This window comes from Magallana gigas, chromosome 6 (genome assembly GCF_963853765.1).
Source record: "Magallana gigas chromosome 6, xbMagGiga1.1, whole genome shotgun sequence".
Taxonomy (NCBI): domain Eukaryota; kingdom Metazoa; phylum Mollusca; class Bivalvia; order Ostreida; family Ostreidae; genus Magallana; species Magallana gigas.
In genome coordinates, this window is record NC_088858.1 from 7,482,022 (window position 1) to 7,554,110 (window position 72,089).

The 72,089-nt window shown below is 33.1% G+C and overlaps 3 protein-coding genes and 2 non-coding genes across 6 annotated transcripts; 1 reads left to right on the plus strand and 4 right to left on the minus strand.

The window, feature by feature from the left end:
• Positions 1 to 6,158: 6,158 nt before the first annotated feature.
• Trnay-gua (transfer RNA tyrosine (anticodon GUA)) lies at positions 6,159 to 6,245 on the minus strand. Its single transcript is given in 2 exon segments — positions 6,159 to 6,194; positions 6,209 to 6,245. It is a non-coding gene; the product is annotated as a tRNA-Tyr (tRNA).
• Positions 6,246 to 10,520: 4,275 nt separating this feature from the next.
• Positions 10,521 to 10,607, minus strand: Trnay-gua (transfer RNA tyrosine (anticodon GUA)). The gene is given in 2 exon segments: positions 10,521 to 10,556; positions 10,571 to 10,607. It is a non-coding gene; the product is annotated as a tRNA-Tyr (tRNA).
• Positions 10,608 to 16,576: 5,969 nt separating this feature from the next.
• Positions 16,577 to 20,112, minus strand: LOC105340838 (uncharacterized). Its single transcript, XM_020072425.3, has one exon. The coding sequence runs from the start codon at positions 19,934 to 19,936 to the stop codon at positions 17,393 to 17,395; it is 2,544 nt and encodes an 847-aa protein (XP_019927984.3). The 5' UTR covers positions 19,937 to 20,112; the 3' UTR covers positions 16,577 to 17,392.
• Positions 20,113 to 47,879: 27,767 nt separating this feature from the next.
• Positions 47,880 to 49,470, minus strand: LOC105340839 (forkhead box protein B1). The gene has a single exon (XM_011447062.4). The coding sequence runs from the start codon at positions 49,182 to 49,184 to the stop codon at positions 48,276 to 48,278; it is 909 nt and encodes a 302-aa protein (XP_011445364.3). The 5' UTR covers positions 49,185 to 49,470; the 3' UTR covers positions 47,880 to 48,275.
• A 10,420-nt stretch (positions 49,471 to 59,890) lies between these two features.
• On the plus strand, positions 59,891 to 65,793 carry LOC105340840 (alpha-2Da adrenergic receptor). Of its 2 annotated transcripts, XM_011447064.4 has the most exons (3): positions 59,891 to 60,051; positions 60,237 to 60,416; positions 64,385 to 65,793. In XM_011447064.4, the coding sequence occupies exon 3, from the start codon at positions 64,403 to 64,405 to the stop codon at positions 65,738 to 65,740; it is 1,338 nt and encodes a 445-aa protein (XP_011445366.3). In that variant the 5' UTR covers positions 59,891 to 60,051; positions 60,237 to 60,416; positions 64,385 to 64,402; the 3' UTR covers positions 65,741 to 65,793. The 2 variants fall into 2 exon arrangements, with proteins under 2 accessions (XP_011445366.3, XP_011445365.3); XM_011447063.4 differs by lacking the exon at positions 59,891 to 60,051 and having other exon boundaries at positions 60,074 to 60,416.
• The last annotated feature ends 6,296 nt before the right edge of the window (positions 65,794 to 72,089 follow it).

Genomic DNA, 72,089 nt, shown 5'->3' on the forward strand with positions numbered 1-72,089 from the left:
AGTATTAGAAATGTGAAATTGAAAATTTTGAAGAGTTTAAATGAGTTAAATTAGATGAGATGTTAGGCATCTTGTACATTGGCTTTGCGTAGATCAGCGCTATTTGTGAATAAATATGTCGCTTGATAGTCCTCGGGAAAACAAAACACTTATTAGGTTAGTTACTGACTCACTACGGAAATATATTGGGTCGATCAATCTCATAGACGGCTCGGCGTCAATAATATTAGGTTAGTTAATGACTCACTACGGAAATAGATTGATCAACCCAATATATTTCCGTAAAGAGTCAGTAACAACCTAATTATATATATATATATATATATATATATATATATATATATATATATATATATATATATATATATATATATATATATATATATACTTTTAACTCTTCTGCAACTACTCATGCATAAAACATACAAATACAATTAGTTACAGTTATTAAACAAACAAATATGTAACTTTGGATCAATATACATCTGTGCTGAAAGTAAAATAATAATTCACTACCTGTATGTGAACATCTATATTATGCATTCCTTGACAGTGTAACTACCAAAATACATGTACTTTTAAACATTTACCAAATTCAACAATCGATCAGTGTCCTCACTGTCCCTGCGTGTAGTCATCTTCACCACATTCATCGATAACTTTCCACACTTCTGGCTCCTGTTCTCTCCGGAATGACGAGGACGGTCTCTGTCTAGGGGACCACGCGAGTTTGCGGAAGCTCCTAGGGGTAGGCCTCAACCTGTCCTATAATCTGTTCAAATCCTCTTTTATTAACGATAAAAACTCCGTCCTCATCGTTGAAGACATGCCAGCAACCAGGCAACAAGGATTCTCCAATGAATAAGTGGAGCTGGCCCACTCAGAGAATGCAAACTGACGTCACGGATCCTTGGCCACTTCATCGTGTAAGCAAGGTCCAATATCTGCCTCTTGGAGCTGTCTATGATGGGGCAGTCCTTGGGCAGGGAAATAGTTGAATCCACATGCTCCACAAGAGTTTCCAAAGTACCTGCAGGGCCGAACAGCCATCTCGCCATGGTTTGCAGACACGAGGCACGGGGGCGGTGGTAGTCTGGAGACCATTCTAACTCCAACGTGGGTAATCCCAGAAACTTGTGGGATGTGGCAGTCCCAAACATGATGCTTAGGGTGTTTCGACCTTGCGTTGCACCCATGTACGGGGCAACATGAATGTAAACCTCTGGTACGTGGCCTCTTACTGGTTGAAGGCTCCTCTTTGAGCCATACTGCCCATGCTCTCTGGCATTCTTCTCCTTTAATTTGTTTTCAATTTCTTCTGACGATAGTCTTGCTCTCTTGTGGGGGATTGCGCGGCGACACTGCGAGTCCGTGCTTTCCTCAGAGCTAGAGCTGGACGTCTCATCATCTGTAAAGCTAGAACCGGACGACTAATCATCCGTTAAAAAGTCTGATGAACTCTGTGTGCTGTCTATTACTCTCCACTCATTAGTCTCTAGATCTCTTGTATCCATACTGAAAAGGACTGAAATATAAAATGACAACGTTACTTAACTTAATTACTACTCGAGATCTGACATCTTGGACACGCATAAGTCTGCAAGGTGTTTGCCACCTCTTTTGTAATTCCAACACAATTCCATGATACATGTACCAGTTGTTGCATATATCACACTGGATCATCAGGCTTCCGTCATCTGGTATTTTACAAATGAAAAAAAATATCATTAGCTGCGCTTTCCAGTATGTTTTCACCATCCTGAAAACGCTGACTACAACGACGAAGCTAAGCTGGTATTCGTCTATCATTACAGTGTTTCAATCGATCATGATTAGTTGTAAAAACCATTTTTTGAAGTTTCACTTTATAGAGTATTGATGAGATCTTCTGCACGATGATTCCAGGTCCTTTCCTAGGCGATTTTTAACTTCTTGCACCGTTCTTTCACCTTTGCTGTATCCAAGACATATACAAGATCTCCTACTTTGTATGCTCTTTTGTAAAGCATATCATAATCTCTCTTTGCATGAGCTTGGGAAGTCTTTAAAACATTTCTGGCCACCTCGTGTGATAAGCGAATAGATTTTTTGGAGTCTAGTGACATAATCATCAATACCTTTACTTTCATCTGTATTCAGTGGACGAAATACTAAATCTGCTGGTAGAGTAACTTCACGTCCAAGCATGAGCTTGTTTGGTGTGAAACTTGTATTTCTGTTGACAGATGAATTGATAGCACCAGCAAGCTGCGGCAAGTGTTCATCCCAATTGTCCTGTGATTTACCAACGAAATATCGTACCGCATCCGTGATGGTTCTGTTGAATCTCACAACCTGACCGTTGGCAGAAGATCGGTATGGTGTGTGCGACTTTTGTGAATTTGGAGCACTTCACATAACGGGAAACCAAAACATACAAACAAAATTCATTCACCGCTGCTCTTGCCGTCACTTCGGCTGTTTGGCTTGGTAGGGGCACTTGGTGAATTGATCCACCATTACAAGTATATTAGTGTTTCCAGATGTTGATTCTGGTAGTGGACCCAAAAAGTCTAGATGCACTCTTTCCATCTTAGACATGGGGCATCTAACTTTCCTATTAGCGTTCTTGAATTTGCTGCATACATCACAAGTTCTGACAAAGTTTTTTGTTGCCTGGCTCATACTAAACCAGTAGAATTTCTCTTTGACACGTAAATAAGTTCTGACCACTCCTTGGTGTCCCATTACTGGAATGTTATGACATGAATGTAATACTTCATCAACCAAATTCTTGGGTACATCTAGTCTGGATGGGTTTTCATTTTTTTGGGATATTTCGCAAAATTCCAGCTGTGTCGAGGAAAAACATTTCTTTATTTACCCTATAATTTTTAGCGGCTTGACTGCTAATGAAAATGTCATTTTCTGTAGGAATTTTATTTGATCTCAAGTAAGACAGAATTAATTCAAGGTCAGGATCTAATGTCTGAATTCCTTTTAGCTCTTCAGCTGTATATTCAACCTCTGTAAAATCTCTATCACAGGTTGCACTGCATGCGTGTAGGCATTGCTCTGCACACGTTTCAGTCACAATGGATACATCTTCTTCTGTGAAAGAGATCTCTATGCAACTGTAGCAGAGGTCATTTGTCAGCTCCTGATTTTCTTCAAATAAGGTACATAATGCAGCATACATTTCTGTTGGTGCTTCTTGTTTCTTTCTACCAAGTGGTACTACATCATCAATGTCATTTGTAAAATTGGACCAATTAAACTTAAAATATAGTTTGATGATCTAGCGAAAAAGTGAACCAAACCCAACTTTTTGACCTTGACCTATTTGGATATCGGGGTCAGTTATCATGCAAATATTCCTTACAATAATGATTTGTATCCTATATGGATGATATATAACATATAGGTGACATCTTTCTTTTTCACTTATTAAATTTACCCCATATTGCAATCCTTGGCCATGGGGAGAACGGGAGACATGTGGGGTTTCCTTGCGTAGAACGGGAGATATGTGGGGTTTTTTGTACAAGAAAACAACAACAAACCAATAGCCACTAGTTGTCTGTGTGACAGCGTTTATTGACCTTTCGGGTTCTTCCTCGTCTGAATCCAAGAAATGTATTCTCTGTCTGACTGACTTTCAAAATATAGCAGTCTAAGTGTGCTGATACCATTTTATTTTGTCTATAGCTCCCTCAATAGTCTGTGGTCGTGACATAGCTGCATGCTGTCCAGCTTCCTAGTCACAACATCCTTGACACAGTCTCAATATTGCCTGTGAGTATGCGTGATTCTCCGGGAAGATCACTAAATGCTTTGGTGCCCAGGAAAAGTAATATATCCGCCCAATCTTCCAACTTTTCTCCAACGTTTTGATGAGATCCAAGGAACTGTATCTGAAGAGTCTCAGGCAGATTGACAAAGTTAAAGCGTTTTTCTATTTTACGGACAAGATAAAAGTAGTCTAATTCCTGGTTCCTGTTGATTATATTTGTGCAAAAGTCCCTCGCTTTCCCGTCTTAATACCAGCGCAATTGATCTTGACGTTCTGCCGTTGTCCAATGCGATGCATCCGTATACTTGGTAAACTTGACAAAGAAAGCTCCCCAGTTTGATGAACCATCATATCTCAATGTTTTGGGACGGAAAACAGGCTTCCTGTGTTCTCGTTGCATATGCCTTGAGGGTGTGTATGCTTGCAAGTTGCGTCTTGCAAATGTTGGCGACGGCTGAGGCGAAGGTAAAGTATGTCGTTGTGTTGCAGGTGACTGGAACCGGACGTGGTCTGGAATTGGACGTTGCACTTCAATGTTGTACAGAGTTTTTTAATGCTCACCTGATCTGCAAGTAGCTGGGCTAGAAGATGGTTGAATACTGTTGAGTATAGAGAGTTTTTGGGTTGGAGTTTTTTCATTATTGTATGCGTGGTATGAACCACTACATTCACCTGATAAGAGGGTTCTCCAAGGTACCAACAAAGGGAATGCTGTGTATTAAGGATGAGTTCTGGTATTCGATGTTCACATCACTATGATCTTCTTGATCCTGAAACTCTGTGAAATATTTCTTCCATACCATCACTTGTGGGTTTGGCATAACTATGATCTATGCACAATGATGGAAGAAAATCTATACATGCAATTAATTCTGGAGTGATCCGGTTATTAAAATGGTGAAAATGGCGGGCGGGCGGCTGTCAAAAGGGTACCCTCATTGTACAGATTACTCCTCCTACAGCTTTCAAGATAGGAAATTGTTCTTTTGCAGATCAATTGTACATATATTAGAGGTGTACATATTGTAAGGATTTTGATTTCTGATAATTTATGAAAAAAATACCAGCTTTTGAACTTCGTCATTTTTTGGCAAAATATTGCATTTAGGGTACCCTCATTGTACGGATAACTCCTCCTACAGTTTTCAAGATAGGAAGTTGTTCTTTTGCAGATCAATTGTACATATATCAGAAGTGTGCATATTGCTAGGATTTTGATTTCTGATAATTTATGAAAAAAATACCAGCTTTTGAACTTACTCATTTTTTGGCAAAATATTGCATATAGGGTACCCTCATTGTACGGATAACTCCTCCTACACTTTTCAAGATAGGAAGTTGTTCTTTTGCAGATCAATTGTACATATATCAGAAGTGTGCATATTGCTAGGATTTTGATGTCCGATAATTTATGAAAAAAATACCAGCTTTTGAACTTCGTCATTTTTTGGCAAAATATTGCATACAGGGTACCCTCATTGTACGGATAACTCCTCCTACAGTTTTCAAGATAGGAAGTTGTTCTTTTGCAGATCAATTGTACATATATCAGAGGTGTGCATATTGCTAGGATTTTGATTTCTGATAATTTATGAAAAAAAATACCAGCTTTTGAACTTACTCATTTTTTGGCAAAATATTGCATACAGGGTACCCTCATTGTACGGATAACTCCTCCTACAGTTTTCAAGATAGGACGTTGTTCTTTTCTGATAATTTATGAAAAAAATACCAGCTTTTGAACTTAAGTCATTTTTGGGCAAAATATTGCATATACATGTAGGGTACACCATTTCACTGGATATGGGTCGACATGGATTATGGATACAGTTCACTTAAAAGAAAACCCGGTTTGCTGTCACATTGACAGCTTTTCACTTGTTCTTTAATACCGGGGGAGGGGGGATGTAAATAAAAAAAATTACATTGTGAATATTTCTCAAATGTTCTTTAAATAATAGTTATTATATCTTGTTTCACGTACTAGTATCAATAGATGTTTTTATGATATTACGTATCGAAGACATATCATGGAGAAAGCTTAAGCTACTGAACATTTGGTGACCATGAGCTCGACTCAACTTCCGGTGATTAGCATCAATGCGTGTTTTCATCAAAATAGCGAAAATGCATTGAACAGAATGAACTCCTGCAAAAATCAGTGCTTTAACCCTAGTATTCTTTCAGTCATGAACAAATGATTCCTATTTCTTTTATCAATTACCGAGAGAGTACGTAAGAAATGTACGTACGTAGCATTACTAAATAAAATTCATTATAACTGGGTTTTTAAAAATCATAGTAAATGCGCCAAAAATTTAAAAAATACCCATCCAAGCTAGATAAAAGAATGATATTTTTATCATTATATAGAATTAAAAATAAATCCCGCGAGGCGGATTTGAACCACCGACCTAAGGATATCAATAATGCATACTACAGTCCTCCGCTCTACCAACTGAGCTATCACGGGATAACAAGAAACTGATGTTTTATATATATATATATATATAAATTTTCTATACTTGTATTTTATGCGCCTGAGGCATGTTTTTTCACTATAGAGAGAGAGAGAGCGCCCAAAATATTTATCATTTGTCAAAGACTTGGTAGAGTTGAGGCAATAAATAATATCTGCGTTTATCTGTATAATTGTTATATATCCTTCATTATATATTAACTTTTTCAGATTATCTCAAATAATTATGTATTCTTTTATGCAGAGAATACTACGTATCTTAAATACTGTTAATTTTTGATTGTTTATAATTGTTCTATTTGATTACTCGAGTAAAACACCTACACTCTTAGAAATACCACCCAAACTTTGTGCGTCTTTCATTTGTAGAAATCAATTTAAAATTCACCGTTATTGATTTTAATATATTAACTAAAACACAATAATTGATTTTTGGGCTAACAGCCATACATTGTCAAAATGTAATTATACATGTATGTACATGTAAATTTGCTGCACTCGGAGGCATTACCTGAAGCCTGCGAGATATGTAGTCAGAATTGCCGATTCAGGTCAGTGCATACAAGTATGTCTTGCACGTTTTATTTCAGTATACATCATTGTAATGTCAGCAAGTGGTCGGATTATCGCACGGTGTGCCTACTTCGAAAGTCAGCAGTAATTATTAATTCAATGACCTGAGATTAACACTAATGGTGATTTGTGAGCTGAACATGGCATGCACACATTACGAAATACGATATTTTTGCCTGTGTTATGTATAATGATGCAAATGTACTTTCTCTGCTTTAGAGTATTCAGTACATGAAATGACACTGTGTAATGACCTTGCCCTTTGGTCAAATATATCACCATGCAGGCTATCAGAAATTTTAGATGTGTTTGTGTGACATGTTTTACAAAATATAATTCGTGTAATGATTTCTTGTTTTTCTCGGTCCGTTTAACTGACAATATATTGAAAAACGGAATTCTCTCACGGGGATGAAGTGCACATTCCTTGCATTCACTTTGCCATGGTATGGGGAAAAACCCATAGAAAATTGTTATTGTGAGATATATTCTTTGTATGGTTTTTCTTGTCTTCAATGTTTTACTTTGCATGTATGTAAAGCTTACAACGTTAAGATTCAAAACATATATTATGGCCGTTTAATAACTCCTCTTCTCTTAGTCTTTTTCTCGGAGAATAAATCATTACCGACGGAAATTGAAAATTAAACCATTTAGATACTTGACGGTTTATCTTTCAGATTCAGACACGGAAATAAAGCTACAAACGTACCAGTCTCCAGGCAAGTGATTTAGACGGATTGTCAATATCCCGCCCAAATGTAAATAGCTTAATTATAAAAAAATTAATATATTATGAAAGTGTTTAATGCTTCAGTAAAATCAATGTACAGTAATTATTAAAATTACACAAACAACTCTGATTATTTGCAGGTCAACGGTTTTATCAAAACTTACCCATAGAGCTGATTAGCATTTTGTGAATTATGTTGTCCATAAAATATGGAAGAGGCATCATTTATCAAACTTACTCTAAAAAGTCAAATGTACTTTGATCATATTTTTATTTTTTATTGACGGTGGTATCAGAAATAATAATGAATTATGCATGTAACATACACACTTATGAGGACCAAGCCCTTGCATTCGAATTGTTTTTTATTTTAGATATGAAAAGAGTTATGGTTACAACAACGATGAGATGACTCCTAAAAACACATTATCAATACGAAGGAACATTTTTAGATTAGTATGAACGGGAATCATTTTTTTCTGAACAGAAATATCTAGGGGTTAGTTTTATATAATGACAAAGTCATTATATGATAAAGCAATACATATATCTACAAATAATGTTCTCAATTTTCTTTTCTTTTTTCATAAATATGAAACTGATCGGCTGATAAATTTCAAGTAATCTTTTGAATTTTTTTTCCCCAAGACAGAAAAAGTCTAAAATGTCGTGATCCTCGTAATAAGATACATCCACTAACAAAGACGTTTTGCTGTGTTTTTGTTTTCTATTTTTAAAACTTAATTACGCCCAGTGGAAATGACATAAGACAAAGACTCTCAGCCCGATCCGTCACGGCTGTTATTTACAGTGTGTGTCATCATAAAACATCCGTATATATTTTCCCATCCTTTAGAAAGAAATAGTCTCGCGAGGACGCCCAACACCATAAATTTGTGCGTATGTGTCTAAAACTTTACGTCTGCCTTCATTGGGGTTTTTTATGAATAAAAAGATGTTTTATAAATCTTTTCATGAAAAAAAACGAAGGGAGAAATTACTCCTCTCTCCCTGAAGCTACGTCTGTTTATCTAACATATCAAGTTTAAAGAGTACAAAAACAATACAAAAAATGTGTCTCAAACATATAAATTGATTTTTGTACCTTTATGAAATTTATAGAGATATTTCATTGTGGTCGTGACCTGTCAATTAATTTCCAGCTCCTGTGTCAATAACATGCATGTTTGTGGTATACGTTTCAATGCTGAACGAGCAGAAAAAAATTAAAATCACATTATCCCAATATTTCCGTCTCGTCCATGACACCTAATCAATTATGCACATCAGTTTTGTTTTTAAAAATCGAACATTATTCCGACGTGGCGCTTAAATTAATATTTTTTTTTTTTGTTTCTATAAATTTTGCCACTAATACGTTAAAAATAGACCTCTTATGCATAAGAAAATTTTTACAGCCATCTTAAAATATTTCATAATTTGTACTGTCTTACTCTATACTAAATTACGTATTTTTATTTCAATTTAACAAATATTGCCTTAATTTGGTGAATAATTTTGAAAAAATACTTATTTTACTATACTTCCTACACAAACTTTGATAATATTTCATATCAAATATTGACCTTTTTAGACGGTGGCTATAAATAGCCACGGTTTATTGCTATCGTCCTGGCCGGAAGAGTATTTCTCACGGGGACCCTAGCGGATGAGGAACGATAACTCTGTTAGGTATGCGGTTTTAATTATGTATGTAAATTATGCGTTTTAAAGTGTACTGAAAAGCGAGAAAATATACATGTGACTTTCCTGAATTCATTCAAATGATTTGAATAAATCTACATCTAAATACAATAGAACAAATATACTTTAAAACGTTGATTAATGATTTTTTTTCTTCAAATTTTCATTCATGTTCGTTGTGAGCAAATGGAAATAAACCACTCGAAGTCGAAAATAAAATATTGTTTGACTCTGCGGTTTCATGATGACGTGCATTCCAAAAGCATTTTCCAGTTTTATCAAACAGGTTCTTGTAAACTAATTCCGTTTTCTATACACCTATATGTATTAACTGGCTATGAGGACAAAAGAAAGTGTGTTGGCAAAGGAGACTGCAACTTTTTTCCGTGAAGAAATTGAGGGAAAATGCTTTCGAAAGGGACAAGAAACATACTACATGTATGCCCAAATAGTTTGTAAAAAATGATAAGTATTTTATCATACTAAAGCTTTATTTGTTCTCGTTACTTTGAGAAATCTATATCTTTTAAGCACAATAGTCCAATCCACACTTTTCAACAGTTGTTCCCCAAAGGTCAAAATGGAAAAAACCGAATTTCCCTTCTTTATACAATCAAATATTTCGGCGTACAGTGTTGAAATCGCTTTGAATTTTATTTATTCATTCACTGTGTGGTGGCAACCTACACATTGAATGAGGCATTCTGGGGCAAAGAAAATACACACCGAAAACGTATTTTAATGTCAAATGATATAGTTACAAACATATAGATACAAACTTCTATACTACAAAGTATATATGGATTTCCCCCCAAAAAATAAAGGCCAAGAGATAGCTTTTGTAAAGTGTGGATTGAGATTACAACTACGATTTCCACATAATTATCCATGTAGGAAACTCACGACCAGTTGTGCATGGAAGCGTTAAGAATTAGTACATGTATGCGATACCAGCCGCGGGTTTTCGACGACAATAATTATCATACATGGTATATGTCACATTCAAACGACGCCACCGTCTAACAGTACTTCCAGTACTTTGATTTGATCTGTTAGGGAGATAAAAAAAGTTATACATGTGTTTTAATGACATAAACAGCAACTCAACATTACATCGATACCGATAACATTTACAACTTGAAAAGAAATCAAAAGTATTTCTTATTCTTATTTCATACTCATATATAGGAATAAGAACGATTTGATAAAGAGTAAAAGGGGACCCCAGTGATATTAAGCAAACGGTAAAAAAAAATTTATCCCGCGAGGCGGATTTGAACCACCGACCTAAGGATATCAATATTGCATACTACAGTCCTCCGCTCTACCAACTGAGCTATCACGGGATGAGATATAATTTGAGAAATAATCTATTATATATTATTATTATAAAAGTATCGCTGATCATTTTGAAAAGTTTTGACTTAACGATTAATTTTAATTACATACAAGTAGAAAAAAATATAATTAACTGCATGTACAATAAATCTGATATATTTCAGGTTTTTAATCAGAATTGTTTACTCAAAATTACCAAATTATAAACACTCTTTCTTTAATATTGCTTTTCTTTCCTCATATAAAAATAGAATGTTTTATTGTAAGAATATGCAATAAAATCTATAAACCCACTTTCATTATTCCAGCTTTCCATTTTTAACTTCTAACAACTGCATTTGTACATAAAAAAGCCAAGCCTGACAACAACTGATTTATAAATTATTTGATTGATAATCTTACGAATCATTTTACATTTCTATTTGAATTGAACGCAAACCAATCTATAAAAAATCTAAAAACAGTTCATTGTGTTAAAATAAACTTCAAAACTGTCAAACATTCCCTAACGACAGTGTATCTGTTAATCAGCACTTGACATTTAATGCGTCATTTCCTCCTAAAGATTGCAAGTTACACCTGTCTATGAGATAGTGGGTTTCTTAATAGGATGCTACCTGTAATTAGTTAATTCTCAGTCAATAAAGGTCCGTTTGATTTCCTCTCCCCCATTCCGTATTAAGAGATAATGAATTAAGAATACGTTTGCCTTTTAAGTGGTAATTGAGCGTCGATTTTATTTACCGGATTTTAAGTTGATCAATATGACAGCGAGCCAAACTACAGAGGGGAATTCCTGAAGGTGTAGGAGATAGACACGTTAAGCGGCCTTTCAGGTATTATCTCTATACTGACTAGCATACATGTGTCTGAGTTCTAGTTCCGAACTGTGTACAGATATGCATACAGGAGTATTACTTTGTTGTTAATGTAAACAGATAGCCATGCTATGACCTTGAATTGCTAGTATTACATAATGGTCACTATGATATTTATGTGTACCTAGATGCTGCGCACTGAATGGTGTTAATGATAATTGACAGAATGAACTCTGTGACTCTTGTAGCAATGCGTAGTATTCCTAAATGATGTTATGAAACCAGGTGCATAATACGGGCATAATGATATCCAAACTGAGAGCTTAACAACATGTGACATATTTGGCGATTCTGTGTCTGCAACGATAGCTCTAGTACTCTATATTTAGTCATGTATTGTGTATTCTATATATTAACCTTTGTAACCTTTTATGCCGTGTATGAATGAACGTATTGTGAGTAAGTGATGCCTCATACTAGGTGGGGGACTCCGAGACCCAGGGCTCGGAGACTCACATCCTGCATCCAGACTCTTTGATTGGCAGTTTTGACGGTTTTGTTACTTTATTTAGAAATAAAATATTAATCTTAATTTTGAACACTAAATGTTCACTCATGATCGTCGTATATGGGCCGAACTAGTCAAAACTGTCCATCATAAGTAAAACCTTATATATACTCATATGAAATGAGATTGTGCAGACTCCTGATTTGGGCTGCTATTAGCTGATGTAATTGTAACTATACGATCACGCTTAATAAAACCGAAGAGAAAGAAATACTGGACTTGTCATCTATAAGTTTGAGCTGACCCTCAATAGGATCCTGTAAGACGGAAGGCTTACATTAATAAATTGTAGTTAATTATAAAGGGATGTCTTTACATCAGACGTATTATATATAGATATGTTTACTTGCATTTAAAATCAATTTATTGAATGTTATTGACATGCGAAATACTAGTATCTAGTTAAGTAATTCATAAATATAAAAAAATGTCTTTCTTTTTTTTAATTTTGCGTTGTCCATAATTCCTTTTTAAGGCAAGTCACATTACATTTATTAAAGTGGTAATATATACAAAATATTACAAGTAAATGCTAGTAGAATTCAAACCGTTACAAAAATGCCATTTCTGTGCAATACGTTTATTCATTAAATGATATACAACTCTATCAAATTGAGACGTACATAATATTTTTTTTTGTCAATTAAATTTTTCCATTTATATAATATATAAGCATTCCCAAGAGAACGTTTATTCATCAAATGGTATACAACTCTATCAAATTGAAACTTGCATAATATTTTTGTTGAATTTAAGCAGAAAAGCCCCCTAATCATACTATGTTGAGATGCGTGAAAACTCTAAATGAATTTAATTGTGTCGTCGAATTTAATTTATTTCCAGGCATAGTTCAGAGTTTTGATTTAGTTTCAAAGTAACACATATGTTATACCAGTGTGTTTATAATAAATCATATTCAGCATTGCTAATCTCTGTGTAAAATGTAAAGCCACAAACCACATAAAAAATCAACATCGCTGCGCATTATCGCAGAGCATGCGCAGTTGTTCTGCTTGCTCGGTCTCTGACTTCACTGGCAATAACTCAATGATTTTTTATATTATGTATTATGTTCAACATTAGAAAAGAAAAGCCAAAACACGATTAGTCTTAAATTTAGAAGTTAAGTAATTTGTCAACAAAATCTAAATAGAACTGTTATATGTACAGCTTAAAACAGTAGCGTTAAATTAGACACGTTTTCAAAGCAAAACCAGTTCATTTCATGTGACGTTACTTTGAAGCGTTTGGTGTGAAGTAAGGCTACGTACAGGAAAACGTACGCTACACTCAATGTTAACTTGCGAATTGGCAATACGACGATCAAGTAATGAAAACCCAAACAGATAAGCTGTTTGCGAACAGGAAATATACGAGTAACGGATATACGTACACGTAGAAATACAGGTTTTACCGGACCCTCTGGTGTTAGACAAAGATGTTCACTATGCCCAAGTTCTTTACTAATTACTCCTTTACATTGTCTCAAAACGATTTTTATCCTAATTTGCCATAGGTCATTGTGAAAACTGTCATTATCACCACATAAATGTCTCTGATTGCTGTAGCTTTATTTCCATAATAAATGACATACAGTGACCCTTTATGAGGAGTTTACGAGCAGTCTGAATACAGACATGTACGCATACAGCGGTTTTGTTTAGTAACATGGTGAATAAGTAAATCATTTACAATGTTGAGGCCTTGTTTAAATAACACACGTTAGGTGTTCATTTTATCGGTTATATCTAATAAGCGTGCTCTTTATGTGGATTAAGAATGCATGCATTTTTCTTTAATTTCTGTAAATTATTTTTTTTATCCCTTTGACGGCTATTCTAATTCATAGTTATGTTTCATTTAATTGTACATTTTATCATCTAGTAGTTACTAATGGATTGCATTATCTGAGTAAAAATATAAAAGGATGGTCGGCTAAAAATAAAATATCTACCTAATAAAGTCACAAATCAATCATGCATGGGTTTTTTTCATTATTATTGCATAATATGTATTTAACTGAAGGCATCTGAATGTCGGTCAGATTGTTGACATAGGTTATAAATAAAGAATATATGGTTACTTAATGTGTTGCAGGCATAACTCTAAAATAGTTATTGATTATTTACTATAAAATTAATCATTATTATTATTGCAGCGAGGTAAATAAACTGTTTGAAATAAGAGGAACCCTCAGATTAATGCTCTTTGTAAAAAAATATAAAAACGATGTAAGAGACATGTTTGCTGTATAAATTAGCACAGATCGCAGTTCTGTAGCTCATTGTGTGGGTTATCTGTCAACCCGAATTTTGCCTAGGATCCATAGAACTGCAGCTAGTTCTCGGCATGTCAATAGTCCCGTGCCACCAAAATATCTATAATGCTGACACGATCAAAAATGGAAGGAAATTTCTATGTCCAGAAAAGAACTTATTAATCATTTGATTTTGATTTATGTAGAAACTTCTATTTTCTGGGGCAGTTAATACTACATGTAAGTTTGCTTGTATCAAAGATCGAAATAAGACATTAACACGTTTGCATTGGGAGGGGGGCGCCCATTATTAGGAACCAAGTTGGGTTTTTTTTTACCTAGGTGGCCATTTATATTTCAACAGCGTGCCTCTCACTTTACTTATTATTGACAAATACATGGCATTCATAAATAATTAAGGCCTTGATAAGTGTACCGCTCTAGAAAATAGCTATGAGATATTTTTGTGTATATTAATGGTACTTGAAAGTCTTTCTAAAGTTACTGAGGTAAATATTTCATACTGAAAAATTTAAATATACCCATGTCTATGAGGCCATAATACGCATCATTATGCTATAAAACTTCTCATTTGAATAAAAAAAGAAAAATAATAAAAATTTTAATTTGAATTTGATTTGTGTCAGTTAGAAGTACATTTGGTACGTAAAAAATATCATGTTTTTTGCAATAATGATGTAAAATAAAACATTTGGCCAGATTGTTTTGTTGGTCACCTTTGACCTCACCTGTATAAGCAACTGTCATATATCTCTGACTTAATGTTTTTATTCCAACACATTCTGTTAGTTGGGCTCGAACGCAACGCTTTAAAACCAAAGTGGAACATCTATTTAGTGTCACATCATTGTGTGGCTGCATGCACATATTTCTCTTTTTTCAATTACTTGTATAATTAAAATAATACGGACTTTAACAATGAAGTGAATTTTTTTTTTAATTTTACGTTTACATGAAAGGGGTATAAACGGTTGGTGTAACACAAAATTGATTGGAGTGGTAAAACATCTTTAGTCATTTCTAACACTGATGTCTTGTTATATAAAATGTAGCTGTCATCGATCAAAGATATTCAAATTTAGCGGATTGATTAATCGGTTTGACTTTGTTATGTGCATTCATAAGTAAGAGAGAATGATATATCAATCTAAATCTAAATCAATTTCGACGATTAAAACTTTATTTTTGATATATAAGTGATCTATTCTGAAACCTTGAGAATCTATTAGATTCAAGAGGAGCATATGTAAATGAGAGGTAAAAATTGATATGATTAGAATGGAAAATTCATGATGTTTCAAAAACACAAAAATTCAACATTGAATATCATCAACAATTTATTCAATGCCGTTGGATAATTAGAGATTACGATAATTGTTCATCTGAAGCTCCGTCTTTCGTCATTGCATTGTGTAATTTGCATGCTTTCTTACATGTATGTAGCCGTTACTTTCATGCACAAGAAAACATGCAAAACACTTGACGCAATCTCTTGTGGTCGACCATTTTTGTCGGTTCTAACGGTTCTAATTCACGTTACGTGTGTCCAGAGTTTTAGAGAACTCATACACATACACATTGGTAATAGCTTAAAGGACAAATCATAATTTGGATGGAAGACGCATCTTTGACAACATATGGAGAAACATATAGAGTGTTATTTCATCTCGGCTTTAAAATACTACCAAGTGAACTCAAAATAAAATTATTTCCTACTGGAGAAATAGAAAACATCATTCTATTTTTTCAGATCCTTTAATAAATAATTCATGAAGCATCAAACACAGACAAACAAAGACGAATCGCTAGCGAAAACAAAGAAAATTCCAAAAAAGGAATGAAAATTAGTGAAAATTGCTGATAAACAGCTAATTTGAATAAAATTCTGATGCAGAAATCATACTTAAATTATTGTGATTTAAAATCAATCAAATATTTATAACTGGTTATCATAATTTGTATCATTTCATGACAAAGATCAAATATATATGCTAAGCAAAACATTCTTCTTATTAATCCGGATACCAGTAATTAAGTCATAACTTTAAAAAGTTTTAAATAATTGTTCAATATTTTACTTTTATTATTCGCGTTAAGGTGGTATGGGACATCTGTCGATATTAATGTTAATGATCAAACAATAATATAATTGATAAACTGTCACCGGTTTTGAATTTTAAATACGTTTTAAAAAAAATTGAAAAGGTAAAAAATTTAAAACCCCCAGCGGGATTCGAACTCGAGACTTACAGTTTTGTAGTGATCCCTCTAACCAACTGCAGTATGCTGTCTTATGACAATTTTGAGAAACTATTTATAAACTTATACTTGATTTTATTGTTTATATCGATAAATAATATGTCACAACATGAAGTTGACCCATACCACCCTAAATTAGCAATAAGCAGGACTAAAAACAAGGGTGTCATATCACAGGAGAACACAAGTAGATGGATTTCAGATACAGCTGAGATTCTTAAAACATTATGTGAATGCAAATGGAAACAAAACGTTTATTATCAAATAATTGGTATTTGTTTCCCCAAAAAGTAAAAATAAATGTTCTATAATAGTTTGTATACTACATACAGATAAATCTGAAACTGTTGAACAATGTATGCATTATTGATTAAAATGTTCAAATTAACTGACACCTCTCTTAAAATAAAATTATGAAGCAACCTTTTCGAGCTAATGGACTTTTACCGGAAAATTGAATATGAACAAATAACAGACATAATTAATAATAGCCAAATAAAATAACTGCAAACAAATAATTTATCTCTGTTCAATATCATCGTCAATATGCCCTTTTTTTAATTATTAAGCGTAATATGCATATACAAAGGTGATGTTTGATTGATCATAGATATGCTACTGTCATTGGTTTGTCATAAAAGTATTGGAAACATGATCTGTCAAAACTTGAGGTTTTCTCACGCACTACATTATTTATAGGCAATGGCAGTCCCGAGCTTTAAAAAGGCGTCATTTTCACCACATTGCATATATTTTTCAGCATGTTTTTTAAGAGGGAAAAATGATGAAAAAAATTAGAAAAAAATTTTGAGACAGGTTTTTGCATTCTTTGAAATATAAAGGAGGGAATTTGTAGAAAATAGACTCCCCTTAACATTGCCACAAATACCCCTTATTCAGCTGGTTAACGGTAGTTGGATGTGACATCCATTCTATCATATTCCTGATGGTCACAAAGTAAACATCTCTATATTCACCAACTTTGTCCATAAACCTTTGAAGTCCTCGAAGGTTATCCTCAAAGAAAGGATGTGTAAACCATATTTGCCGGAAATGTAAGCCAAGAGGTGCCTTGTTCGTTGTGTAATGCTGTGTGAACTCTTTCCATAAAAAGTTAAAAGTGTCATTTGCCGTTGCTGGTGAATTAGTGCATCCGTCGGCAAAATTACAGGGGAAAAGACCAAGATAGTCTAAAATAGGGGACATTGGTACTTCCCATAATCCTCTGTATGAATTTCTCGGACACTTTTCAATGACACAGTTCTTTCCGTCGTTGAAATCCATTGTGTACGGCCAATAGCGAGGCCCCGCTTCCTGCGAGGTAGTTAAGCTGGCGTCGTAGACGTACTTAAATGTTTCCAGAATTTTGAATTGCTCATCTCCTAGTGGTTTCATCTGCGGACTTCTCCAGCCTTGGATTATATCGATTCCCATGTTTTGCAATACTTTGATCTGAGCAATCATGCCTTCCTCAAACATAGAAACATTTGAAGTTGGTATTCCACTGTAGCCTTTCAGTGCTATTTCGTTGTGGTTGTCGTATAAACTCTTAATCAATTGATTCGATGATCCTGTTTGGGAAATAAAGAACGTAGATGCTACCGGGCACCTGTTAGGATTTTTTCTTGAGTTTCCAATAACCTGGGTGTACTTTTGATAAATTCGGTCATTTACAGGTCCATCAATGGTAAGATAAATGAATTGTGGAGTGTCATTCCACTCCATATTTTCAGGTGTCGTTTTCCCTTTGCAGAAACAATTAGGCAACTCGCAGTTTGTACCCTGTATGCAACCCCTGTTTGTAAGTTGTGGCAATGGTGGTGGGATTTTGTTGGCAACCAATGGGCGAGGAGTGATTTCAACAAATCCTTGGGCTGCTGCTCGGGGTGTGGTTGTAAAAGCTTGCAATGCTTCAACCATGTCATGGTTATGGGCAAATTTTTCGTTTAAGTATTGTGCGTTCAGCGAATTTGACGTTAATACAAATGGCTCATTTTGTTTCATCGGAAGCTTGGTGGTAGGTCTTCTTGTGGGAGCCAAGGTTGTGGTTGATGTTGGGGCCATTGTTGTTGTTGTTGTTGGAGCCCTTGTTGTTGTTGGGGCAGTTGTTGAGGTCGTTGTCGGATTCACCTTTTTAGATGGTTGAACCCATGACCAGAAGTTCTTGCTCGGAACTGGTGGTCTCTGTGGTGGCGGAATCCAAGCAGGCTTTCTGGTAGTTCTTGGAGGGTCAGGGACCGGAATTCGTACTGTAGTTGATGGGGGCCTCGGTGTAGTAGTAGTAGTAGTAGTAGTAGTGGTTGTTGTAGTTGTTGTTGTTGATGTACTGGTTGGTTTCGGTGTTGGAGGCTGTTGAACTATCATGTTTGGTCTTTGTTGTTGCTGCAAGTGCTGAGAGGAAGGGCGTTGTTGTGGATTTAGACATGTCCATGTACTTAATTTATCCAATTCATTGATCGGAGTTGGGTTTTCCATCCATTCTAAAGCCTGTCTTACAGGAACAATGTAAACATCGTCATATTTAAGTAATTCATTTATAAATCTATCCATAGCATCTAATTGATACTTAGTATAAAACCATCCTGCGTGCATATGAAGTCCGAAAGGGGCCCGGTTACCTTCATAGGCGCTTTTAAAATTTTGATATAGATATCGATATGCTTCATCTTCAGTCTTGGGAACATTGTAGCAACCATCAACATACCCGCATGGATACTGATCCTTGAAATCCATCAAGGCGTTGACAGGAAACTCCCAAAATCCGCTGTGTGGCTTTGTAGGACATGGTTTTATTTGACAGTAAAATGTCCATCCATAGTCTAAAGTGAAAGGAAATGGCACTTGTCCACTCAATTTAGATTTTTTGAAAGTTAAAGAAATGTCGTACTTATATCCCAGCCCCTTTAAAACATCAGCTTGATCGTCACCAGCCGTTTCCAGGAAGGGGCTTCGCCAGCCGATAATATCCTCGAGCGGAATTTTAGCAAACTTGGCAATATTTTTCTTCTGTTTATCTGCTTCTCGCTGGAGATCTTCTCGCGTCTTAATATGCGAATGAGTAACACTATGTACGGCAATTTCATGTCCTTCTTTGTAATACCGATTTACTAATTGGTACTGTGTATATTTGTGGGAAACATACAAAGTCATTCCAATTGGGCATCCGTTCGGGTTTCGTTTTGAAGTATGGTTAAAAAGACGATCATAATAAGCTGGAAGAACCGTTGTTAAAGCATCGTCAAATCCAAAATACACAATCTGCGGTATTTTTGCCTTGTCCATTTCATGTTTAAAAGTACTACAGTAACATCCTGGTAACTCACAGTTCCGGCCTTGTTGACATCGGCTGGATACACTGGTAACAATACTTGGCAGAAGGACCAAAATAAAAACTGAAATTCTGGTGAAAGTCATTTTTAACAAGTCTTTAGAATTTTTTTCTCGAGCAAATAGGATCGGTGATGTACTGTAGTAAATTCTGTTCACGTATTGCTCTCACCGACCCTCTCTCTCGCCTGCCAACATGGGATATGACTTCAACTGCGACAAGGTAGCTCTATTTGAATACAATCGCACGCCTCGGGGCAAAACACGTCAATTAATTAAGATAATGCCACCGTCTCTTATCTGAAAGAAGTATATGTGCATCTTTTTCGTGGATTCCAGGTATAACAATTTTCCCAAAGCCGATGGGTAGCAAGCGATCGTGACGCCCTTGTCCCGATAAGTTCCCCCTTCAATCCCCTCCCTATCCCTCTTATCTTTACCTCCCTTTTGCACCGATGGAATTTCAGGCGGTTGTTATAACAGAAGATGTTTTGGCCACTGTTTGATCAATCTCGTCCATTTACTCGAAAATAATAGCGAAACTCTGAAACTGTCGGCTCCTAATTCTTACGGAACCTGGTACGGCCTTTGTGTTCTGTAACTTAAAGGAGAAATGTCTGAAAACAATTGGCTAAGGTTCAGTTTATGAACCAATTACTTAAGTTGAACATGTAAAAGTGCATACTTTTAAAGCGAAACCTTTTACATTTAGAAAACCTAAAATGTATAAACAATACATTGAAAGAAAAAAAAATGAATATTTTAATATTTTAAATGCAGTATTCATATCAAATTATATAAGTCTATCGTTATTTGAATTTATTTAAGTAGACATAATTTTTATTTCGTTTATGTCTTTCCATGTTTAAAACAAATTATAATTTGACATAGCGATATATAGAGGTAACGAGAAAAAATTAACTTTTCGTTGAATATTATGTACCGTTTTTACGCTATACGCAAATGAGCATTTGCTTTGCTATTGAATGATTAAATTGTAATAAAGAAAAGACGTTTTCCCTCTTCACTTTAAAATTTTACCGTGATAAGAAATTGTTTAATGGTGGATTATTTTTAAAAATACGTAATTTATTATTACATTTATTAAAAATCAGACTTGTTTGCTTTTGTGTCAGCAGAATAAATCATGTTTTTTTTGTCCAGATAACACAGTGTGCCTAGGTAATGTATTAGAAAAATTCCCGAAATACGAATTGTATAATTGGCGACAACTATTCTGCTTTTACAACATTTGCAAGTCTCGGTGAGTGTTTTAAATGATTTTCACATAAACGAAGATGTAATGCCACAATTACCTTAAACAAATTACTCCTTAAATCGTATATAAATGTTAAGTGAATGGAATAGTGTTGAAAAAAATGTCAGAGACTATTATTAACTCGCAAGCAAAATGGTATAGCAAAGTTTCATATAGTACCGGCAACATGCAAAACATGTGGTAAGTGTACAAGAAGAACCCACGCAGATAAGTGTATAAATGTAAAGACAAGATACTGCTCTATGTACATATGATTAGGTAACTTATTTTTCTGTATAATAATCGCGTGACACCGCCTACACCAAAATCGTAACCAAAAAACACACATCCTTTTCGCTGGTCTTGTCCTGGAGATCTCCTGTTTTGGACTGAGTCAGAAAGGGGTTTTCCAAGTAAATGAATGACCACAAAGCAATTTTTTTAACGGACCAACTGAAAGACTTTCCCCTTGCATGTGACTACTTCCTCATTCTATCTAGTTCCGTAGGTGGAGCCTTATTTCTTGCTTTATCTCTTGAAATCTGCAAACGTGCAACAGATTCACACGTTTCAAGTTACAGTCACGTAGTAATTATGTCATGTATACATTATGTATATTAAGGGGGAAAATGAAATTATAGTTTCTCCTGCATCATATATTTTTATTATAATTTAATGTAAACGCCCATATCGCTGACACACTGTAAACTTACGTGATGGTTTTAATATATCTCAAAGCTAATATACAGATAAATAACATGAATGGCTTTTTCGTGATAAAAAATTCCCGAAGAGGAATACCAAATTAGTTTAGAAGTCAACCGTCTCAAAAAAAGATTCAATGTAAAATCTACGATGACAATTGCAACGAAATAAAATATAAATAAATCAATAAAAATAAAACCACACCAACTGAGTACATAAATTATGTCCGATTATAATTATTGTTTGCAATTTTAGTTGACCAAGATCGCTATATCTTAAACTATTTTGCAGCGTAAAAAGTAAGAATAAATGGTAGAGAATGATCTTTGGCAAATCTTTTTAAATGTGGGACTGTACTACATTATGTGCATGATTATTTTGTCACTTACTAGTATTGGAAAGATACATATCTGATAAAAATATTTGGTTTGTTCAAGCATGTGCTCAATATTTTCTTAAATAAACTGTTTTAAAACAAACCGTTTTATGCTAAAAATGCAAAAACGACAGGGAAATGTTAACTATAAGATGCCAAATTTCTAAATTGTCGGCATCTGGATCATAATAAAATTGATGAGAAAACTTTATTTGTACATTTATACAAAAAACCCAAAGAAATACAGTTAAATGTTGATGTGCATTTTAGGGGGCTAATTTAGGCCTTTATTATATTATTAATTCTCATCCTTTTGTAATGGTTTGTAACATACAAAAAAACCTAATTAAAATTTATCATTTTGAAGTACATTGTTTATATAAGATTATAAATACTTAAACATATAGAAGTATAAGGTAGATAGGGTTATCTCGAAAACAGCCAATTCTTCACAATTGCAAACGGAAACTGTTTTTCATGTTGTATTTGATTCGTTGGAAGAAAAACTTCCTGGGTAGATTCAGCAATATCACAAATCTGTTTATCCAAGATTTATATCAGATTAAAAAGTGTTCGCTCCACCAGCCAACGGTTTAACAAGACAGAACGTCGTCGAATGCTCCATAGAGCTCCAAATATCTAAACGGGCAAAATCGATAGCAACTTTCCCGCCGTTCATTGCCGAATTCCATCCTCGTCCACGGCTGTTGTGAAGTTTGGGGTAAGAGGTGCTGCCATTTTCATACGTCATTAACAAACAAATTTTTAGCAACACTATCGTTATCTGGTGTCAATTTTCCTAATGGCTATGTTTAGAACCAACATTGGATATGGCGGGTCACGTCCCAAAGACATGTTTTGAAATGCTTACCTTATTTACTTCACCTCTTGCAAATGAGCTTCCGTGACGTTAATTTCGTCATGCACACCCGACGGAATACTATTTGAGGAAGAAATGTCATCAATTTTGTGACCGCAATTTTTTTTTAATTTTAATAAAAAATGTCCACCTTTTTCTTTTAAAAGTATAGTTTTTTTTCTTCAAGTTTTCACCTCATTTTGTTGACTGTGTCATGTTGTAAATTTTGAATTTACTTCCACCCGGTAAATTCCAAAACCGAGTGGCAGTAAATACAAAATTTATAATATGACAACTAAATTCAAAATTTACAACATGACAACTATCTTAAATTACTGCAATAATATCTCCAATAATACTGTCATTTTAATCAAGTATCGGTGAATTATACATGTCATTTAAATGTTAGACAGGTTCTGCAACACAAAGGGTTATTTCATGTTTAAAAAGTCACTTCCTTTCACAATGCGTCTGTTCTTTGATAATCCTTGTCGTGTGCTTTCGAGATAATTTTTGCTTTCTGGTATTTAATGTAAAATACAGATACAAAAACAAGCCAATAATGGTAATTTTTTCAGCAATTCCTATTTCACAGTAATTTGAATAAGCTTTTTTTGCTTTCGATAAGATACATGTATTGAAATATCAATTAACAAAGGTTCAAGGTGACAAGTCCAGTCCAAACCAAACCTTACATAGAATAGAATTTATTTTCAAATTGGGGCCTCATTAACAATTATGATTTCATATATTAAGAACACAAAGAAAAGTACAACTTACATGTACCTAATTTAGCTCATTGTTAATTTTGTTTAAAAAAAACCATGTAATGATATGACGCATTAGAGACATAACAACAAATCAATTAATAAGAAAAAGCATAAACTAACCTAGCATTTCATCATCATTCATGTGGGAGGATTTAGTAAACATATATTATGCATTTTGTTTTTTTCGAAAGCAATACGGCTGGTTGGATATTTTAATTTGAAAAGTATAGACAATAACTTTATTTAAATTTTTTGAACAAGTTTTCTATACATGGTAATCAAGTTGTCTGGTGAATTAATGATGAAAAAATAAAACATTCAATTATGTTTTTTTAAACAGTGCCTGTCTCTGAATTTGCGGTTTATTTAAATCACAAACTATTTTTATTCAAAAGATTAAGAACATTGTACCATAACTTTACTGTCAAAAATCAGCATTGAAATTTATTGTTCAAGTCTAGATTGGAATGTCGTAACGGTAGATTTATAAGAGATCATAACGACTAACCAGTACTCTAAGGTTTGTGTCGGTATGTTTCATTATACTCGTTGTTTACTATCTCTTCAAGCACTGAGTTTCTTGTTGGCACCTACAATGACATTATGTCTGTCCATCTTGTAAATATGTAAAGATGCTAACTGAGTTTAACAAATAAATTAATGAAAATGTATAACATTGATTTTGTATCCATGACTACCTACAATGTATAATCCTGACTTTATATTTTTTGGCAGAAACATGTTATGTTCTTTACTTAATGAATACAATTACTTTCCTCGAAATCTTCATTGCTCTTGTGGTATATTTACTTTGATGAGCTTACTCGCTTCATGGAATATACCATCAGAGTTATCGCAGCTCATTTAAATAGCAAAATAATTTGTAGAGGCTGATGTGGCTTTGTTTACATTTTCAAGTGTCTTTGTGATAACAAGTTTGCAACGTGTAGTCCAATATATAATTCAATGACGCAAACGACGCAAGTGGGGTTTGTATAATGGTACGAAATGAAATTAACGTAACATTGTTAATAATTAGATAGTTATCAAAACAATTGGTAAAAATGATATACTTAATAAATAACAAGATATTTGTGAGAGCCATTGCTCACTAGTGATATCCCCGCTCTAATGTGAAAATACAAAATAAGCAAAGTAGAAACTGAAGAGGAAGCTAACATCAAATTTGTAAAAATAAATAAATCCTTGCAATTGATTTAATACTTTTGCAGCAACAAATAGGTAGAAATTGCAACCTTTCGTTTGAAAAAAAAACCCACATCTTTCCGTTGATATATTGTCAGCAGGTAATAAAAATGTGCAGGTCATCAACAGAACAACCTACTCTTATAACCCAGACTGATGGTGACAACAATGCTCGTACAACTCTGTTGTTTGTTTCATTGGCTTCACGGAAACAGCCTTTGTTTGGCAGATAAGAGACCAGGGCTCGCACTGTTCATGTTCTTGTTTTGGGCGTTACAAGGCATGCACGTAGAGGAAAACATCAACTACCGCATTTGAATACATTTTCATACACTTGTACAAGTAAGAAAACAATATAATACATACCAAGGTTGAAAAGCTAACGAAGTTAATGAATCGAGAGAAATTTAGAAGGAAAATGGATAAAAGACTGGATTTGGAACAAACAGCAATAACAAAAAGAACTTTTGACGTTTATCGTGAGACTATTCCGGTTCAAATGCTACATGTATTTGAGAAAAGTCCATCTTACTTAATATAAAATTCACTTTTTTATAATTATCAAAAATAACAAAATTTGGCCTTAAACGTTTTGTAAGCAGTAAGGTTCCATTGTATATATGGGTCATTATCAAAATATGCAGACTTTTAAAATATGTAAAACATGAGAAACATTGTATTTTTCGGAGCATACTAACATTTTCTGCCATATTTTCTATCACAATGATGTCATCACTGATACATTTATCTTTTTAGTAGCAGGGAATGATGTCACTATGATCTGGGGGATTCCAACTGTAGTACAATATTATTTACTTGATGTATTTTAAGATATTTTTATATAATTTGCCTTGTAACACCAATGACAAAAACTTTTTGTACAAGCATATATCTCATCAAATTCATTGTTTTTAAAAGAGAACTTGTTAAGGAGCATAGCAGAAATTAAAATATGAATGTTGTTTTGAAAATTAACGGCGATTTTTGGAATAAAACATCAATATTATTGAAGATATTGTAGGTAAAAGACGTTGGAAAAATTTAATGACAACATAAATTCACTGAAATCTCATAACAAATAATATTTTTTTTATACTTTAAGCAGTAAAATTGTCGATTTATTTGTTCAACAATATGGCTTTAAGTTTCTAAAATCCAATGGTACTGTATATATTCCCCAGAACATTATTTTTCCCCCTTTTAATTGACACTGACGCAAAAGGCTGCATATTTTGATAATGACCCATATAGAGAATAATGCTACTTTTTTTCATATTACACCATGTATCAGCATTGAGGGCTGATATTTATATTGATCTGTTATAGGTACAATAATATGCTTATAATAAAAACCATATCTTTCTTTTCTGGAGAAAATCACTCCATTGGTTTTATCTATATTAACTTGTAACTGCCAGTCAGTACAATATTTTCCCAAAGCATTCAATGTTGAAGCCTAGATGGAGAATGAGAAATCAGCAAAAACATGTGATCAACAGGCATTGAATCTAAATATGCTGGTAAAGTATCTGAACTGTTTAAGTATTCCATAAAGTCATCAACATATACATTAAACAGCGTAGAACTTATTTTCCTACTCGAATGGTTCTGACTGGTTCACTCTACATGTTGTTATTATTACATTAATACATTGTGTTAGAGTACAAATCACATTGATGTTTACGAAGTTTTCACCACTTTTCCTTATACATTTTATACACATTAATGCAGACCTCCATACAGTATAAAATTCTTTTGAAAAGTCAACACAACTTACATACAAGTTGCCTTTCTTTTTACACAATTATAAGTTCTAAGTGTGAAAATATCAGATGTGGCTCTGTGATCCTACCTGAATACAAATTGATATTCACATATCAAAAAATTATTTTCTAGATGGTTATTTAAATGTTGTTGTAGTAGACCTGTGAAAACACTTTATCTTCCGTGGTTATCTGTGTCATTAGAATCTCAACTTTTTTACAAGGGAGTAATCACTGATAAGTTCCAAGATTTGCCATTATTCAGAATAATATAAAATACTTCTGTTAAAACTGGTAATAGAACGTCACTGCTTGTTTTGATGAATTCATTTAGAATCAAATCATTACCTGCAGATTTTTTTTATTTTTGAGTTTATCGATGCCATGTCTGATTTCGTTAGAAGTGAAGGATAGTCCAAGCAGTATTGCAGCAATTGACATAATACGTCCTAACATCTACATTCTCTCTAATTCAGCCTGTCCATATCTTACACTCTTCACTGGTTAGAAGTTCTGACGATGAATAAGACTTTCCCATTCATTATTTCAATTAAAATTTACAGTAACTTGTCATTATTATGCCCCAGTGTGAGTGGCTGGTTGGTTGATAATTCAAGACCACTTTTAAGATTTGAGTTTTCGATATGTTCATTGCATAATCGAACACCTTTAGGTGCATACGTTTTTAAAAGCATAAGACGAAAGTGGACGCAACGTGTGTGTTGGTTGCAAGGGAAGTAAACCCCTCTAAAACGGTAACTTTGCAACAAGAACTACCACCCGAACACGTATCAGCTTCATTACAATTATGTTTAATCTGTTCATCCATACCTTGACCTGGAATTGCATTGAGATGTCGTTTGGTAGAAGAAATGCATTTCATGCAAGCTACGCTGCTTTGTTTCCATCCTTATTAAAGTGTATGCCGTCTCTGGCATATATGTTTGGTTCACTTGAGGATGAAAATGGTGCTTTTGCCCCTTGGTTCAATTAAGAAGAAATCTTATTTCTGCTTACATAGTTCTTTAATTGTTTTATTCGTTTCTGCTACCATTTTGTAATCACTATTTTTTATCCTCTCGAAAACTAGTAGGAAGTGCATTATGCTTCCTTTTGGTTGAGAATTCAATATGTGATTAACATTTTCAGTTACTGTTCGAAGTAATACCCCTAGAATCAATGTCATTACATTTGACACCGATGGTGAAGGGCTTGGATGTTTTTGACTTTTCAGGATGTTGAAAACTCCACTGAAATTCTATATTACCTGTGGAACAACTGTGTCATCAAGTTTTGTTTTTATTTCTGTAAATTTTTTTGTGGCACAAGACCATGACCATGTTATTCCATTATGAATTCAATTGAAAGGTTCCTTTTTGTCTAGGTTTTATTTTGTTTTGTTTCTGTTTTGGACATGATTTTCCTCTTTGATCTTGTTTCGGATATTGTCTTCTCGAACATTCTGTAGTTTCGAAAACATGTTACTAGTTGTTATGGTAAATTTCAAGGCAGTCTCGTCATCTACTTCAAGTACTGACTGTTTAGTACGATATCATCACTTACAGATATAGTGCAGTCTCGTCATCCACTTCAAGTACTAACCGTTTTCTTCCATATCTTCACTGTCAGGTATATTGCAGAATTGTTTAAGCTTTGTGGATTTTCTCAGATTGCTGAAGGATTTTCTTTTCCATACTCTTTATTTACCAAAATTACCAAATTCCTGGCACGAGTGTATGTGTAAATGTGTATGTTTAACCAAAAGTAATTTCTTTAAATCACCTTGAAATATTTTTTGATTTTAATATTTAAAAAGAGAGCTATTATGATGGTGTAAGTTTAGGACCTTGTTAGGGGTTTTTTCTCTAAAAATATATTTTAATGGAAAACTTATTTGATGCCCTAATGAAAAGTCAATGATTACTCACTGAAAGGTCGTTAAACATATAGCGAAAGTTTACTTATTGTTTACCCTCAGTTTACATGATATTACAAATTGAATGGTTACTGAGTGTTTACTGAAAAATAACTGTAGGTTGCTGAAATCTAACAGAAAAGTCACTTAATGTTTGCTGAAAGGTCGCTCAAAGAAATGTTTTCTGAATATTAAATGATTAGACTATGAATGTTTACTGACAATCGACGGAATATTTATTAACATGGGCAGTCACCTTTATTTTTAAAAGGCACGTGGATTTCAGTCAGGCTCAATCTTAGTTCCTATTTTGACCTGTAGGAGTCGATTTATCATTCCTTTCCCTGACATATCATTAACAAGGGTATGAAAAACATTATTTATTGCAGATTATATCTAATGAATTATTAGCAAGTACTTGCAATCATCATTACCAGCACATGTATCAAACATAAGCTGCATTGGGTAACCACTTGTTTAATAATCTTGTTTATATATACAAACGGTTGTACTATATGGTGTTTACTTAACTTTTATACAACAAAAAAGGATTTGACTTTCTAACAATTTATAACACATACGATCTATCTTTCTTGCTTAGGCAGAGTGTACAAAAGCTTAATATAGTTATACTTAATGCAAATCTCGCGTGACGGAATGCTAGAACAATACCCAGGCACCCACAAAAAACCAGTCATTTAGTTTAAGGTGTCAGATGTTTAGCTTATTGCGCACATGATTATTATGGTCAAATTGAGTATAAGACTATATTTTTATTTATTCAGTACATATAGATATTTACTCGCAATATTATTAAACTTTTTGTGTAGAAGGTGCGTTAGTTAAGCTTTAAGGGTAAATAACAAAAATAAAGCAATTTCATAAAAGTTCAATATACTGTTCATGTGATTAAAATTTATTTTCAACAAAAACTTGTTTGAGACGTAATCTTTTTGTCCTTTTTAACATGTGCATAATTAAATCTGGAAAGTTTGATTGACTTAAAAATAACAACATAGAAATAAATAGAAATCTAAATACACTAATTTTTTAAGCCATATTTGGCAAAACTTTACGTTTGAAGCCTTCATCTTAAAATCAACATCATTGACCTAATGTGTTATTATATCTAAAATACTAAATACATAAATATATAAACAAACTGCTGTTAGTTTATAAAATTCTTGAGATTTCAAATCAAATTGTAGCTATTGAAGAAATTTGTTATTTTAAGAAAAAGTCACCAAAAATTTATGCAACTTTATACAGAGATTTTCTTAAGGATTACGTTTCCTCAAGGTTTGAGATTTCAAAAATATTTTTACAAAGTTCAATATCTGAAGTCCAAAGACGTTTTAAAAACACAAAATAACAACGTTATTAATAAATATCGATATTGATATCCATGATTTGTTTATTTGAGGAAGATATGCTCTATTAAAAACAGAGGAAATCCGGACTAATTTTTTCATTTTCTTATTTTTTCTTAAAAACTTTCTGTTGCAATGTGATTGAAAAGCTAAGTTTCTATATGTTTTTTATATCATTTTACATATTTTATGGTTGTATTTACTCGTCTATATATTTATATCACTGGCTGGCATGCGATTGGAAAAATCTTTAAAATACATAAAATTGATTCAAGATAAAATATCTCGAAATTTTGATCATTGACCTTATATAATGTTAATATAAACATAATGCAGACAGTAAAAACAGTTTTTGGCAATCAATGGTGTGGAGCTCCTATTAGTCAGTTTTTTTGTAAAACTCGATCAAAAATGGGTACAATTTTGGAAATTGATAGAGGAAACTCGGACTATATTAAACTTAAAATATGAGCTTAAAACGATTCATTCAAATATAAAATTAGTAAAGCTATTCGTATTTTATCATTTCCCAACCTACAAATTGTTTTATTGTTTATAATAATTACAAAATAAAGAAAACCTTGAAAATGGTGGACAATTTTGACAAATTTTGACAATTTTTTCAAAACTCATTCAGAGGTCACTGAACTAGTTATTTGAAAGTGAAAAATGGCACCACAATAGTGGGGCTACAATGTACAATAAGTAGTTTTTCGTTCCTATTAGTGGATTTTTTTTCGCCCCTGAGTAAACGTAATCCTTTAGGTGGTGTGGAACACCTGTCGATATTTCTGTGGATAAAAGTTCATTATTATTAGTGCTAGTATGTCTTGTCTACAGGTTTCAATGATGTATTTCTCGAGGAAACCTGGTACATTGAGCAGTGAGATAATTTTTTTTAACATAAAAACTTTCAGACACCGATAAGTGTTTAGAGCTTTTTTCCTCTTCCAAAATATGTGTTATGTTAACTAACCCTGTACTTGTTTTGTCCGATACTTGATCAAAGTACGCTGTTTCAAAAACCAGTGTGCCCTTTTGACAAGAAAAATTGAAAGAGATAATAAAATCAGTCATGTCATATATGATTGAAGATACATATGTTAATTCTAGATCTTGTAGAAGAGCTTGTTCACTACAATTCCATCAATTTTTTGAATTGCGCTCAATATAATTTGGAATTAAATGTTTTGCGTTATTATTAAACTACTTACACAGAAACAGCAAACATAACGTAGCGCATTAAAACAGTTAACGTCGACACAACAAATGCAAACTTGTACCGGGTCGAATCAACTATCTAACACTTCACAAGATATTAAGAAACCGTTACGATTTTGATATGATATACATGTATATTGGCAGTCTTTTTGCAATAAAATAAACCCCGTCTTTCTGTGTGACACTCTACTAAATGAATAAATAAAAATAATGTACTAGAGTGTACTGTAGGATTTCGAAATTTCGTGCAAATGGGGTCATTTTCATTGGTAATTTTATTCACATCTGACAAGAAGGATCAAAATAATCACAAAATAATCACTAGTTATCCCTCTTGGAATAGAATTATGAAAAATCCCTCTCATATTGGATGTACTCAAATATCTTGAGAAAGATCGATATCCCAACCCATAAAGCACATACTAATATATTCTTGTTCCCTGTGTCAAAGGGTATTAAATAGTATGAGTCCCGGGGGTGGTCCTGACCCCCTAGAACAGAAATTAGAAATTACCTAAAAGTCTTGAAAATGGTTAAGATTCCAATCCCTAATTATAAACCATTTACTTTAGTATATTTTTGTTCAATGTAGGTTCACCTGATATACATGTATAGTTAATAACAAGAAATCTGTGAGGCAATACTCACTAGTGATACCCTCGCTGTGATGTGAATAAACATAACAAGCAAAGTCGTCATTTAACAGGAAGTTGACGTCTAATTCATGTAAAAATGAACCTCTTAATATAACTTGACCAGGTAAATACATGTAGTTGCTGAAAAATCTGAAAAATTTTTTTAATGACACACAGCAACCGGTCAGACGGACAGACAGACAGACAGACAGACAATGGTGTAAAGATAATCAAGTATTTAATCTTTTTCTTGTAAAGTTTACTGCGTCATGCCTATTCTCCATGATGGCCTCGCTTTGTTTGGAAAACTTTATAATCGCCCCGATTTTAATTACATCCTGTTCCATATAAAGTAAAAGATTAGACGTTGAACTTTTTAAATATGATATTCCTTTCCTGGGAGGCATAAAATAGAAAATACACGTTCAATTTTTTATATAGTTAATATATTAATTATGCAAGACTTTCCAAATAATTATAGTTTTCTGCGTTTCCAGAAATTCAAAATTCTTTTCTATAACGGCATATAAATACAAAACAAGACGTAGAACCTCATATTATATGCTTTTTTTATCTTTTGACAACAGTTTTAGTCAGATTTTTTATTTTAGTTTTTTTTTTCAATGATTGTATAGATTAATTAAATGAAATCAGAAAATCTTTAAGGGATAATTTTATGAAAAAAAGGAGTAAATAACCGGATATTTATACGTGATTAAGATAGTGGAGGATGAAATTGGAGATCGTTACTATTCTCAAGCATGGGTGGGCTTGACTAAAGGCCCTTTCACAAGCACTTTACATCTTCTTTGCGATCGGAATAATTAAGCTTTTGCATACGTTGTGCATGCGTGCGTTTTAGTTGTTGCATCATTCTCCCCAAAATAGTGAACATGCACACAATTCAGACGCAAGCAAATGCGATCCAAATTATCGCAATCCAACGCACAAACAATAGTACGAATGTCTTACAATGTTTTGCGTACTCGCAAGAGTGATGCACAAATTTTAAGGGTCGTAAGGTCGCAGCTCTCTGCGCGCGTGATTTGCGACCATAAGACTGTTGTTGAACGTGTCTCGCGTAATTCTACTACGTTTTACTATCCCTGCACGAACCACAACTTCTTTTTACCATGTTTGCTACTAGTTTATATACCCTGTTTAAGTGTCTCTGTTTCAGACTACAATTGACCATGGATGTTGCTGCACATACATGTACCTCCTCGCATACAACTGTGTCTGCTGAAGAGCATCGGAAACGGGTTGTAGATATACCCTTTCTGACTCGCACGAGCATTCGTATCATCGAACGCATGAACGTCGGACGTGCAATCGCATTTACGCACGTTTAATCGTCTGATCCCCTGTTCACTCGTAAGATCCTATCACATTATCTTCACAACACTTGCTTATATTGTAAGATATTACAAGATACGTGTATATCGCAAGATTTTATGCGTTTTAAAAGCGCAACTTTCGTTTAGATTATGCGAATTTCGTATGAGTAGTTTTATATGCGATTATTTCGGCAACAGTTTACGATCCAATTGTAAATTTATCTGCTGCATAAATATTTTGTCGCTTCTGCTTGTGTGCCAATTATAAAAGGCCTTTAAGAGCTTTACAATTGGCGCACGAGCAGATTCCTGCCACCGAAAAAAATAAATATGGTTCGTAAACTGTTGCCAAAATAATCGCATATGAAAAAGTACTCATACGAAACTCGCCTAATTCAGAGCGACCGTTGAGCAATGCAAACGCATTGAATCTTGCGATACATCGCATCTAAATGCGACTGTTGTATAATGAAAGCGAGTGCTGTAAGATAATGCGATAGGATCGCACGAAAGTCCAGATCAGACGATTGAACATGCGCCAATGTAATAGCACGAGCGGCGCTCGTCCGATTTTGCGTTTTATTGTATGAATGATCGTACAATTGAGAGTAGGTTGATATACCGCCCATGATGCTCTTCAGTAGACAAAGATGAATGCAAGCAAAGATACCGATGACAACAGCAACAGCCAAAATCAAGGTCAATTGTGGCCTGAAACAGTTATGCTTATACAGTGCACCTATTTGCCCCGTTTTATTTTTACTCATTTCGCTCTTTTTACGAGTTAACGGATTAAGACTTTGCGAATTATAATGTCTCACATTATCTTTCTTTTACCACAACATTGTTGGGGCGAATTCAAGACGAGGCAAAATCGTAAGTAGACGCGAAAATATCGCGGGGTGAAAATAACCCTGTATCCAGTACATACTACTGGTAAATCATGGAAACTGAAACCGATCAATCTTGCAATGATAGTAAAACGTTGCAAGATTACATGAAGCACGTTGAGCAGCAGTCTCATGATCGCACAACACAAGCATATTTAACAGTTGAGATTGATTTTACGATATGTTAAAACCATGCATAGCCCTTGCGAGTACACAAAACATTGTATTTCGTTCGTACCAATGTTTGTGCGTTGCATTGCAATAATCTAGATCGCATTTGGTCGCTTCTGAATTGTGTGCATGTTCACTATTTTAAGGAGACTTAATGCAATCACAAAAAAACCCGCATGCAACGAATGCGAGAGCTCGAGCAACGTATGCAATAGCTCGCACGAAGCCAAAACAATTCCGATTGCCAAGTGTTGTAAAGTGCTCGTGTGCCAAATGTGAAAGAGGCTATATAAAAGAAAACTACTCCTGAATACTTATGCCCTATAAATCCAAACAATGGCCTTTTTGAAAAAGTGATTTAATTTTTGGTGACCTTATTCACTCAGATGACGTATTGCTATTGGTATTCGTCCTCTGTGGTACGACTTGCTTCGTCAACTGTGCGTCGTCCATTAAATTTTATATGTTTGACTTTTTTTAACTTCTTGAAAACTACAAAGCAAATTCTTAACATTTTTTGACGGGCTTATGTAAGGGATGTGGTACTCAGGTGACCGTCAATGCCTATGGGCTTCTTGGTTTTAGTTTAAGATTTGGAATCGGTGATAACCAAGTATTGATACTGTTTAAAATGGCCTTGTTTGGAATACACATTTATAATTGAAAAATAAGCTTGACATTTATATAAAATTGAATGTTTCTGTAAAAGTACATGTAATTTAGAGATTGTCGAATTAGTCAGTACACATGTACATTTATGTATTTCTTTTATGGAGAGAGAGAACTTCCTAACAATAACACTTTCGCTTAGACTACAAAAATTGATACAAGAAAGATAAGTCATTTCATTTCTTTAAAGCTAAGGGTTGTGATAAAAGTTGTTTTATATTCACGCCCCCCCCCCCTTACCCCCATTTAAGCACATTAAACATTCAGAAAGATTAAATGTATCAGCGACCTCATAAATTGTCAAAAATCTTAGTTAATAGTGTTAATCACAGCAATCAACATTTCAATCGGTTCAAGTTTTTTTTTCAAGAGACTGAATCTAAACAAAATTAAAAGGAAACGAAAAGATTGAAGCCCTATATAGAAAAACAAACGTGAGAATGTACATGTACTATACCAAGTCATAGTGAATGTGAAAGTTTCTCCTCCCTCCCGTAAACTGATATTCGTAGTGGACAAAATTAAGACCACTATAAAGCATTAGATAAGAAAATGAATCTTATAAATACATGTAGTTTGGAAATAAGACCTTTTTTTAATACGATGTCAAAAACGTTTGACAGTACCGAAAATAAAAAATAGTATAACGAAGATATAAAATGTTATAAATGTATGGACAATACATGTACCGATAATCAAAAAAGGCACATTAATACTATAGATGTATACGGTGCCCACATAGGGCCATTTGCAAAAGTGTAACAGAGCGTTATGAACAACGCGCTAGCATCGTGACAATGCGTTAGCGCGTTTAGAAATAACAACGCGCCGGCGCGTCAAGCTAATGCAAAGTTGTGTTGGATCGACGGCGAGATCCACGTTTGCGCAAAATCGTGTTGTGTTAATTTGTTTCAGAGCGAAGTCATGTTTTGAAACACGCGCTAGAGGGTTGTTATAATCGCTCTAGCGCGTTGTTACTTTACGCTAGCGCGTTGTTTCTAAGTTGATAGCGAATATAACATATGAAACAACATAAGAATGATACAAAAATTGATTTATATTCGAATTATGTAAACACGATCGTATGATTCTGATATAATTATAATTACCTCATATCAGAATCATATCATTTTGAAATAAGAATTATATTTGACAAAATTTCCTGACGTGCGTAGACCTACGCGGCCCTGTTGGTTTGTTGAAACGTATGTTTTGATAGCAGAAATACCTGGTCATTATTTTTAAGTGGATCAAGTTCGCCAATCAAAGAGTTATCTCTTGTTATACGGTTTAATCTTCAAGCTTGTAAAACCATTGAAATGAAAACTTTAAACATCAATGAAAGTATCCAAATCAAGAAATGATATCAAAACACCATATGAAGTCTCACGAATAGAAAGAAAATTAATATTTACACGATCATAAAATACGCCAGCAGGTGGCGCCATTGAAGTCTCGGGAAACACCGCCGAGTTGTTTAATTTCTGCAGTATTGTGATATTTGGACAGGATTAAGTAAAGGATGGAAGGTCTAGATTGACATCAACGACAGACTAATATCAATTTCTTCAAACGTGTTAACAAAACCATGAAACTCATTTGCTCCTTCACTTCTCATCAAAAGCCATCAATAACAAATTGTTTAAGCTTGTCAGAATTGCCGATAAACAAATGCAGTCTCTCAATTATGGTAGCAGCGGGTGGAGCCACTTGGCGCTTTATTTCTGGGTTTTGGCTCCACCAAAGCTTCATAAATCACTAATAAAGAAGGACAAATACCTGGAGATTTCACAGAGCCTTCATCAAATTTTTCATAAAAAAACCACCAACTTAACAAATCAGTATTTCAAATATCTAAATTTGGTTTAAAAAGAGGCGATATTTAGTCTCATATATGAGCTTGCACAATCTGTTGCAATAGAAACTCTGTCAAGCCAAATCTCCTATGCATGTAGATAGATATATATTAATTTCATACTCACTTTAGTTTCTGCCAACAAATACATCACAGGCAACCGACGTTATATATTTTTTTTATAAAAAGAAAATAGGGGGGGGGGGGGGGGGGGCAACCCTATACCTAATATTCTTGTGCATTATTAGGTATAGGGTAGGCCCCTGTTTATTTGTACTATGACAAAAAATTACAACGTGATAAATATCATTTTTCGAAAAAGAATTTTCGAATTCAATATTCTACATTTATGGTTTTAATTGAACTAGGTATACTTTTATGTAAACTGATTTATTCCTATTGACGTTTGGATGTACAAATTGCCGATACATCTTTTGAATTTCAATATTCTACATATACATGTATGGTTGAAATGAAACGGGGGGGGGGGGGGGGTACTGTTGTTTGAACTGATTCATTTCATTAGATGTTCGGGTGCACACATACTTTTGCACGTTTGTGGACATTTTTTTGGTAAACATGTGAATTGAATAAACATACATCTGTTTGATGGCAGACACAGTTAGATAACTAGGTTTGAAATTATACAAACTGAAGTTTTAAAAGTTTTGATAGGGGAGGCTAAATGCAAAGTAGAATCGCCTGATATCAATCTCGTGACACTGGCTATGTCGAATTTCTGTTGACGAAACACGAAATAAAACTGTCTTTATAATCAGGAATAAGAAAACACGACTATTAAACTATCACTCAGTGTCAATTTAAGCTAACCCTAGTGCTTCCGTTGTTTCTCTTCGTTTACTATTCACAGTCATGGATCATTGCAGAATCCAAGTGTTTGAGCCCCAGCAACGGAAGTCAAGTAATGCCGAGTCCTCTCGGCATTTTATTTTCCAATAGACTAGAAATCAAAATGTTTACTCGTGGAAGCCTTTTCTTGATTTCTCTCACGAAATGCTGTGCTTTTTGTGGAGTTTTCTTAATGATTTAGAGTAAATTTATAGAGAGATGGGGAAAGTTAATTGATCAAAATGACAGTGGTCCGGAATAAAATCGACGTCTTCTACTTTCATTATGAACCACTAACTTCAACTAGTTTTTATTTCCAAGAATACATCCAAAGTTAAATTGTTTTAATAAAATTAAGTTTACATAACCCGCTATATAACTGCCAAAGTAAATATCAAATAATACACACCCAAAGTTAATTAGATGGATGTTTTATAAGCAAAATTTTGCATAATCCCCTAATATCCTCTTTAGAAAAAAAAAATAAATTATGAAAGGGGTCCTGCCAGAATTGTGGCTCTTAAAAATGAACAAAATGTCATTGATATTGAGAATTCAAGAACTTAAAAGGTCAACTTTTTCTATCTTATTACGGAAAAAGTTAGGCTATGTATTTTTTAGGGAATATTCAAAATGAGTGCATGCAGAATAACATATTTAAATTCACTTTCTTAAAAATAAATCTAATGAGAGATTTCTTTTATAGTTTGATAAGGAACTTAGTTTTAATGTGTTAATAATATATTATTTCCAAACATTAAACAATGTACCAACTTTTGTGAAAATTTTGAATCAAAGTAGCATAGAAAATTAACAAAATTTCTACGTTATTCAAGTAAACAGAGAAAATGTGGGCTAAGCATAGCCATATTATATTTATATATTATAGCAAGTTTTTTTTGCAGCAAAATTAAATTCTAAAAAAAACAAACATATACATCTCATATTGCTTTTAAAGAAATTTTCTCCATTTATCCTCTATATATGTTTGTGGAAGATAATTTCAAGCCTAATTTGTCTCATATAGAAAATAGTAACATCCTATCAATATGTTTGTATGATACCGAGGACTTTAGAAGATAAACAATGCAAGCGCGTGTATTAGATGTGTCTCTTGGGTTTTGGTCTTCTTGTGAAGACTCAAAAGGCAATGATAGGACGTCCCTATCTTAAGCCCAAACCCAAAACACATGTCCAATCCGCCTTACAGACAAAACAAGCCACAAAATTAGTTTCGTGTTTTTCGATCATGGAATCGCGTTAATTCATTTTAAATGAGCTGCGATTAGTCAGAAAAGGCATTTTTTGAGCACATAGAAAAAGATCTGTCGCATTGAAGCTATACTGCCTTTTTCTCCTTTAATATATGAACAAGGAGAATAGTTGCTCATTTTGTTTGAACAGTTTTCGAAGAAATATATAAAAGCAAAATAATGTGTCTTTTGAAGATGATGGCGTCGCCAAATGTTAATCATTTACCTGAAAAAAGACGTCATTTTCGTGTCTGTCGAAGAAATCGATTACACATTTTTCCAAATATATTATTCATGTTCTTGGAAAAAATTGGATGATATTAATTTATTGTAAACTCTTAAAACAATCTTTAATTATATGACATGAATATGTTTTTTATAAATGTTATTGTTTAAATGTACATATGAATATCATATTTTTTTTTTAAAAGTTTAAATATTTACAAGTACTAAGACTATTCGTTGTCAGTTTCTATCTACGTGTAGATAGTTTACGAATTTTTTTTCTGATTAAGTTGTATGAAAAAGAACCATGATTTAAAGAAGTAAGATTATCATTGCAAACTCTTTTCTTTTAACATCAAAAACATATTTTATGAAGAAAAACAACGAGACTTGGTAAACAAACATTTCTTTAAAAGAACGTTTAAATCATCGCTTAATAAACTCAATTAATTTTTTAATGATAATTTTAGAATATATCTGTTGTCAGACTCAAATGATTTTTACGTGTAAAGTAGTAGAGAGGTTAAACATTTGAAATGTGTACGTGTGGAGCTACAGGTACACCTATGCTTCCTGCAGGCACAGGTAATTAAATTGGGGTTAAAAGTTTCATAAACTGTACGTGTGCGCGTAGGTGTATAAAACAATTAGATTCAACATTTTCAACATGTTCAGCTTACTCTCGCTGTTTATGAAATAACTCCATGATTTCGATGAAACCAAAAAGCACAATTTTTCCATAATTTATTGTTTGCTTTACTTTAAACAACGTCTGATATACAACAAGTCCATATTTTTATATAAAAATGCTACACGTTTTTTTCCTTTGTTTACTTTTGAGTCTACTCGTTTTATGCGATTACAACTTGGAAGAATTACGCGGTATTCAAAAACAATGCTGTACGTGTAATGGGCATAAAATTAGGGGGTTCTCCTAGTTACTCGTACAAGTTTATATGCTAAGCCTCTTTGATCTAGAATAAATAATATTTGCAGTCATATAACTATGGAAATGCGTATGAAAATTCAAACACATCTGGGAAAAACAGTACTTAACGGCAAAATATCGCTTTGTTGGTTATGAAAATCAAACTGCCAAAACCTTAAATTTAAACTTATACCAATATGAGCTGTATTTTAATAATTTTATTTTAGTACAAAAACCTGCTAGTATAATAAGTCTGCATTTAACTTGAACTTTTATGATAAAAAAAAGATTAGAACAAATCATTAATTTTTGTAAATAGAACAATTTCTCTTCTTAGGAATATATAGCAAATCAATTTTTGTACAGGACGACAATAATTCAATTTTGTTCCAATTAAGGCTTCTCAAAGCCTTTTCTACAAAAATATGAATAACAGAAATTTAAAAGCCATGCCATGATATTTTTTCCTTTAACTAGAAAAATAACATTTTCGTGAAAAAAAATTTCAACATGAAAATTGCAGCTCATATTGCTTTAAACAAACTGGGTATGATAGGAAACAAGTATAACGAGTTTTTAGTGTTAAGATTTATTATAATGAAACAATTAATATATCCTTTTGATATTGGACAGTACATGGTTTTATAGACGTGATGAGACTATATCGACCGAGGCTTCGCGTATGGCAATATTTCGTCCATCGGGGTCTAAAGTAATCAATGTTACCCTCAACCCCAGTTAATATTTGTATAGAATCCATCAAAAGGCTATAATTGTATAGTATTTTCAGTATCTGTACATGTCTCTTTCTTTTCCATTACTGAATATCAAGAACTGTACGTAAAGAAGAGAGAGGGTATCCTATTCCAGATTGCAAATGATCAATCTAACTTGTAATGAAGATCGACAGAGTTTTAGAGTTATTTTGTTTTAATTACTAATCTATTATTATTGGAACCTCTTTCTGTTTAATTGCCGAAATTATTGGCCGGTTGTTGACAAATGTTCTACGTTTGGATGAGTCTGCGCGCGTGTCGTCTAAACCATGAAAGTAGCTTGGCTGCAGACGACACAAAGAAGCGCGCGCTGGAATATCAGCGATTGAAAACAGTAATCCGAAAACAACATGAAACAGAGCACCAATTTTCACAGAAGTCTTGCAAGAAAATTCAATTTAAGAGGAAGATAGTTACAAATAAACGTCTTCTGCATGCGTTCGATGACATATACGGCGTTGGTCCCGGACAGGAACATAGAGCAGTCGCACATAAATACACGGCCAACTAGGCAGATCGGCCCCAAACCAAATATAGACCCATCTGTAATTGACTTTGGAAGACTGACTTTGTTTCGGATAAAAATATTTATACATGATGTGACTGACACATTATATTTTTAATTCAATGAAAGGAGAATAGAAGATCGTCCTCTTGTACAACAAAATGATTAACAACTATGTAAAACAGTAAAGTGACACGCCAGAAGATAAATGAGAAAATGATTGGTTAACATGCTAACATTTGATAGTTTTTGAATATCTTATTTCTCGGAAGACAGTGTTTTTCTTTAGTGGTTGAAAGATAAAAACCAAACAACTATCATTTTGTTGAAAGGCATGCAGCTAAGGTAACTTTGTTTACAGATACGACAAACGTTATGAGTAAAACAATATTTTGCTTAAAACATCAACAATTTTGGTACAGCATTATGATGTCAATAAAACTACATTAAATAGAACTCTATTACATTACCTAATGCAAAAATGTTAAAAAGAATGAATGATTAATATATATTAACTAATAACATTTAATCCGCTTATTTCCTCTTTTGCACGTTCATGTTGAAAATGTTAATCTTACTGTTAAATTTAATTTCCAGATTTTTCATTGAGGTATAATTATAAAGTTTCCAGTTACAAGCATATAAATCGCAAACAAAATTTTCGACATGCAACGTTTACTCTGGGATTCGATCCCATGCGCGAATCTAAAGGGGCAGGGGGATTATTAAATGTACATGATAAAATTATCGCTTATATGCCTCGGACCCCCTCCCGCAAACACAGTTCTTCCCCGCCCCTCCCTCATAAAAAATTCTCTGGATCCGCCCATGGTCTGTTAAAGGGAACGCAGTGAACCAAGTCATGTCTGAAGTGTACATGTAAACGCATACAGGCACTGGAGATGATATGTCGTCCTTTCGAACAAACAGTAATATGACAGTCATACATACCATACCATTTACGTATCTCTATCGTTATTTTTTTCAGAGTATAAAGTAAACTTACGTCAGCATTGAAAGCCGGCTTATTAACTACAGCTCTTAATTATTCCGATTTTACAATAATGCAAGTGTTTTAAAACATTTTACGGGAAATTTAATTGTTTTTGAAGCTCTGCAGTGGCTTTTAAAACTACATGCATTACATTCGAAAACGAATCTTAAGTTTATAGTTACATGCACAAAAGAATTTTATCATAAAACAAAATTCTGATTAGTATATATACGTTGTTTTAAACAACGTATATATATTAATCAGAATTTTGTTTATTCTTAAAATATGAATTTGTTTGTAAAATTTTAGTTTCAAATAAAGCCGTACACATTTTAAATTTTAAGTTACCGATTAATCGTTGTATAGGGCATAGTTTATACGTATTTCATATTGATATTGATCACAAGTGATAAATAATTCTATTGTTAAATTCAAACCATCAAAATAATTTTAATTTAATGTATTTATATAAAATGATTTGCGCATTTAATAACACTTGGCTAAAATAGAAATTACTTTGACAAAATGATTAAAAGAATATACAATTGTATACTGACACAACAAAAATTAATGTTTTAAGCGTTACAAATAAATCGGTCTTAAAATTAAATTAGTAACAGTTACTCATCTTTCAAAGGAATCATTGAATTTATCAACGAATAACTTGAAGCCTTTTACAAAAATACAATGGTTTAAACGAACAAATAGATAGAATTTTCCTGGTTTGGTAACACAAATGTTTGCTGAAAGACCCGTCCCCTTGTAAATGACAGGGGTCGTCAGGTGCCCCGCCATCGTATTGTAGACAGTTAATTTCTTCTTTGGACACCGCTTTCTCTTGTTACTGCGCAGGTGTGCAGGAACAATATTATGCTTCCGATCAAGCCTCGCTTTGCTCTCGCTGCTAGGATCCTAATCACGTGATTGACATTTAACAAATTGAATCCATACTGTTGGCTCGGTAACCCCTTTTCGCCAGTCAATGGACAGAGATCTTAACTCTCGTTCAATTCTTTTATCTGTCAAATAGAATTCATTTGATACGACATCCATGTTATAACCAATGGATAACGTTCTTTCATATTGAGATATGAGGAAACCTAAGATTTCGAGGTTGTTAATCTTTCTTTTATCCATATCAAGTATCCCAATACAGAGGAAGTCCACTGTGTTTTAAAATAACAACTTTATCATCAGAAATAAGCAAAAAGGCGAGAACTTAAAGCAATATCTGGGGGAAACCCCATATAGACCAATATCGCTTTTTGCTCTTTAGAATGACAGTAAAATTATGAAAACTCCTTGATCTGTACGAAAAAATAGAAGTCAGTCTCAATTTTCAAATAATGTAGAATACCATCAACTTAATCAAAATGTTCAAACATAGCAGTTCAATATTGGACAAAACATACATTGTAAACAGACTGGTCCTTCTAAGTGACTAGATATATGAAGTTGAAATTATTAGGTTAATACGATTTTCCTGTTCTATTTAGCATGAAGTTTTTTTTCTTCAGATTTTTGTTCAGACATCATATCAAAGGTACAGATCCACTTGTTTACAATAAGCCCATGAACCACATCGTTCACCAGAGCGACATGTCTTTTGGCCCAAGATTTGATACTGTAACAATTGTAGCTAGACCATAACTAGAATGCAGTAGCATGTCTTATTTTCTTCCAATTCATTTCAAGAAAGGCATTGTTTTTTGGACAAGAATTTTCTAAGATTTTCAATGTATTTTTTATTTATATTTTATTCGTGTTTTATAATAATAACTATTATTGCAATAAAATTAACAAATTCATATAAAGTAATAGTAATAAGATTCCCTTGATCTTCGTTATTAGAACACTCTTCTCAATCACTTTCAAGACTGATTCCGTATAATTGTAAAATTACCATTGTGTCCTCTTCTGATCTTCTTCTGGCCATTTTGAATTTTTTATTTCTCGTTTAAAAGAAGAGATTTGCATGAAGCTATTTGAATATATTCAAATTTCAAGCGAAAATATAAGGAATTTTTCTTAAACAAAACGAAATAATAGTCTGTGGCCAAATTTTATCCTCCAAAGTTTCTTTTCATCTTCGAATATTTTTTGTGCCAAAAAAGCACGCGCTCTGCAATTTCAGTCATAGAACAGAGTGAACGCCCTCCACTGCTCTCTCTCTCTCTCTCCTCTCTCTCTTTCTCTGATTTCTGTAGTTTGACATTATTTGAAAAAATATATGTACTAGCTTCTTCAGATTCCTTCTCAAATTTTCAGAAATTGTAGTCCCATCTCTATTTTATAAGGAATTTTTAATTTTAGCACATACAAATTTCCAATTTAGAATGACTCTCTGACATGTAACCTCCCCACCTCCATAAGGCTATGATATGACTAAATGTGAAATATGTTAATGCTTTTAATTGCATAGTTATAGCAACCACTCTTCATAAAATTGGACCTCTCCCCTTCTCTCTAGTAGTATGCTCTCACTCTGACCCAATTATGAATAATTGTGAAATATTCTCATTCTAGTCCCATTGTTTAATCAGCATATCAGTTAGATACCATGATTTATGTTCATGTTTTATCTCTATAAATTGGTACTTACGCTTTACTTAGAGTAATTCTATTTGATAAATAAATACAGTCTACTTGCAACACACCCCTATCTTGACAAATGGATATTTTATTATCAATTTTCAGTTACTCTCATAGTTTTCGCAAAATGAGTTAAACACAACCATATTAACCCGTCTTCAGTACTACCTGCATCCACAGCCTTGCTTATGAATTGGTCATAAAAATATTTATCTTTGGTGTTAAGTAGTGAATTTGTCTCGGGAATTCACTTGAATTAAAGTAATCCTTTGCCACGCGAAAATTTACATGGGAACAATTGGCGGCCGTGTTTGATCCAATTCACATTAACAGAGCATTAGATTCAGCAGCAAACTATCTTGTAACTTTCATTACGGTGCGTTCAGTTCCGACTCCCGAGGGAACCCTTGCTGTATGTTCCAATACAAAGAGTTCACCTTTTGCCTTTGTGGGTTTCCCGCTGTTAACGTAATGTGGCCCTTCGCAGCGTATATTGAGTGACGTTGTCTTTTCAGCAACTTTGTATGTTTTCTGAAGTACGTACTCCAAATGTTTACTTCAACAACGAGCTGGTTATTATGTTATAAATAATAGATATGCGATTACTAAAACATTTATCATCTGAAGATTTTCTCTATACCATGTTAAGTGATAATCATAATTGTTTCTTACTGACGAACGGTTGATTACTTGCCAATGGACAGTTTAGTTTTTGCAAATAAGCAATACAACAATTAAAGTTTGATCATAGTTAAATCAGTAAGAAATGCCGATTGTAAAAATCATTATCCTTAAAGATTAAGTATCTCTGATATTTACTAATAACAACATAAAAAGTTAATTAAGTATTTTGAAGTTTTATTTTGAGTTTTGTGTCAGAGTAAGAAACCTCCACTTTTTTTACAAAAATACACCACAAATGTCACTCCATTCTCGTATATATACTTTTAATCATAACGAGTATATAGAAGTTTAAAACATTCCTGTGACAGAAGAACTCATAAAGTTTCAATCACCTTTACTAAGCTACATAAAACTATTTCATCACGAGTGTTGAGAAAGACGATTGAAAGAATTTGTGAAACGAGGTAGAATAAGAATTCATTGTAAAAGTAGCAACGAATCATGAGAAAAGAGCACATAAAGCTGGAAGTATTTAATTTTTATTTCCAGCCACGCTCCAGATTGAAAATCAAAAACTTTTTGTTGACATTAGGAAGGGGGCACCTGCTGTTGACGCCCTCTGAGACAACCACCAAATCTGTCCAGAAAAGAATGTCACCAAGTCTATTGTGTCCTTTCGGAGACGTTCGTGCTTCATCGATGTTACCAGAGCGACACGAAGTAAAATTCAACAATAAAGGCAGTTTATGGATCAACAAGGGTACTTTGATTTTGAAGTGGGTAATCTATACAAACTTTCATTAATATAGTTGTATATTTGTAACAAGTTCAAGTAGTTTTTGACCCTTTGGAATGCAAATAAAATATCATGATTCAAAATATCATGATTAAGGTTTGAGGGAAAATTGTTGTGAAGATGATTCATGCTCATCAAATAGTTCATGACCTGAATCTCTCAGATCCTCTTATATGTTACAATTTTCAAGTTATTTATCTTTTTACATCAATAGATACATTGTTCACTTTATCTTTTTAATGCCAATTCATTCATCAAAAACAATTGTTCAAACGATTTTTGAGTGCGTTTGTGTATAATATATTAAAATACAAAATAAACTATGAAAATTGAAAAAAAGAAATGAAGAAAAATTGGCATAATAAATTATAAATGAAGTTTCTAATGAACGACTAAGAATTAAAATGTTGCTTTAGATAGATGTTACATTATTTCTTTGTAATAATTGAGAAAGAAATCCGGGATTTTTCGTTATGAATACGGTTCCACCTTGTGTAAAACGTCTCCATTTAGATTTGAATAAGTTTATATGCTAATTAGAATATTTCACTTTTCTTGAATAAGTTGGTAAGGGACACCTTGAGATATAAATATTGATGAAAGAACATCAAAGTCGACATTTAAATACCGGGGGTTTTTTTAAATCAAATATTACAATATTTAATAATAAAATGCATTTCAAAATTTTTATAAAAGTTGATAAATGAAAAATTGGCTTTGAACTCATGATTTACAATTTTAGACATCAAAATCGTGAAAGTAAAATTGTCAATAATTAATATACTGTGAATATTTACCCACACATTAGTACACAAGTCAATATTGTAATAACTGTATAAAGTTATATTTAATCATACTGTTTTTTAAAACGTAAGACACACAATATGAAGGTTTCCCATTTCGTCGGGAAAAAAAAGAACACGGCTCTCAGGTTTTAATTAAATGACCTTATCTTAACATGATGTTTTTGCCAATATTTCAATTAAGAACAAGCAAAATAATCTTTAGCATAAGACGATTATATTTTTATGAATATAGGATCATGATAGTAATATTTTTCATGACCTATTTCACAGAGTTGCAAAACACTGAATTACTACTAAAGGATTTAGTAATGATCAATTGCAATTCAATTCAATGATATTTTACTTCTAAATAGTTTACGTAATTTTTTCTTGCCAGTTATTAATTATCACAGAGGCGTTTTTTTTTTTTTAAAAAACCAGGTCTTGATAGTACCATTGATGCTGGTTATTTGATTTGTTAGGTAACAATTTTTTTTAAATCTTGCTTCACGTGCTACTTTATTTTCACGCTTTGGTTGAGGCAAAAACTGTTCATGTCTATACAAAACAATTTTGACTTGTAATTGTTATAAATCTAGAGCTTAATTGAATTTTTTTCAAAAAACAAACAAGATTTCCTTTCTTCTGAAACTAAAACAAACAAACTCTTTATGTAAATTTTGAATCTTTAATTAGCAGTTTCCGACTTGCATTGAAATGTAAAAAGTACTATACACATAGTGAATAAAAATAATTCGTTTAATTCATTTGCAATAAAACTGTTTGTACAAATTATAAAAAATACAAATTAACTAAGACGGTCAAATCTTCATCAGTTTTCTCCCAGTTTTGTATTACTGCGAAAATATCATTTTTATAATTAAACTTTTAAATTTTTTTCAGTGTAATTCAAGGTCTACCTGCTATTTACAAGTTCATTTTATGAAACATATATCAATTAAATTTATCATTACAAAACAAAATATACTGTTTTGAGTAATCTTTATTTCATTTGATTTTGTAAAATCACATTATAGAACATGCGTGTTCCTATCTATAATAGGATAAAAGGATAAAAAACAGTCTTAGGTAATAGATTTCATGCGCTTACTTTCGTACAACATACAATGGATTTCTCCTCAGACACGCCGTAACTGGAATTTCCCATTGGTGGGTACCTCATCTTATCTGCAATACTATGTCTTTGTGAGGTGGCCAAATTCAGAGCGGACACTGGTGAAGGTTTTATCGGTAGCGATGCAAGAGGAGGAAGTGAAAAGTCTGCAGATCGCCTAGATTTTAAAATACATTCATAATCCGACGTAATTTTGTACGCTGATGCAAGCGTGGAAAAGATATTTCCGGCCGAAAATGGTGCCCCATAGGACAAGTTATTGGCGAATTGCGATGCAAACGCCGGCAATGCTGTTGGAGTCAGGGGTGGGGGTAGAGACGGAACGTTTGATTTCTGATCAGGGGCAATGATGTTTTCTATCGTAAACGGTTGTTTCCTGTTTGATGAGTTTCCGTGACCGGTCAAAGTTCCGGTGGAGGGGGACACAGCCTGATTGTTCATTGCAAAATAGTTCATTCGAGAATTATCTTGGAAAATTCGAGATTCCAACGCTAAGGTGTGCTTTAGACTCTCCGATAGGGGCAGTTGATGTCGAAATGTCATCTTAAAGCGTTTTCTTCTCCGTAAAAAGCTTCCATTTTCAAACATATCCCCAGACATCGGATGCAAAGCCCAGTAACTTCCTTTGCCGGGTCTGTCCGGACGACGAGGAATTTTGATGAAACAGTCGTTAAATGACAGGTTATGACGTAATGAATTCTGCCACCTCTGGGTGTTTTGTCTGTAAAAAGGAAACCTGTCCATGATGAATTTGTAAATATCACTTAGTGGCAACATTTTTTCCGGAGAATTTTGAATAGCCATAGCCGTGAGAGCAATATAAGAATAAGGTGGCTTCTGGTCATTGTAGGTATTCCTTCCTGGTCGCGGCATTTTGCAACTGGATGTTAATGCTTAACACTCAACATCGGCTACTGAAGTTGTTAAAGTGTGGTTATCTCCTTTACCTAGGGGACAGATGAAGCTCCTAGTTTAGTTCCAACACTGAATTGTTTACATTTCAGCCACCATCAGTTATCCCGACAATCGCGTACAATAAACCGTCAATCTGCCCATATATGGGCGGTTATATCTTCATTTGGTGGATATTATCCTCCCTGCAGCAGCCAATGAATTCGTCCCATAGCCACGGCCAGTATTAAGGGTCGTGACATTGTATTTTGAGGGAGAGTTAACATCGCTTTAACGTAAAAACTCGAATAATAAATGAATTTAAAATAAGCAAGACTTAATCCTTTCAACGTCGGAAATTTAGCGTTTTTATTGGCCCAGTTACCATTCATCTTAATGAAAGGAACGTTTTATCGAGTCTTGTGAAGCAATGTTGTCAATTTCTTCACATAAACTGAGAATTAGACACGAATGATGGTTATGTGTCATTGAGGATACTTAAAGAGTTTTGTTGCGGACAAATATTGACACAACATTAGACATGAAAGGGCACATGCTTTAACTTTTTTAAATGAATTTACAAATGGCGTTCAAAATTTTTTAAATTGTGCTTATTTTTATCTATTAATATATGAATATATCACCTTTTTATTTATCAAACTTTTAAGATTCAAATTGAAAATAAGAAAAATAATCATTTAATGTATGTTCTAGTTGCAAGAATCTTCTGATAATAAAAATCATATATTAGTGCTTCATTTCCAATATTTTTTAAGCAATATTCCAATATTATTTCGTATTTATCTTAGCACGAATTCTAAATGGCATTAACAGATTGCTCATCACCAAAATTTTATATTATTAAACTTTACACAATTTCTTTTAAGAAAAAAAAAGAATTATTTTTATGCTATGCTGCTTTTTGTGTAGTTTAAGTTATTGTCACAATTTTAATAAGAGTTGAAAATTGCACTGGATATATCTCAAGTTGATTCAAAATTTGAATATTTTTATATTGTATACCTTAAAAGGAAGGGAAAAAAATTAACAAAAACAAAACAAAAATGAAGCAAAAGCCTAAATTGATATTCACGGGAATTTTTGGCATTTTGAATGCTACTGTAATGAAGCAAATATTTGTGTGATTTGATAAGAAAAGAAAGTTCTAGAACGGAATTTGATGGATAGATCAAATAAAAATCTGTCATTAAATAAATATAAATGTTCGGTGGCATTTGTCTTCATTTCGTCCGATTTTTCGAGTGGATAAGCTGTTCTTCCAGATTCCTTTGAAAGAAAGCAAAGCGGAGCAAACGCAAATTCAAAACTCATTAGTGCTCGGTTTAATGAGGTGAGAAATACACGGGAAGACAATTGCAGATCCCTTTCACGTTAAGAAGATCATTTGTACCTAGCATGTGCCCACTGAAAGGTATTTACTCTTCATTTGTTGAGAATCACATTTGTTTTCATATAAGGACCAAGCAAATGCTTTTGATAGATTAGAATCTAGTAGAGTGAATAATATAGTTATTTTTCTAGCATTAGATGAAAGTCCGTAATCGGCTATAGATGAGTTAAGTATACACTTCAGAGGTTCACATGAAAAGAGGTGTATAGAAAAACCCACATTTTCATATTGTATTTGCATTTACCTTTAACAGATTCCCACAAACACATGTTGCCATTGAAAATGTACATAAACATTCTTGAACACGGTGTGTAGAAACGGAAGGTAATCCTTAACGTATGCTGAAAAAATTCAATATCATATGCACAAATTTTTATATTCGTATTTTTACATGAATATATGATTGAAAAAATCAATAGAAAAAGATAAAACACACTTTGTAAAAACAAATAGGAAATAAAAGTCTCTACAATGCTTGTAAATGAAGTGTTAAAAAGCATATCACAGCTTAATTTTCCGTCTTGCATTAAGATCACGAACATGTCTAAGATTCAATTAATCATATATTCTTGTCTGATTAATACAAAAGCTTCGAAATACATCAACCAAATCAATGAAACGCACAATAATGGAGGCTTGCAAAAATATTTGATGAAAGTCGAATTACTTCCATTTGCAGAACAAAAACATTAAAAGAATATTTGTAAGTCGGTAAAAAGATGCCTTAATGCTACCACGACTAATCCTGATTGGAAACGCTGAACCTTTTGTATAATCCGCGGACTTTCTAAGATTTGCATTCCTAAAAACTAAATCTTTTTCACAAGAATTTGTTGTAAGGAGTATTGACAATGTTTCGTTTTTATGTGCAAGATGTGCTGAAGTAAGCTCTAGATAAATACTCATTCCTGAGACCGATCCCAAGAAAACATTTCCCACATCAAAAGAATATTAACATCCAATCCAATTGTCTGAACGGTCCAGTTTCGTTATTACTTTGTCAATAATTACCCTACCCTTGTTACCATCAGAGGATTACTAGTATGAGATCAGATTAACGGAAGTCATTGGTATGATATAATTAAAGTTGATTTATTCTATACAAAGTATAATATTGTCACAAAACAGTAACGAGTGCATGAACAGTTTGTTATTACATGTGTCCATATTTAGGTCCTCTCCTTTGCATTTTTTTTTAACTTTTAAAACTTAAAATTTACAACTATTTAGGTTGTGGTTTTGATAATAAACAGAAGGCATTTTTTATGATATTTCAATTTCTGGGGTTGTTTTTTTTTTTTAAGGGAGGGGTAAGGGAATAAAATGTTGAAGATAATGTCATCATGTTTGTCTTGCTGAAGATTTTAATGTACATCGAGATGAACTTGATATAGTTATCATTTCAAATTCAAATAACAAACTAATATCAAACTAATTCATAAAGAAAAAAATATGATTCTTTTATTTATTGTTTTCTTCTGTGGGAGAGATGAGAATAAAAAATGTCAATTATCAAGAACGTATTTTAAGCTTAGTTTGAAACTGTAACTAAAGATTAAAATGAATTTTTTAAAAAAGACGCCAGATGACATGTATTTTGCAGTTTTCTGCTCTGAGAGACATTAGAATCAAATATGTCAATTACCAAGTTCACATGTTGAGATTTCTTTTGAACTGTAATTAAAAACAAAAATATTTTTAACGATATCAAAAAGCCACACGGGATGTATATTGTTACAGTTTTATACAACGATTTGAATAATTTCTAATAAACATGTAGATATCGATGTCGGTAAAAAAAAAAAACCTTGTCAAGTAAAGCACATGATACTGTATTTTAAAGTTAGCGAATTTTAATGTTGTGCAAACAGTTTATATATATGTAGTTTCCGCTTGGAAAACACAAACAACAAAATTAATGTTCATACATGTATATTTAACAATTCTGTAATACATACAAATATATATGTACGCACACAAAGTATTTTTAACAGAATATGTTTCCCGAATTTATTCAGCATGCACTGCGGTGGATACATTGAACTTTGATTGTATTTTTGAACTGTATACATTGTATCAGTTCCATTCAGACAAATTCCTAAAGAATATGGCATGTTTGCTGTAGGAATGGGTTTAAATAGTTACGGGGATTTGCCCATAAAAACCCCAACACAGGTGTTCAACTTGATGTGAGTGTCCTTTTCCTAAAGTTAAAGTGATTTTCTGTAGGCTTATTTCAATATTTGAAGCAGTAATCACCAAAGGTTATTTGGATGAACAAGATGTCTTTATGTGGACAATTCACGGCTATACATTTATTTATTTACACACATATTTGGCGGGTATGCCCCTTTCTTTGGAAGAGGGGGTGATGCGGAGATTCAATTACTTTGAAATGACCACCAGGTGGGAGAGGCATGACCGAATGAATGGACGATGTTATTTCTCATATTGTAAAACACTGTGTATACCAACAAAGTATGAATTACACCGGCTGGACGTCAGGGCCGAAAAAAAGTAGAGAAATTGAAATTTTGAACTTTTGTTCCCTTGACTGTTACCTGATATCGTATTGATATATCGCTCTAAGAATCCAGAAAAAAGGGAATCAAGCACATCAAAGGAAGGAAGATGGATACTGAATCTGCTGACCAAATCCTCCCCATGGTATATGTACTGTCCGTGAAATTTGAGTAGCTTGAAAGAAATTCTTTCACGTTGATTTAAATTGGATCAAAAATACTTTTCTTTAATAACGACTATATGCGTCCATCAGTCTTCGCTCACATTCAATTATTTTTTTTAAATCTCTCTGTTTTTAAACATAAAATTGTAAAATTAATATCGAATGCTTTTTCTTTTAAAATGTAACAAAACTTTTAATAAAAACTAGCTGCAAAACTGAAGATGACACCGGGAAAAAAATATTGACAGACCGGAGAGCTATAGGGCCACCCATTGAAAAAATTGTATATTTATTGCACAGAAAAACGTGCGCTAGTTTTCGACTAATTTACCTTATTTATACACAAATTCTGTGAAAACAATTAGTACCATTAAATTCTTCATGCAATTAACTACTGATATCGCCTCTTTATTTGCCTCAGACCTTCTCCGCAACACGCTACCGATCTCGGAAAATCAAGCATGTTGAATTTACATCGAGATCGAGAGTCGCCATTAATGTAAACAAAGTGCACCACATGAATTTACGGGACTGGTTATGGTGTTTAAAAGACTATCTGAGGCAAGTGAAGAGACGATATCAGTAGTAAATTGCATGAAGAATTTAATGGTACTAATTGTTTTCACAGAATTTGCGTATAAATAAGGTAAATTAGTCGAAAACTAGCGCACGTTTTTCAATGGGTGGCCCTGTAGCTCACCGGTCTGTCAATATTTTTTTTTCCCGGAGAGCTTCAGTTCAGCAGCTAGATCACGAACATTCAGTTTACAAGTTTGGTATGTTAAATTCAAGATTCTTAACTTGAATAGTTCATCTTCCTAAAAAACAAAGGTACATGATCTTATAATTTGACTAATTGATGAAACTTAATTCATATTAATATTTGTAGTATAAATCAGTAAGCGAATGAATTCGTAAATTGATTTCTTGAATTAACAAACAATAAAGATGTTGAACGTAAATATCTACTTTTTGTTTCTTTTCTTCAAATAAGAAAACAGATTGTAAATCGAAGAAGCAGTCCATATCTTGATTTGAAGTAATTGCTGTCATAACTCTGTCGTATTTTGGCGGAATAATACGCTTGTAGAGTTGTCATGGAGTGGAGCTTCCGCTTTTGATAAAGGCAGTGAAATCGGCTTCTATTGAAATTGATATTTCCAGAACGATGCTAGGGTGAATTGATAGGCGCCGGTCTTAATCTGTCAATATTTGACTTGTTTCAGGATTGTTTTTATTGTTTCTTTTATTCCGTAAATGAATTGATCTGTATTGAATAGGAAAGTCACCATTGATGTGACGTCGATAAAATGACAACGTCCTCTCTTCTGCGTCAGCGCGCTGTAGAAAAGCTAATGAATAAAGCCCAGCAGGGATCTTGGGTGTCCGTCATTACATTACAAAAACATTGTTTTCATGACAAACCTAAGCTACGTGGTGTGTGTTATTTATTTATTTTTATTAAAAATCACAATTGCTCAAAAACATAAACTTAAACTTCATAATGTTAGTACTCATATTCAATATTTAAGTGTTGAAATGTCTTGAAATTTCTAACGATAAACAATTTCATTGTTTCTAGATTGATCCATTTCCATATATCTTCCAATCGACATGTAGTGAAGATTTTAAAATTCTGATGTGTGTAAAACTGTATACTGTATATAGATATTGATATTTGTGTAAGTTTTTTCTTCTTAACTAAAAATATATATATTCGCGGTTTCATAACGAATAAAATCAACTTATATCAAATTAGTAACGTACATGTAATATTAAACCTTTCAATATATTTTATCATATCTATAATGCAAACACTTTCTTTACAAGAAATATAATCACGAGCTATGTAGATTTTTCATAACATGTATATAGAGCTAGTGAAAAATATTGAACATAAGACGCATTGAACTGAAAACCTTTTTCAAGTTAATTGATCTTGAAATTTTTTAAAATAATAATTTAGTTAACATTTACAAAGAAATGTCTTGCCAAAAATAATTTGGTTAATATGCCTTTCTAATGCAGAATGTGACAAATTATCATATGTCGCCTTAAGATTTTTTTTTAAGAAAATACGCAATGTTCTGTAAATTATTTAAACTGATTTTCACCCCAAAGATATAAAAATTGGCATTTGTTTGCATACCAGTGTCATCTTTGTTCGCTAAACCAGTCTGCATCATTTCCACTATGTCCTCGAAGGTTGCTATTATTTAAGAAATGAACTCAATGTATACCCAAGTTATATGAGTATAACCTGGGTTGGGGCAGTTTACGCTTTAGCGTAAAAAGCGTACATTGCTCCTACCCAGGTTATACGAGTATAACTTGGGTATACATTGAGTTCATTCCTTATAATTTAATTTTCTGTTCTTTACTGCACGAATTGAGTATGTTTTACTTTTATAAATGATATTAATCTGTTTAAAATTCAAACAAAACGTCAAGCAGATTAGTACGTTTTCAACGTTGGTGCACTGTGACGTGTATTGTGACATGTAAACCACGTTATACAAATTTAACTTAATTTTTTATAAAATCAAATGCTGCGTTACAGCCATAATTAAATTATTCTTCATTAAATATATGCAAGCATGGCAATATGCCCACATAACAATAATAATAATAATGATGATAAGGCTACCTTGCTTCTTCATCGATCAAAATTGAATGAAATATGATATTTCAGGAAATCATCAGTTATTTTACCAGTAAACATAGTAATAATTTATACGTAGAATTAGTAAAAGTTTTCATGCATTTTCAACAAATACTTTAGTGAGTACTTATTCATAAGATGGAAAAACACATAAAATACAATATTTCCAAACAAATACTATATTCCCTATCAAAATCATGGTGAATTGAACAAAAGCGCGATAACTCTATTTTGTCTCGTCGAATGGATCATTCGTTGGCTCCAAAACAGCAAGGCATCTTAAACAAGGAAATGCGGTGAAGGTGTCTTGTACGCATATGTGTCTAAGCATATTATTTTTCTCTGAAATTAACGCCAACTCATATTTATAGAGGTCGTTTTTGCTCTGCTCCTGTTTCATATTTCTCCTTTGGACTTTTGATTTTGAACACGGTTCGTTATCACCACATGTCATGTAGGACACTTGAATGGTCAAGGGAAACAGTTTAATGTTTATACTAACGGCTCACTTCTAAAATCATTTACGTAAAACGAATGATAAGAAGTAAATCACTGTATCAACGATTAAAAACTAACATAAAGGGAAACAGCAAAAATATTTTGGTAGGTTTGGGTGGTTGCTGTAAAATTCAATGTTGCTAAAACGACATCGACCAAACATTAAAAAGTCAATTAACAATAGACATTTAAAGTATGTAGTTGAAAAGGAATACTGGTTATTCAAATTCACAAAAATACGTGAAGTGTCATAATTATATGATTGTATAAAGGAGAAAGTATACGATACTGCAGTTATATTTTTTAAAAGGATTTAAGAAATGTTTTCATTATTTTGCGCATTGGTGATTGGTCTGTTGTTTGTTCGCGTCACCAAACAAGCAAGTTGCATCCAGTTTTGCCACTTGTTTGTTCAAAGGTGATTGACAGCTGGGCTATTTCTTTTAAAGATTAGAAAATATTCAGTGGATGTCAATGTGTGATAAAAATAAATAATCAGTTGTTCCGTATGTAAGGAATGTTTTTCGCAGCCATTTCGAGACCAATTTTTCGAGACCAAAATGGTGTCATATTTTTCGATATTTATCAAGCAATCAATGACGAATCAAATTTCTATTCTTAAAATCATTTCAAAACAATTCATCTTACTATGACTAAATGCACGTATAGACCAATCCACACTTTACAAAAGTTACGTCCCTTGGCCACCATCTTTGGGGAAAAACCCATAATTTTCTCACAGTACCCTTTGTAGTTTAGAGGTCTGTAACTTTGTCATTTGACATTGAATTCAGTTTCCGTTGTGTATTTTAATTGCCCCAGGATGGGGCAACCAACGCATCGAGGAGGGAATAAATTAAATTCAAAGAGACTTTATCACAGGACGCCCAAATGTTTGGAAGCATAAAGAAGGAAAAATTTGGTTTTTTCCTTTTGACCTTTAGGTTGACCCCTCAAAGGGAAACAACTTTTTACAAAGTAAGGATTGGACTATAGATGTAGGATAACATTTGACAATGTTTGATGTATTCTTCTTCATGTTATACGTAGGGCAAAGTTGTTTCGAAATGCATAAATATTGAACCACTGTTGCACAAGTATATAACACTGTGCCGGATAATTATGCCAGTGCCAAGGTGGCATTTTTGCACCCGCTTAAGCTGCATATATCGAAAAATTCAAATATGCCATATGATAGACCATTGCCTAAAGAGTTAACATCCACTATTGTTATCATTGTATCTCACCTGTCAGGTGAGATATTTACCTTTCAAAAATAAATTCCCATAGGAAAATAATTTTTCCCATGGGAAAAACAACATTCCTATAGGTAATTTGAAATTTCCTATCGGAATACAAGAACTTCCTATAGGAATTTCAATTCCGATAGGATTTGATCAAATCCGATAGGAAAACTAAATATCCTATAGGAAAACTACATGTCTGAATCAAATTCCTACAGGAAATACCATTCTCCTATAGGAAATATGATTCCTATAGGACATTTAAAAAATCCTATAGGATGGTCAATATTTCCGGTAGGAGAATCAATTCTCCTATGGGAATTATCATTTTCCTATGGGATATTAATTTTTAAAGGTAAATATCTCACCTGTCAGGTGAAACACAGTGAAAACAAAAGTGGTTATATACTCTCTAGACAATGGTCTATCATTTGGTATACATGGATTTTCCCGAAACTGCATCTTAAGTGGGTGCAAAAATGCCACCTTGGCATTGGCATAATTATCCGGCACAGTGTTATATATAGATAACTGTGCACTTTTTGATCGTAGATTAAATTGCTGTTTTATCCACCTTTTATACCTGATATGTGAAAAACTACTAAAACACGTAAAGGCAGAACTGTCATGGCTTTTTATTCATATTAACATTCTTCTGCACTCGGCCGAGGTCAGGAGTGAAAGGGAAAGACAAAGAGCGCATGCTCAGGAATAAATATTTTTTTAAGTATCGTTATGATGTACACATGTATAGATAAAAATTTTCGGGAAAAAATTGCATGTTTTTTTTTTTTTAGATTTTAATTACATTTATTCATTCTCAATAACTCTATTTATCTTATAAGAATAAATTTGACTGTCTTGGTTCTAGATGGAATGATTAAATTCAAGAGTACATATGGCGGCTAAATGCACTTCCATTCATAAGGAAATCCTTCATCAAATTGGGTTTTCCTGTGTTCCTTTGTTTGTTCCTTGTGTTACAACTATTCCGGGATGAGAAAGGGGGGGGGTGTCTTTCTCAATGCCGGTTTTGTAGTTTATTTTTAGTGAACAATCTCATTGGTAAAAGTTTAAGAGATGAAATTAAGCATAAAGGAAATAGTATTTTGGATCCGTTTTCATCAGTGTACGTTATTATTGCACCGTTTAAATTGTATGTTTAAAAAATCTTTATTTAAAAAAAAACTAAAAATGCTGATTCTTTAAGTGAAGGTTTTGCATCAAATGTGTTCAAGTGTGGTATTGTAGTTTAAAAAAAAACAAGATTTTATTCTTTGCATTCACTCCATGTTTGAAAAAAAATAGTAATATGAATTCCTCAGAGAAATGGAAAAAGAATCTTGGAATCGAACAAACTATTTTCTTAAAATTGTGGTTCACTGAGTAAGTTTTTTAAAAAGAATTCTTCTTCAAGGAGAAAATTGAAAAAAAATGAGTGAAGATTCGGGTTGTTTAACATTCTTATATCCAGAGTCAGATGATGTGAGACTTAAATATCATTATCCCATCGAACTCAGATTTCGTTTTGATCTTCCCCTCCCGATGTCACATTTTAGTTGCCGCCGCTTTTTCTTAATATTTACATTTTACTTATCTAGTGTACTCACTCCATATTCTTGAAAGTGAAGAATTACCGTTCAGTTCATACTAGTTTAATATATTTGTAAAATAATAATAATTTCACTAATATTAATATTAAAGATGTTTTGAAAAGAGGAAAATATTTTTTTTAATATAGCAGGGGGAGGGGCAGTTAGTAACGAAAAGTAAATACATATATATAAAAGTGCATTTGACTACAGTCTGAGAAATCAAGTTATGGTATTTATTATACATGTGTAACGAGTTTCTATGCAGTTTCTATGGAGTTATTCGAACGATTACAGATGATATTCACAAATATCTAAGCACTGCAAGGCCACACATAAATTAAATAGTTGAACGATAGCAATTTTAAAAATTTGCATCAAACTATTAAAACATGGTTTCAAATATTTGAATATTTGAAACAAATATATATTTAATAGTTGAACGAGAGCAATTTTTTAAATTTGCCCCAGACGTATTAAAATATTTTAATATTTGAAACAAATGCACACTTCATTTAAAAAGGAAATCAAGTGGATGAACATGAAACAGATTTTAAGCGTGGAGTACAGTAATAGTGATTACAACGCGCATCGGGTCTGCTTTAGACGACAGAAAATTACCGCAAAGCGTTCCGTGCCAACATGTATTTGAGGAATTTGTAAAATTTATATCAATGTGCACAGTTTTGCGTAAAGTTGTGATTTGAAGGACCTTCTTCCGAGTTCGGAGAGGAGACTCGAATATTGCACGATGAGGTATTCTTGTTTAGATTATAAACATATCACATGACTCACTGTCCAAAGTCACAGTATCTAACGATCAGCTGTATAGTATACTACGCGCATAGGTTGATAACTTTTTTGATTATTATCTGCTTGTTCCTTTGTTAAGGGCGAGATTTAAATTGTGTAGTTCACTGTGGTTTATTTACATTTCAAAGGAATGCGTTTTATCGGGGAAGACACTACGAACTTGGGAGCCATGTGTTCTGTTCTTAATTAACATTACACCAGATATTAATTGATACAATGTCGTATGCTGATGTTAGCGGAAGTGAGTGAACTGTAGCGAAACACACACACGTGCACATGTCGACCTGTAGCTGAAAGATAAAAAATCGGTAAGTATCAGCTTTCATTACTTTGTACCTTTTTTGTCGTGTGTTTGGCATTTTCACGGTTGGCTGGTTTCATTTCATTGACGATACCTGCCCATTTTTCCATGTACAGGTCGCCAAATGTTTGGCTTTTAGACGACCCTTCGGGTTTTGTATAAGAGTTGTGTTATTCCTTTTCAAGTCTAAATAATTCAGCACAAATGGGACAAGTATTAAATATGATTCTATAACTGTATATGTCGATAATATTTTAAACCTGCCTTCAGCTATACTTACTATCATGCTATTTGTCATGTTATGAATTGTAAGATAACAAACCTCTCTCTCTCTCTCTCTCTCTCTCTCTCTCTCTCTCTCTCTCTCTCTCTCTCTCTCTCTCTCTCTTGTTTCAAAGTGTTTTGATACTTCTGAACTTTTGATCCCAGTAATTTTTATTTTGACAAAAAATGAGTAAATCCGAAATATAAATGCTTAAAATGTACCGACTTTCAGTAAACAAGTTTTTCTGCAACCCTGCTTTTTTTTTAGATTGATCCCTCGGTAGATCCAAAACTTCTTGGGGATCGATCTCAGTAAACATAGGTATACAGAAATACTTGCTTGCCAAAAGTTGTTGTATTTGATGTATATTTATTACAAAAATTATTGCAATTTTTGTACTATAAATTTATACTCCATTTGGGGTATTATATCCCAAACGGGATATTATATCCCTTTGGGCGATTGGTTTCAACCTGTTAAACTGTTTTCCCTTGAATTTTTTTTCTAGGGGGTTTACACCTACGCCATTACCCACCTTCCTCTCAAACTCAATAACTCGTTGAGGGGCGGTCCAAATATCTAACCTAATTACGTGACTCTTAAGAATCATTCACTCTTCAGGTCTCCAAGACCGCACAATTAGAAACGTCACTGGTTTTAGAAGAGATACAAAGTGTAGCGATCTACTGGGATCAAATTTTAATAGGATTTACAAGTCTCCTTTTAACTTCTAAAAAATTTGAGGATGTTGCTTGATCAGTGCTTCATTCTCTTCAGATCGTTACGAAATTATTTAGAAATATTATACATAGAATGCATCGTACAAAGAGCACAAATAGCAGACCAATAATAGCATTTAGAGAACTTTTATGTACATTATCTATACTACTATATTAAAAAAAATAGACTCGAATTTTTGGGCTTTAATACCGAGAAATCGGAAGAGTACTGTCTTTTGTTTTATATATTTTAAACATCATTGGTACTTGAAGATTACCAATTTGTTTTCATTTTTTCTCAATCAAGCTTCGCTAATTAATATTCAACAAAAATTCCTTTAAAAAGTCCGGAAATCATCTGGATTTTTTGGATTTACAATTTTGCGCATGCGCTTTACATTCACGCTATATCACAAGAGGCTCTTTAGTTTATGTTTCCACAATATCACATTTAGGATAAACTCAGAAACGATATTGCAAATACGTGTAAATTTTCATTGAAAATTTGTCTTAAATCTGTTTATCAAAGGAAATACGGGAGATAACTTAACTCAATTCATTTGTTATGTAAATTCCGAAGAGTTCCGAATGTCAACATGGTGTGTAAATTCGAAGCGAGTAAAAAAGTTTGTGAAAAAGTGTTGAATTCTTCATGAATATAAATGAAATTTTTAGATGTAAGGTATTTATAGCCTCAAAATGGTTTGTTACAATGTTTGAGTAATTTTACCGTTTTTTCTTTCAATGCAGCGTCATTAATTTTCTCCAAAATCGTTTCGGAGCGATTCTGCAATTTTTGCTACATTACGGGTATATGGAAGGCATTTTAACTGTGTTGAAAAACTGTCCCGAGACACACTTAGATTATTCTAACTAAGCAGAGTGCAGTGAAATTAATAGCATTATGGTAGGCGTAAAGCTTTTTTCTGTGAATGTCAACAATACGGTGTGTCGATGTATCTATTTTGCAAATGTCCGATATCATATGCAATGCCAACCCGTGCAGGCACGGGTCAAAGTCAAGTACATGTCTAAGATACCAGATAAAATGAAAAATCCTACTTTTCTTTTATTCCCAATAATCAAGTGCTTTTTTAACAAGTTATGCTCATGCTTCTTCTGTTGTTACAACTTATCTTCGAATGTATGTCACGATGTCAATCTTAAATTTAGGCATATAAAAAAAATTGTGTGTGTAGGGTAACACTAATGAAAAAATTAAGTTAGGTAGGTAGGGATTTTTTTTTATTTTATCATATTTTTTTCTGCATGAATCCTAAGAATGTTTGTGTGTGTCATATTTAAAAATGGATTTTTTAATAGAAATAATATAAAATTCACAATCGGATAAAAACAGACATCTAAAAATGGTAGGTTCGGGGCATGTTTGTAGGTTAGGTCGGGTTACCCTAAACACACAACTTTTTTTACCAGGTTGGAGTAAATATAAAACTTATAATAGTCCTGTTAAGTTTGTATTTACGGTACTGCCACCAAGGAAATTTAAAAACTTACAACATGACAGTACTGATGATTTGTATATCAAAAAGGTCTACATATGAATATATATTTATAAACATATATAAATATTCTACTAGTCTTGTCCCAAATTGTGACCTACAACGATCATATCTCCGGAAAATATCAAAGTTAAAAATAAAACCAAATTAAACAAACAGGGCACCTTGCTCTCGCCTTCTACATGTATCTAATATTGACCGAGATATTCCTTTCTTTTCCTGTTAACTTTATTGATATAGAAATTGTTCACTAAAGAAACTATTTTCATACATTGTTTATATCAGATCATATCACAATCGCCCTTACCACCGAGACGGAAGTGCATAGTTACATATTTCCTTGTACGTAAATGTTGATAAACATGTCCGATAAAAATACTGTATACAGGGAAATATTCGCCCCCGTTTTATTTTCGCCCTTTCGTCCTCGTTGTCACTGGGTGAATTTAAGACTGGGCGAATTCCAATGTTCCAAATTTTCTCTTTAATACACAAGCGTGTATGGGCAAAAATAACACGGGGCGAAAATAACCCTGCATACAGTTATTTACCAACGGCGATGTAAACGTTACCTCATCAAATATTTCACACTTGTTTTAATTCAATTGTTGCAGACTTTGGTGTAGTAATACTCGGATTACCCCTTACAGTTTCAACAAAAAGAACTTTTAGTTATGTATGTATGAATTAAAAATCTCGGCGTGCCAATTTAACTGTTTCAACCATGTACATGAATGTCAAATGCTTATTTCTGCAACGTACAAAGCTTTTATTGGTTGAAACAGTTAAATTGGCATCATTTTTATTTCTCAGTATGTAGTATAATTTAAAATGAGGACAGATTCCATCGTTTTTTGCACACTTGGCTGTGCCAGAATACATCAAAGATGCACGCCGCGATTTTTAATTCATACATGCACAATGGGTTCGGTCTTAACTAAAAGCTGTTAACGAACCGGAGTTGTTTTAACATTGTGGAATGTACAAGTATGAAAGTACAAAAAGGTTACATACACTTTAATACAGTTCACTTTTATTTTCAAGCAATGAAAGAAATAATTAAGTGGTCCATTATAGTAAAAACTAAATATTAATCTAATCTAGTTCTAGGTTTCAAAAATGTAAAATAATCAAAACGTTGACGTTTTATACTTCACAGCTTAATCTATTTTCTTGAAAAAGAAAAACCTTCGCAAATACATGTATGTGTGTAAAGTGTGGAAATAGGAAATAAACTGTGCTTGTGCTACATGTATTAAGAATGGAAAATAAAATTTAGAATTTAAAACAAGGAAATGTTTAATATAAATTCAAAATGACACATAATCAATAGGCAGTCGGACATGGTTACTCTTGGTCCTATACGAAAGAGGACTTCAAGTAGTTTTACATACAAAATTTGTTTACAGACCAATTAAAGTGAAGATTTATATTACATGCAATTCCTATTTATCGTTTCTATTTACTACAGGAATCAGCTGATGCACCGATGGATGTAACTTCGCCGAGGAACAATACAACACCAGCAGTTTTACCTGAAACCTACATACTTTGGCATTTAAACGAAAAAGCGTACGCCAAAAATAAGCCAGCCATCATTTTCCTTTTAATCAGCATGATTGTGGGAACGGTTGGCAATGGACTCGTCATCTACGTGTATGGATGGCGACTTCGTCCCAACTCCTCCAAGAATATATTTATAACCTGGCTGGCTGTGTTCGACCTAATTTCTTGTTGTGTAACTATTCCATTCGAGGTATTTGATCTACGTTTTCCAATGCTGTACGGAGAAGGAATTATTTGCAAAATATCTCGGACTTTGGCGTTTGCAGTTAATATTACTTCTGGTTTAATACTTGTGTTAATTGCCTTTGACAGACTTCAAATAACAAGACCTCCATATAAGAGTTACACAAAGAGGAAAACTCGATGCCTTATTCTGTTAGTGACTCTGATTTCGCTCGTGGTATCTATTCCAGCACTTTTCGTTTTCGGAACGAAAACGATTCGAACCATTTTCCCGGGAATTTCTGGAAAAGATTGTTCTTACGACGATGCAATTAAAGATACTATGTTACCTATCATATATTATGTACTTTTAGCTGTGATATTTCTTTTGACGTTCGTAATATTAGGGATTTTGTACATAAAAATCGCTATTGCCATTTATGAATGGAAGCACTCTATTATTGGCGAAGCCCTCGCATTGTCCAGTAATAAGTGGCGCAAAACTTCCCAGAGTTTATCTGTGAAATCAGACAATTTCGCAAGTGTGACATCAAAGACCAGAGAAGACGCAAATTACTTAGAAGATTCATTTGTTTCACAAAATAATGGACATTTGGATAATAGTCAATATAATGAACTTTCTTCACATGATCAAGAAAACAGTTTAACGAATGAGCAATTTCATAATTTATCAACATTATCATCATCATCAAAACAGCGTTATGAGGTCAACATTGCAAGTTCCACTAAAAGCACCAAAAGCTCAATTTCGGAACATACGAACGATGGAAAGAGAAAACTGTCTGTCAAGGAACGAGCTAGTCCTGTGAAATCCAACGTTTTATTTATAACAATAACAGTTGTATTTGTCTTGAGTTATCTGCCGTTCCTACTATTTGAACTCCTGAAAGGTGTATTGAAGGAAGGAACATTTGACGAAACAGCTTTCGAAGTTGTCACAAAATCTGTGTATTTGAATAATCTAGTCAACCCCGTGATTTACGGAATTTATAATGTGAACTATAGAGAGGAAATTCGGAATTTATTTTGCTTGCGGTCAACAGTGAATTCTCGTTATAGATCAAGCATTAGTAAATAGCAATCATCATCTCCATTTTTAAATACTTATATATATCAAATACACTTGAATTTGATTGGGTTTTTTAAAAATTATAACAAGTGTAGATAAAGATGTAAAAATATTAAAGGCCTGTAATTTATGGCAATCTGGTCTGTCCTGTGTCGACCGGAAGTGATATGATTTTTGCACATCAAACGAAAACTGGTGATAAAGGGATGTAAACAATTGATTAAAAAAATAATGTAATCATTGGAAAAATGCTCAATTGAATTTTTAAAGCATTGCCGGTCGAGGTCAGGGCCATTGACGGCGATAAGTTGAATGCATTGCTGATTTTGTTGTGTAGGTTTACCTATAAAACATCGATAGAGGGCGTGTATGTTGCATAAAACTTACTGATGATCATGTATTTTTCTAGAAACTTCAAAACGAATTTTCTTTTGATAATGAGAATAAAAGTCTTAATTAAAACTAAAATAAAACTACAATTATATATAAATCTCGAAAGTTTATTTTGCTGACAAACATGCTAATATGATACTTCTTTGTGTAACTTAATGCTTTCTTATGACATAAAACAAATCTTTAAATCTTTAAATCATATCATTAATCTTATTAAGATTCCTGTGTAAAGGAATTGTGTATAGCAAATCAATATTTGTACAGGCTAGAACAGCAATAACCAGTGCCCCTAAGTTTTTCACAAAAATATGAGTTTTTCAATCACAGTACTGTTAGTCATTTCACTAGAAAATTGTAGCTTAAATTTGCTTTAATAGTGCGTACTACAACCCACAGGTGCTTGAGGACAGGATCGACCCCCCCCCCCCAAGATTATAGACCCCCGGGACTTTATTATTATTTTTTTAAATTAAATTATCCTTTCATGACACATTTCTATCTAATATATACATTCATTTCACAAAATTACCTTAAACAAACATTTTTTTAAAAAATCAGACCCTCTACATATATAATACAAGAAGGTTGCTAACTTCGTCTGCCAGCCGAGAGGCAGTGCCCACTAGCTTTTTTTTATAATCAATGCCGAGAGCGAGAAAGACTCTCCTACATGACACGTGTTCACTAGCACATGGCTGCAAATAAATAAAATATATAAGTATATTATGCTTGATAGAGTAAAATAACTGTTAAGTTTTATTCCTTTTTGCAATCAATGCCCAACAATGACAGTCCATAGATAAATCCACCAATTTATTTATTTATTTATTTTTTTTTTTGTTTACACATAAATCCACATACACACATATTTCAGACATATTTCATACATTTCAAGATTCTACATATTGTAATAACTTATTAATCTAAAGAAAACATATTAGCCGTGTAGTGTAAAACCGTGTTTTTTTGAAAAAAAAATAATAAATAAATAGATGATAGCAGTAAATGAAAAGAGAAAAAGGGAGATACAGAAGAAGATACAAAAATACAAAAGAAAAAGGGGGAGGGGGGGGTACATTATCAATATATTTGTTCAAATCCACCAATTTTAACATTAGGTTAATAACCTCCTAAGTGGGTTTTCACAATGTCTTAGAACGTCATTGCACGCTAATAAAACAACTGATAAATCACTTTCCATATTTGGGACCAAAACCGTTAATTGGTGCATGTTTTTTGTATTGACTGTTTACCAAAGGAAGAAGATAAACATTTATCTGCATTGTCCATGAGTATGCTACTTCGTCAAAAGTGAGGACATTATTAAACACCTGGTTCAATTAAAGTTTGAGCTATTTTTGCATTCTTTTGAAGAGTCATCATCGCAACTTAAAAATAATACATGAAATAAACATTGAAAATATCAAGTATCTAGACAAAAGTACAATATTTAGTTACTCAGTAGGTGTTGCATTATCAGAATAACAGTCAGTCTGAAATTCAACAATATGTGGAATATCAACTGCAGAGTTTCTCTTCTTAATGGAATTAATCCCCTTAGTTTAAACAATATTTATTGATATTTAGCCATTCTATTACCACCCCACCCCGGCCCTATTCGTGCCACTTCTCACTGATTATTTTCTAGTTTTAGACTAAGATATTTTGGTAAATTATCCCATATTATATCAGCATATTGTAAGGCTGGTCTAATAAACAAGAGGCCCATGGGGCCACATCGCTCACCTGAGCAACAATGGGCGTTCAAAAGATATTGTGCCGTATAGTCCCTCGGTAGAATAACAAAAAATAAATATTGTAAAGTATTCGAATTTTACACTTATTTTTGCATACACCTAATCTTTGACGTTGTACCTTCATGAAATACTATTTTTACCAGAATAAGAAAATCCTACGCAAGATATAAAACTAAACATTTGGTAGGAGTACACTGTTAAGTTGTTAACTTCCAATTCCCTATATTTTCGTTCTGCCCCCCCCCCCCTCCCCCCCCCCCCCCCACACTTTGTAAATCAATCAAAATATATGAAAGCATATAGGTACATTTTTTTTCATCAACTACTTACTAGTTATTGTATTTTTTTAAAAAAAATATAATAGTTATTGTTTTTTATTCTTAAAATCCTACATGTATAGATGTGAAGAAGAAAATTGTACCTCAATGTGCTCAATTCCTCAAATTAAAAACATTCAAAAATTTTATTTGTCTTCTCCATTACAATTAAATGACTGTTATTTACTTCGCGTACAAACCAGGATAATTTTTCGCTGTGATATTTTCTTAGGAATAGCGATAATTACTTTATCCCCGCAACAGAAATGAGTCAGAACTATGGAAACTGTTTTAAAGATGTCGTTTTTATTTACCCGTGTCTGAAAAACTATCATAATTGATGCAGATTTCACATTATTTATTGTATAAAGAGGGGGCCCCAGAGAGTAGGTATATACAGAATATCATTATTTTGTTTGTACAAGTATTTAACATACTCTTATTCATATAGAATTTCTAATATTCTACCAAAATTTCAGCGTCAATCGTAGAATTATAAGCAAGATACAGAGCTCGCAGTTCGCCTAGGTTTGAGTCATATTTTGTTCACATGAGTTTGTTACATTCAGCTTAAGATTTTTAACTTGGTATTTCCTATTCAGCATTTAAAATAGAAAAAAAAAGAAGGACCTAAGATTTTCAATTCTTTTATTCACTCAAGACCTGTTCACTGGTATTTGAGGTTCAAAATCAGCTTATACAAATGTACACAAACACAGTCAAGGATCACATGTACATTAGGAGTAATAATGACGAAAAAAGGTTAAGTTTACAATACAATAAGTTGTTAAAGTTGGTTTCTGGAAGAACAGACTTTGAAAATTTTCTTAATAAATGTTGACATTTTTTTTTTACTTTTTTAATCTTTAGTTTTTAAGATCTGTGTACAAACATAGAATTTTGAGCAAATCTCTGTATCTTGCTTATAGTTCGAAGCTTAACACTCAAATATGGCTAGTAAATAGAAATTGTAAACAATTAAAGTCTGTCCCAAGATATTTATGCTGCACATTTGGACGATTTTTAATAAAAATACACTTACCTGTGAAAGAAGTGCAATTGAAATAGTTGAAAGGGATATTTTCCAAGATAATATCATTGACATATTATCATCTTTCACTCGGAAAAATTCACAGGAACGAAAACAGATTCCTTACGGAGATTTACAATGGGGAATGTTTACATCTTTTCTCCATTCGGAATACACTCGGAATACATCGCGCAATATTTCAACGTTATCATCCGGGCTTGCTGCAATGCAAAATCTCCGTAGACATCACATTTTTTAGCATTGTATTGAAACCTGATAAGCTAACAGGGGCGTTTTGACTGAGAAATCTTGGAAATTTTTTATACTTTTGAATGAACATCATTTGAATCCTGAGGTATTTATAAATATCAAACAATTAAGCCAAACGTGAATCCAAAATATCTTGGGACAGAGTATAAACACAAGAAACATGCACTATAACAAATAAAGAACACGATTTATTTCTTGGAAATGAATCATATATATACATGTACATACCTACATATTTCCGACAGCGATATCAAACTCTATTTAAACTGAATAAACTCGAGAAAATGCCGAGCATCTCAACAAAAGCTATTGAATTAATCTACCATTACGCAAAAGATAATGCCGAGTTACCGATAGAATGAATTGTATTTCAGTACTCTTTCGATACATCAGATTTTGCTTAATTTGCGCAGGTAAACAGTTAACTGTTTGATTTACCGAAGTCTCTGTTTGATTTGATACGTAAAAATCACGAAATACAGACGATAGTTCCCAGGTTACAAAGCCTAAATAATGAAAGCGAAACGAAAATCAGAACAAGCTAACACCAACGTCATGTGTAAAAACTGTCAACGCATTAAAATATTAAGCCTCAATTTACTTCACAAAATCGGCACCAATATATTTTACATGTTTCAAAAATTTCCCTTCATTCGCCAACTGTTGCACAACAAGCAAATTCATCATAGTCAGATCGACCCTTTTTCGTATAATGTCATGGCATCTTTAAACAAAGAACCTCGTTTTAGAAGTATGGAATACGAGTCTTGGTAAAATGGGTATGCAAACCCGGGCCGTGGCAAAATAAAAGCCGGGGCAGATCGTCTATCGTCAATTCCAAATACGCATAATTTTGCAGAAATATTTACAGCAAATACAAATATACCGATCCATCAAATATCCTGAAATTTTAATGAGATTGGCAGATTGATAACTGCCAATCTTTTGTTTTGCCCAGGCCAAGTGTTGTCTACCCATTTTACCGGATGCCGATCCCGAAGCTATTAAACTGATTGAAAAACGCCTTTCCTTTATTATTATTTTCGTAATAACTCAGATTTGAAACAGAATTATTCCTTAATTTTTGCAATTTATATTTTCCTTCCCATAAGGATAATTTATGCTAAACTACGTTGAATTGGAATCAGTAGTTATGGAGAAGAAGATTTTTAAAAATGCACCCCCCTTTTTCTACAGTTTCAAGGTTTTCTCCGCTTTGAATACATATCGGACTTTTATTTCTGCAATTTATATTCGCCCTCCCATAAGGATGCTTTGTGCCAAATTTGGTTGAAATTGGATAAGCGGTTTTAGAGAAGAAGTTCAAAATGTAAAAAGTTTACTGACGGACGGATAGACGGACGGACGGACAGACGGACGACGGACAAAAGGTGATCAGAAAAGCTCACTTGAGCTTTCAGCTCAGGTGAGCTAAAAAGAAGAACATTTTCTTGTAAGCAATTATAATTTCTATCTAATATAATAAAAATTTAACTTTGTGCATTTGTCCCGATCTTGCATTGTGCATTTGCCCCGATTTTGCATATTAAGCCTTTGGTTTCATTTCGTTTATGTGTAGGTTCCACGATAAGTTACTTCTAAAAATTACACTAAGGTGTTTGAGCAATTCAACTCCTTTGAGGTGGACATCTTCAAATATGAGCGAGGAATGAAAACCCCCTTAAAAGGAAGAGTTCTTTACAATAAATATATTCTTAGACAAAAATAGTAATTAAAACTTTCTGACAATGCTAAAATGTATGGGATTTGTTCTTTGATAAATAATAGCTAATAAAGTATAAATTATCTAAAATGTAAGGAAGACCTAATGGTTACTTTGTTGACCTCACAAACTTTAACTATAGTCTGTCCCAAGTTATTGCTTCCATCACTTTTTGATGATTTTTAATAAAAATACACATACTTGTGAAAGAAATACAATTGAAATCGATGAAAGGGAATATATCCAAAATATCTTCATTGAACAATTTTCCCTTTTCACTCATAAAATTTCGCAGGAACGAAAACAATTTTCTTACGGAGATTTATAATGGGAAATGGTTACATCTTTTTTCCATTCGTAATACACTCGGAATACATCGCGCAATTTTTTAACGTTATCATCCGGGCTTATTAATGCCTGATGCAATGCAAAATCTCCGTAGACTTTCAATTTTGGGATGTGTATTGAAACCTGAGGCAATAGAGGGGGCGTTTCAAAACAGATGATCTGGACATTTTTCATATTAGTGGATGAACGTAGTTTGAGCACAAAGGTATTTACTATTATTGAAATATCAAGCAAAAAGTGGTGGAAGCAAAAACTCGGGACAGAGTATAAGTGTAACAATGCAAGTATTGAATATACAATTTAAGCCTTTTGATTGGGTCAATATGTGTTTTTGTGGACCTGAGGATATCAACCATGAAAAAATTTTTAGTTTGATATATTCTAATCAGGTTTAACAAAAACGTTTTGACGATATCAAAAGGATATTATTGTTTTGAAATAATTATATATTTAATACTCTTCAAGTTAATACCTTTTGATGAGGTCAATTCATGTTTTATGGACCTGGTGAGTATAATGA

Excerpts from the sequence above, each read along its gene's own strand:
- LOC105340838 (XM_020072425.3), bottom strand. The coding sequence starts at position 19,936 with ATGACTTTCACCAGAATTTCAGTTTTTATTTTGGTCCTTCTGCCAAGT.
- LOC105340839 (XM_011447062.4), bottom strand. The coding sequence starts at position 49,184 with ATGCCGCGACCAGGAAGGAATACCTACAATGACCAGAAGCCACCTTAT.
- LOC105340840 (XM_011447064.4), top strand. The coding sequence starts at position 64,403 with ATGGATGTAACTTCGCCGAGGAACAATACAACACCAGCAGTTTTACCT.